We start from the raw sequence: 66,445 nt of genomic DNA, 5'->3' as shown, positions 1-66,445 counted from the left end.
GGTTTGCTAGTCAGGTAATCAGATTCTTTGTTATTCACACACCCACTTATTGTAGCAAATGAACGCGCATTTATCAGGCAAGGGTTCACCTTGTCTCTAATCCACCTGTTTCTTTGTTTTTTTTTTGGGGGGGGGATCCAGTTTCTCTATTCTTTGTGTTGGGAAATTACCTAGTTTTAATCTGGATGTTTTCCACTTACATTTTATTTCATATTAATGTATTTGTTTATGTATTTTTTTAGTGATTAATTATTATAATTATGAATATCGTTTTCGTTATTGTTGTTATTATTATCATTATTATTTATTAATGTTTTTCCTTTTGTTTTATGTGTGTGTGTGTGTGTGTGTGTGTGTGTGTGTGTGTGTGTGTGTGTGTGTGTGTGTGTGTGTGTGTGTTATCCTAAGGTAAAGTATTTTGTGTACACGTAGTTTGCTATTTCACTCCTGCAATTTAATAAATTTGGGGATTCTTTAAAGTTTAGGATAGCAAATTTCTCATTCAAATAGAGTCTACACGAATCATCAAAGTATCTTCATGTGCTGGCCTACTGTTTTCCATTTTACTATCGGCGATCGTCCACTTTTCTTGACCTCCCAGTATAACGTTACACAACATTTAAACATGTGTACACGTGTGAACATGTAGATCCTTGGGACCTAACACGTTGTAGCAGAGTACGCATTTGTTTTTATTACATTTTCACCCCAAACAAGGCACATTGCCACTTTGATGTAGGGGGCTACTATCAGGGACATAAGCTACAGAGGTACTATGTGGGGAGTTAGGCAGCAAGATGTTGGTTCACGTTACACTTGAACTTCTGCATGTCAGTACAGTTTGGGAAGAAGGAACCTGGAAGTCTAGCGGTTCTGGAAAAGAAACTACTGGAGTAGAAGGCTCTCTTACATCTAGGGATCTCAATTGTGAAGGGGTGGGATTTTGCTGCTTGTCGGGTTAGTCGGGGTATTTACGTTGAGAGGGTACAAGTGCTTGCAGTTCGTCACAGCATTCACTGTTAAAGTACTTGTAGAACAGGCAGAGGAATGCTACATTTCGTCGGTGGGACAGAGGCTGAAGCTTAAATGACAGTTCAGGACCTATTAAGTTGGCGACTCTCTTTTGAACCTTGTCTAGGAGTGAGAGACTAGTAGCAGATGCACCAGCCCAAATATGACAACAATACTCCATACATGGGTGAATGGTAGCCTTATAGAGGTACAGGATACTTTCACGCGTTAGTAGCTTTCTAGCACAGTAAAGAGAACCTACCTTTTCCTGCAGCAGTCCTGGCAATGCTCTCAATGTAATTTTTCCAACTCATGTTTCCTGTGAACGTTAGGTCGAGGAGTTTAAAAGATGTGCTTTCAGATAAAGAGTCTTTGGCGATTACTATTGGTGGTAAAGAAGGTTTCTTGTAGTGATTGAAGGAAACAAGTTTAGTCTTAGCAGCATTGAATGTGACCATTCATTTTTGCCCCCATTCCACTACAGATTGGGGGTCATCCTCTAGTGTTTCTGCCATTTCTTTAGATATGTGTTCATTTGTTTTTCTGTTGTGTCTGTTATAGAGCGTGGTGCCATCAGCATATATACTCATCTCAGACAAATTTGTCAGGGAGGACATTTATGAATATTAGGAATAATAGAGGTCCAAGGATAGACCTCTGAGGCACTCCCGCATTCATATCATATTGTTTAGATGTACGCCCATCGAGGACAACCTGGGTTTTTCTCTTATCTAAGAAGGATTTAAGTATTCTTTCAATGATATCATATGATCTGATTTTCCTGAGAAGACCTTCATGCTATACCCTGTCAAAAGCCTTAGATATATCTAGAGCTACAGCTCTACCCTCCTCTGCTTTGTCAAGTGAATGATATATGCGCTCTGAGATTACAGTTAGGATGTCTGCTGTGGAACAGGCTTGTCTAAATCCATATTGTTGGTCGGTCAGAAGTTTAGCATCTGTAAGGTGATGGACTAGAGCTTGGTTAATTATAGACTCAAATACTTGTAAAGTGGAAGGAGGCTAATGGGGTGGTAATTTACTGGGTCAGTTCTTTCGCCAGAATTCTTGAAAACTGGTACGACAGAAACAGTTTTCTAGCAGGCAGGAAAGCAAGATTCAGCTGCAAGAAACAGAAGACAAATAATTACTCGACTCACTTTTTTTCTGTTCTAACAACGACATTTATTTCCAGGTACATTCCTGAATAAAATCCTCTTTCTCGCTGACCTCTGTCCTCTCGAACGTCATAGTCGGTTTGTGCAAACTTTCTTTTTATAGCCTTTTTGTTTTCTGTTTCCTTACCGTGACGTCACTTTGCACACGGCTCGGCATTTGCTTATAGCCACTATACGTGCGTCTGCTTTCTGTTACACCAGTAGTGGTTTGCTAATGCTGTTTTTATTAAGCGTTTTTTTCATTTTTGACAATATGGTCGTAATATCTACTTTGAAAATCCAGGGAGATCCTTCCTATAAAATATTTTTTTGTTATTCGGTTTTTCTTTGGCAAATATTGTGGCCTGGTAAACTATGCCTTTAGTTAGGCATTTATTTTGTAGCAGACAAAATGCCTGCATTCTACAGTTACAATTTGTTTTGCTCACTGTCAGTGTTTTTATTTCTATTACGATTTCTATCATTACTATTTCTAGTATTTATATTTTTTATTTGTGTTATTTTTCTTATTATGACGCTCGTCCATTTTTTATTTTGTTATTTCATTTTTATTGCTCCCATTTATTATTTTACCATTTTGTGCTTTAATTATCATCTCTAAGTATAAATATAGGACAATTTTAGGTTGTTTTTATTTAAGCTTTTGTGTAAGATGTTTGTTGTTGTTTTTCAATATGATTTAAGAATTTTTTTTCCACATTTGGCTTTACCATTTGGTGATAGGGCGGTGTATACCAAACTATATATCTTTTTCGTCTATTTTTAGTCTTTTTATAGCTATTGGTGTTCTGTTGCTTGTATTTGGTTTTGATATTATAGTATTCACTATTTTGGGAGCTGTATTGTAGATGTTACTTGATTTCTTAAATACATTTTCGTTGCTAGACTTTTTTCTAAGCCTACTCTCGATAGAGTTAGGAATCTGATTTATAATTGGGAGATTAGGCTAATTGGGTTAGGCTTTGGGTTTACACATATTGGATGAGATGAGTGTTATCTTTTAAGTATGAAATAATAAGGAGACACACTATATATATATATATATATATATATATATATATATAGTCATCCACATACAGTACTGTTTTGCTGTTTCACAGCTCATCAGTGCGGCTAGACAGGCAACTATATATATACGTCACAATAAAATTATCTAACAATCAACTGCTATGGAAACCTGTGATTATAAGTTTTACAAGATATTACTGGCAGTAATATTCTATAAGTACTATCCCACCTAAATAAAAATTGCTCGATATATAAGATAGAGCAAATACATCAAATTTTAGTCATCCAATGAATTTTAATATCTATGACGTGAAATGTTTAAAGTTCAAATCAAAAGATTTTTATTATTCTATGTAAGACAAAGAATACATTTGAAATATTATAACTCCTTATCCTATAGGATTTCGATGTCTACCATCTCTTCAGAGGCGAAAATATTAGCAAATAGTTATAATGGTTTACACCTTATTTGCTAAAGTCAGTGAGACATGGAAAATCACAATTAAAAGTTGTTTAAATATTTAAATATCATAGAGTAAGGGAAGTTAATGAAAAGGATATAAAAATTCACATCCAAATTGCATGGTAAAATTTGAAGTGAATGTCTTTGATAGCAGTGTTATAAAATGATCCAAACTGTATTTTGAGTAATCCACATCACAAGGTAATCAAGGTAATGGTCTGAAGTAGGCATTTTCCTGGAGCAATTTTCTTTGTTTATATAATGGGTTCGGTAAAAAAAATTTTAACATATTCTTGTATGCCATGTTGTTTATATTTTGGATGAAATTACTAACAAAAGCTTTTTAAGCCACGAACGAAATATTTAAATCGGTTTTATTTTTTTCTCTCTTTTAGAATACAAGATCCTCCATGGCATCTAAAAGACTTGGTTTTGATTACAACGTCAATAAGAACCAGAATAAAAAGAATTTGCCATCGTCAGATACAAAGAAATATTAGAGCAGCGACTATTAACCTTGAATCGGTATGATTTATACCGATTTAATATGTCTGCGCATGTGTATTTATTTTAGTGGTTAATTTTTCAAACATGTTCTTCGTTTGTATTCTTTGTTTTGTTATCTTTTAATAAACGCATCCACACACAATAATGTGTATTTATTGTTCATAAGAGTTGTGTCAATTTTTCTTTTTATTTCTCTGATATTTACTTTATTTTCATTTTATTTTTCTATTTCTTTGATATATACATGTGTGTGTGTGGGGGTGGTGTAAGATCTTTGCCCTTTACCTGCAAAATTTTTTAACATACAGATCAGCTACCCACCAAAATCACTTTTTCATCCCTAATACTTATACAGATAAGCTACCCATCCAAAACTATTCTGACATAAGTATCTTTCACTATAGAGGATCCTAAATACAAGCTTCTTCTCTTGAACTGCTAGATTTTGGAATCCCCTCTCTGTTTCCTGTTTCCCTATTGAAATTTAAATGTAATACGAACAGACCTCTCACTACTCAACTCCATAAAGCCCCTTGCAGACATGGTCTCAGTGTCAATATGCCTTGTTTGGGGTGAATAAGAGTTTAATAATCATAATAATGATGATGGTGGTGGTGGTGGTGGTGGTGGTGGTGGGCTAAGGCAATTTATTGAACATACTCTTATATGCCATGCTGTTTTATATTTTGAATGAAATTACTAACAAAAGCTTTTTAAGCCACGAACGAAATATTTAAGTCGGTTTTATTTTTTTTCTCTCTCTTTTTTAGAATACAAGATCCTCCATGGCATCTAAAAGACTTGGTTTTGATTACAACGTCAATAAGAACCGGAATAAAAGAATTCACCATCGTCAGATACAAAGAAATATTAGAGCAGCGACTATTAACCTTGAATCGGTATGATTTATACCGATTTAATATGTCTTCGCATGTGTATTTATTTTAGTGGTTAATTTTTCAAACATGTTCTTCGTTTGTATTCTTTGTTTTGTTATCTTTTAATAAACGCATCCACACACAATAATGTGTATTTATTGTTCATAAGAGTTGTGTCAATTTTTCTTTTTATTTCTCTGATATTTACTTTATTTTCATTTTATTTTTCTATTTCTTTGATATATACATATGTGTGTGTGTGTGTGTGTGTGTGTGTGTGTGTGTGTGTGTGTGTGTGTGTGTGTGTGTGTGTGTGTGTGTGTGTGTGTGTGTGTGTGTGTGTGTGTAAGATCTTTGCCCTTTACCTGCAAAATTTTTTAACATACAGATCAGCTACCCACCAAAATCACTTTTTCATCCCTAATACTTATACAGATAAGCTACCCATCCAAAACTATTCTGACATAAGTATCTTTCACTATAGAGGATCCTAAATACAAGCTTCTTCTCTTGAATTGCTAGATTTTGGAATCCCCTCTCTGTTTCCTGTTTCCCTGTTGAAATTTAAATGTAATACGAACAGACCTCTCACTACTCAACTCCATAAAGCCCCTTGCAGACATGGTCTCAGTGTCAATATGCCTTGTTTGGGGTGAATAAGAGTTTAATAATCATAATAATGATGATGGTGGTGGTGGTGGTGGTGGGCTAAGGCAATTTATTGAACATACTCTTATATGCCATGCTGTTTTATATTTTGAATGAAATTACTAACAAAAGCTTTTTAAGCCACGAACGAAATATTTAAGTCGGTTTTATTTTTTTTCTCTCTCTTTTTTAGAATACAAGATCCTCCATGGCATCTAAAAGACTTGGTTTTGATTACAACGTCAATAAGAACCGGAATAAAAGAATTCACCATCGTCAGATACAAAGAAATATTTGAGCAGCGACTATTAACCTTGAATCGGTATGATTTATACCGATTTAATATGTCTGCGCATGTGTATTTATTTTAGTGGTTAATTTTTCAAACATGTTCTTCGTTTGTATTCTTTGTTTTTTATCTATATATATATAAAAGTGAAAATGTGTGTGTGTGTGTGTGTGTGTGTGTGTGTGTGTGTGTGTGTGTGTGTGTGTGTGTGTGTGTGCATTTCCCTAACAAATAACTCTGTCAATTTTCAGGCTACAGACCCGAGATTTGACATAAGGAATATTGAGAGTTGGGAAAATCTTTTTAAACGGTTTTCGGACAGAAATTTGGCTATCAATGGGTCAAAGTTCATCGACTTGACCTTTGAAAACTCTACCAAACTTCTCTGCCAATTTTTGGGTCAAACTTTTTGATTTGATTTGAGCCCAAAAAAATTAATGTTAAGTGGTCAAAATTTAGATCGAACCGCAGAAGTCAAATTACTCAGCCAATTTCTGGTCTAAATATTTGAAATTTTTCATAAAGGGTATCCAGAGATAGAGTTAATCGGTTTGAGTTTAAAATTTGAGCTGGCAAGGAGTCAAAGTTCAAAAGATTTTACCTTTGCGATATCTAGCAAACTACTTAGTCAATTTTGAGTCTAAACATTTGAAATTTATACATAACGGGTATTCAGACATGCGGCAAGCATTTTAATCAGTTTTGGGGCGAAAATTTGGCTGCCAAAAGGTCAAAGTTGAAAAAGTTGACCTTTACAGATTCTACCAAATTCCTCCGCTAATTTTGGGTCTAAAGACTTGAAATTTTAGATGTAGGTTACTTGGACATGGGTAAAACTTTGTATTTTGATTTGAGACCAAAATAATAAACGTTAAGAGGTCAAAATTTTGGTCAAAGTTAAAGAAAATTGACCACTGCAGTCTCTACGAAATTACTCAGACAAATTTTCGCCTTAAACATTTAAAATTGTACATAAAGTGTATTCACACATAGGTCAAGTTATGAACAGTACATAGGGTCCAAGCAAAGCCGGGCTGAACTGCTAGTATTTTAATAAACGCATATACACACAATGTATTTTTGTTCATAAGAGTTGTGTCAATTTTTCTTTTTATTTCCCTGATATTTATATTGTTATTTTATTTCTCAATTCCTTCTTTTATATAAGAATTAGAATTATGGTTAGGCTTATTCACCAAATTCCATATGACAATCTCTTCTATAAAATACAGTTCTTAGCAATTCAGAGTTCAATTCAATTCAACATATCTTGCTCGTCTTTGACCGCTTCGTAGTATCCACATCCTTATTGTTAGCTTTTTATTCGTAACAAGAGTCACCACTTATCAAGACCCAAAGGCCACTCGAGGATAAGAGTTAATGTGTGTCAGGTGGCCGTTGATACAGCACCGTGATGATTGGTAATAATGATGGAAGTTCCTATTTACAATGTCTCCCCATGGGACAGAGTTAGACACCAGGGCCGTTTTTTTAATGTGGAGAAAAGGAATAAAAATAAAAATTGTTTCAGTCGTGGAGGATTTCTCCTCCACTGACAGAGAACAAGAAATTGAAGTGCAGCATCTGAAGAACAGATACTACACTTTGATCTTGACCCGAAGGCCAGGTATTTATTTGCTCCCCCCACCGAACAAATTAGGCACAAGGCCGATTTTTAATGTGAGGAGTGAAGAGGAAATGAGGACCAGCTCCCTGGGGAGTAGGGGAGCTGGATAGTGACAATTGGTATGAAGGGTTGCCCCTACATTGACGAAGGTCTTATATGTGGGGGAAACCCCACATATGGTCTTTGTTTGCAGTATCTGTCGGAACAGATACTACACTTTGATCTTGTTTATATATTTTATTGCTTTTAAAAAATTTTTAAATACAATTAAGTAAAAAACAAAAGATTTTTACTACACTTTGATCTTGGCCCAAAGGAAGTTAAGTTTGACAGAATTCGATTATCTTTGAGATGGGCTCAACAATAAAAAATTATTTCATGCACATAGCATCAATTACGTTAGTTACTTAACCAACACATTCTTAAAGAAGAATTGATATTTTATGTATCCATTAGATGCAAAAGCTTAAATGGAAGGGGCGGGGGAAGACAGAAAGAGACATTTAACTACAAGTGTATAGTTTCCATGATCTTAATGTTCTGTAGAACATATTAAACAGTGCTTTTGCTTTTTTTTATTGTCTCTAATTCCGCATTCTTAAATCTCGCGTGATGCTCTGATGATGACGGTGCAACTCCTTGATTGTATGCCCCAAAGAGTTAAGTATAATACCTAATACTGAGAAATATTATGAGAAAAGTAGATAAAGTTTATATGACTAGATGCCCTGAATGTAGATGGCCAGCCTTCATCCTCTTTGCAAACCACCATCCTTCTGTTATATAATGGGCCCTACGATGGTGAGCGATCAGAAATTAGCTAATATATATATATATATATATATATATATATATATGTATATGTATATATATATAAAAGATCTTTGTCCTTTGCCTGCAAAATTTTAAAGTCCAATACTTATGCAGATCAGCTACCCATCAGAAACTATTCAAATCTTTATACATATATGCATGGTTTACATGGGTCTTTTTTATTCTCTGCATCGTCGCTGTTTCTTTCGCTGCATTTTGTGAGTGGTCATCGATCGTCTCGTCTGCTTAACTAAGAGGATAAAACTTTTCATGGGAAAAGACACAAGTGAGATTTCGCTAAGTTTTCCTCAAGCTTTTATTAGAGAAAATGGATTTAGAGGGAGACTAATGTTAGCTAATTGTTTATTTCTTAATTTTATTTTCTAACTTCACAAAATGAATGACGCAGACAGACATACATCAAAGTAACATTCACCTTAGATTACAAGTTTCCTACATTATTGGTTGTGGCTCAGTCGCATGGCTTCCACCGAGAGACTGATCTTAAAACCTTAGATTTCGGATTGTTTTATTTTTATTTTTTTATCTATTTGTATATGTATTTCTGTGTCCCCTATTAACTGTTTCTATCTCCTCTCCTTCTTTCTCCACTTTCTCTTCTATCTTCCTTATTTATTCCTTTCTTCTTTTATTATTGGCACTTCTTTAATCATCCCAATTATTTAATAGTAGCCTATATTTTTTAATATATTTTATATATGTATATACATATATTACCCTTCTGATTTACTCTTATGTATTGTACCTACTTTTAATTACTATCCACCCTTGCATCCTATTCCTTCATTCTCATTTCATATATAAATGTCATTAAGCCAGTTTTTTCTATATTTGCATTTTGTATAATTCCGGTCCTTCTCTTCTGATGAGAAGCATTTAGCTTCGAAATGCCATGGCTTAAAGAGTTTTTTTTCTTAAATTTCCCCTTAACTTTTCGTTATTGTTCTGATAATATAATAAATTTATATATAACTTTTATTCCTCATCTTTCATTTCATATATATATATATATATATATATATATATATATATATATATATATATATATATATACTAGCAGGGCTATCCGGCGTTGCTCGGGACCGTTATAAACAATGATAAAATTGAATTAGGTTTTGTAATATATTTGTTATTCTTATGAGAGAGGAATTTTGTATGTTTATGTATCATTTGCTATTTCGAGCAAAAGAATATTTTACCTACATAAGACGGGTATTACACATATGAAATAATTTTATCTTAATTAGGGTGGGTAATTTACAGCCTGTATATGCAAGGAGGGGTAATATACAACATATTTATCTCATCAAATCCCAAGCGATGCCAGGTATTTTGCTAATATATATTCTCACCTATTTCATTCAATCCCGGCAACGCTGGGTGTTTTGCTAGTATACCCGCAAGGTATTCTGTTAGTATCTATTTCAATCAATCTAATTCAATCGAAGGTAACGCCAAGTATTCTGCTAGTATATATTTGCATCTATCTCATTACATCCCAGGCAACCGTGTATTCTGCTTGCATACATTTGCATGTATCTCATTGAATCCAGGGTGACTCCGGGTAATCTGTAAGTATATATGTGGACATATCTCGTTGAATCCCATAATTCTTGGATTGCTACAAATTTCGACAATTTAACCCACATTATCGCTCACCTGTCTAAAATAATAACTTTGAGACATTATCTTAGCTGGTTTTTCATTACAAACACATCATGCAAATAACTCACATTTCATCATTTTTTATAATTTTTGGATGTGTTACTAATTTCAACAACCATGTCACATGATTTAACTTACATTTTCGCCCCCACTCTTACTAAAATAAAAACTTTGATACATAGGCTATGGTATGTTACTAATTTAGACTATCATTTTTCATGAGTAAATCCACATAATCGCCCCCTTCTATCACTAAAATAATAACTTTTAGACATTGTATGGCTGGTTATTTCATTACAAACCCACCAACAAAGTAACTCACATTATATCATTTTTCATAATTCTTGGATATGTTACTAATTTCGACAATTATTTTTAATGAAGTAACCCAAATAATCGCCACCTCTTACTAAAATAATAACTTCCATACATTGTCTGGTCTGTCTATTTCATTACGAATACATCAATCAAATAACTCACATTTCATCATTTTTCATAATTTTTGGATATGTTGCTAATTTCAACCGTTATTTTTTCTGAGTTCAATCACATGATCCCTCTCCTCTTAATAAAATAATACCTTTGAGACATTTCTGGGCTGTTTATTTCATTAAAACACATCAATAAAATACCTCACATTTCATCATTTTTCATAATTCTTGGATATGTTATGAATTTCGACAATCAAATTTAATGAGTGCACACATATAATCGCCCAATTCTTACTAAAATCATAAATTTGCTACATTGACTGGGCTGTTTATTTCATTATAAACACACCAATCAAATAACTAAAACTTCATTTTTCATAATTCTTGGATATGTTACTTATTTCGACAATAATTTTCATGAGTTAATCCACTTTATCGCCACCTCCTATCACTAAAATAATAACTTTCACACATTGTATGGCTGTGTTTTTTTTTTTTTCATTACAAACACACCTATCAAGTTACTCACATTTGACCATTTTTCATAATTCTTGGATATGTTACTAATTTCGAGAATTATTTTTAATGAAGTAACCCAAATAATCGCCCACTCTTTAATCGACACAATCCCCTTCCTGTTACAAAAATAACAACTTTGATACATCTTCTAGCCTGTCTATTTCATTACGAACACACCAATCAAATAACTCACATTTAATCAATTTCATAATTCTTGGATATGTTACTAATTTCGACGATCATTGTTTATGATTTAAGCCACATAATCGATCTCCTCTTACTAAAATACTAACTTTGTGACAATATCTGGGCTTTTTATTTCATTATTATATATATATATATATATATATATATATATATATATATATATATATATATATATATATATATATATATATATATCCGCTCTTATTCCATATCACTACCAAATATTCTAAAAAATAATAATTTTCAGACTTATGACCCTTGAAAATGTTTGTCTGAACGAAAAGCACTTTGGGTATATTTTAACGATCGTTTTTTAATCGACTTATTTATTTTATTGAATTGTACATATAACTTGCCCCATTATATATATATATATTTTTTTCTTTTCCTCACCCCGGTTTCCAATTTTTTTAGTTGATTGAATTTACGCGATGGTTCACTTTTTTATAATTATATATATATATATATATATATATATATATATATATATTATTTTTACTATATAATTTTTAAAATATAATATTTTTAAAATATAATATAATTGCGTAACTTTAGTGATCTGCATAAGTCATTTGGTAATCCCAAGTAATTACCCATCTTAAAATGACCAGACTACATATTGCTTAACTTTAGTGATCTGCATAAGTCATTTGGTAATCCCAAGTAATTACCCATCTTAAAATGACCAGACTACATATTGCTTAACTTTAGTGATCTGCATAAGTCATTTGGTAATCCCAAGTAGTCACCCATCTTAGAATGAGACGGTTACTTGGTCTTTTGGCTGAGATCAAAGTGTACCATCTGTTCCGGCAGATGCTGCACTTAAGATAATTTGTACCAGTCAATGGAGGGGAAACCCTCTATACTGGGACAATTATTATTTTTGGTAACCAGAGTGCCCCCTTTTTGCCTACTTTTAGGGGAGCTGGTTTTTACCTCACATTAAAAACGGCCTTGTGCCTAATTTGCTCAGTGGGGGAGCAAATAAATACCATCCGTTCCGGCAGATACTGCAAGCTATGACTAGCTATGACTAGCAAAGACCAGATGTGGGGGCAACCCCACATGCCTGACCTTTAACCAGCTCCCATTTCCCACCTCTCGGGAGCTGGTCCCCTTTTTCCCTTCCCCCTCCCTTCACTCCTCACATTAAAAATCGGCCTTGTGCCTAATTTGCTCGGTGGGGGAGCAAATAAATACCATCTGTTCTTAGAATTCAAGCGGTCTCATCTTTTGTAGAAACAAACGTTACTCGAAAATAAGGAGGATTCAGGCCTGGGATGTGATCAAATTCATTCGCTCTTATTTCGTATATGTAATGTTTTTAGATGCATTGTTTACATTTTAAAATATAGTAAAACAAATCTCGTTTCCTGTCCAGACATCTCTCTCTCTCTCTCTCTCTCTCTCTCTCTCTCTCTCTCTCTCTCTCTCTCTCTCTGTGTTTCTGTGTGTGTGTCTCTCTCTCCTTCTCTCTCTCTCTTCGTCTTCCTTACTCTAAAGAGAAATAGTGTTACTAAAAAAGAAAATGGCGTTTGGCTTTGTTTTTTTTTGTAAAAACATCGATCGTTAATATTTTTTAAGCATATTTTTTTTACTTCACATTTTTGGCTTGTTAGTTTTCGTTTAACTATCGTATCTAACTATTTTTAACCTGCTGATAACTTTGGTAACGCTTTCATAACGTGTAAGATAATATTGTAATTTGTATGATAGTCGCCTTATATAAAATGTTTTATATACAGACCGCCATTACAGCTTGGTGACGTCAAGGTCACGTGACATGACTCAGCGTTTATTAAATTACATATAAATATCGTTAAAATGTAACTTGGGGGGGGGGCTGTAGAAAAAGGGTCAGCTGAATAACTTAGAGTTGACCTTTTGCGCCAAAAATTCGATATTTGTCATCCGGAGGATCGGGCTTTCATATGAGACCAAATTTGTGAATTTTTGTTCTGTCTGTCGAAAGATTTTAGCAGACATACAGACACGGAAGCTACTAACGCTTCATAAAATAATATACAGAAATCAGTGTCTTCCAAGGCTGTATTTGCCCAGGGGAGAAGGAGGTCTGGGACTCTCAGAGATTAATCATCAACATAGGGCAACTATTGTGAGCACCGGTCAGTATCTGAGAAGCTCCCAGAATGACACCCTCTCAATAGTATATGAACATCAAGAGACAAGAGCCAGCAGAACAACATCAGTCACTCAGCTGGCCAAGAATTTTGGTCAGGGCTGTCTCTCAGATGAGGACGAAATACCAAACAAGTGTTCCACAGAAATAGCAAGAAAGAGCAGGCAGAAATATACCGAGACCTTTCAACAGATGAACCTTAAAGAATGGGAACAACATCAGCGTGCAAAGTATTTTCTGGGGGAACTCTCTCAGGAAGAAGGTTCTTTGGACTGGCTCAAAAGGGGATCCCTCCACCACAATCAGGAAAGGGTCATAATGGCTGCCCAAGACCAGGGATTGATGATCAATGCATTCAAGAAGATGGCAGGGATCAGTAATGACAATAAATGCAGGTTCTGCCATACAGAATTGGAAAGTGTTGGTCATCTGATATCAAGTTGCAAAGTTCTTCTAGGGGACGGCTACTATACAGCGAGACATGATGGAGTATGCAAGTACCTCCACTGGACCATCTGTAAAAAATTAAACATCCAGTGTAACAGCAAGTCCTGGGAACATCAACCTGAAAGAACAGTTGAGAATGACTTATATACCATACATTACGACCATGTAATCCCTACAGCCACCTACCTTGAAAATGCTGCTGTGAAACCTGACATAGCTATATGGAATAAGTTAGAGAGAGTTGCAACTTTGATTGAAGTGAGTGTTCCTAATGATGGCGGTCTGAACAGAGCTGAAAGAGAGAAACAGACCAAATACCAAGGTCTCATGTATGATATGAAAAGAAACTGGAATCTTAAGGGGATATCAATCATACCAGTTATCATAGGTGCCACAGGACTTATGAAGAAGAACCTGAAGTCCTACCTAACTAATATTCCTGGTGAACCAAGTGCAAAAGAGATTCAGACAATTGCACTTAAGGGAACAGCGAGGATACTAAAAAGAGCTCTCGGTTGGTTTCAATAAAAAAGCAGGGCAATGTTGGCAGCTGGTTTGGCTGCCCCATACCCAGCATTACAATCTTCAAAGGAAGAAAAATAAAAAAAAACATACATACACACATTTTCGCTTATATATATATATATATATATATATATATATATGTATATATATATATATATATATATATATATATATATATAAATTTGAGACAAAGTAAAATAAATATAAGTATATATGAATTTATTTATCAGTTCTATAATGAAATAACATCATATTTAAAAAGGGATTATAAACGTTCTTTACACTTAGGTATTATGAAGACTAATGCCTCTCTTCAGAAGAGGAGAAAGAAGCTAAGTTACAGATATAGGGAAATGCGACATCTAGCTTAGGTTACATTAGGATGAAAATGCAAAATAAAATAAACGAAGGATAAATTAAAAAATAAAAAACGGGTTTGTATTACTGTACACATAGATTCGAAAAAGTTGTCAAAAAACAAATATATAAAATAAATGTTATCAAAAGCAAGATGAGTTACTTTTCTACCAAACTGGATATATTTTTCGTGTTTTTATTCAATGTAACATGTTTATTCAGCTCGAAAAACATGCAGTGTCTACCGATGTATTGGAAAATTCAAAATGGCGCCCAACTCTCTCTTTAACACGGTAAGTTCGGGAAGAGGTGTTATAAATAATAAACTAGACTAGACAAGATATTAAAAAACTACCGAATATATGTCGACCTATGTCACGGTAATATATATTGAGCGATTTTCTAACAGTATTTTGTCTAGTTTTATATTTATAGCACCTTTTCTCAAACTTACCGTGTTAAAGAGAGAGTTGGGCGCCATTTTGAATTTTCCAATACATCGGTAAACACAGTATGTTTTTCGAGCTGAATAAACATGTTACATTAAATAAAAACACTGAAAAAATATCCAGTTAGGTAGAAAAGTAACTTATCTTGTCTTTGATAACATTTATTTGTTATATATTTGTTTTTTGACAACTTTTTCGAATCTATGTGTACAGTAATACAAACTCAAAAAAACATGAAGAATGAATGAAAGCACAAGACAAAACGTAGGGGAATAATACGGGTTTATAACTGGAAGGTTATTAAGGCAACAGGGGAGCGATGAGGGTGATTAAAATGGGGTGAAATTCTACTAGAAAAATGTATGTGGGTGTTTTAAGGCAAAAGGGGTGTAGAAAATGGAGAATAGTGTCAAAAAAGAAATACAATAATGGGAAAAACTTTAAAAATAATATGGCATATTGGATAGAGAAATAGAGATGAAACAAAATATAAGTGAATAAACAATAGAAAAATGTATAAAAAAATATTTACATCCTGATAAGTTCCTATATTCTTTAATCCGATTTGAGAAATATATATATACTAGCGGAGGTACCCAGCATTGCCCCGGTGTTTGGAGGTGGGTATGCTGTTAAATAAAAAAGAAACCGGGGGGGAGTTGGTAGGATCGAACCCAAAGCCCTGAGGCAAAGTTTGAAAATAAAATAGGCCAGCCAGAATGAGTTACTGAAAGATGTTTGAATTTATTTAAGTAAGAACCAAATTGACAGGTGCATGCACAGAAGTCGTCGAGCGTTATGACGACAACGACATAAGCAATACCTATTCAGCAAATGAGATCAATGATCAGGTTTGTTTGTTATAAGTGAAGTAAAAAAAGAAAACAACGTTAAAACTTAAGCGGGGGGGTAATCAAAACATCGAAAAAAAAAGCACAAAAAGAAGCAAAAGCAAACGAACGATGTTAAATGTAAAAATCGAAAAAACAAAAAAGAAAACAGAAAAACGAACACGTGAAAAATGGCTTAAATAAGCCTGTTTCGATATTAAAATTTAAAAAATCAGTGGGTACCCGGGTGTTTTTAGGTGTGTGGTCGGGGTGGATAAGCTAAGTAAAAAAAAAAACAGAAAAATGAACGTTACATGAAAAATGGCTTAAATAACACTGGTTCAATATTTCAATTTAAAAAATTGAAAAAAAAAAGGCATCTCACACCACGATTCGAACCCAAAACGAACCAACGCACTAACCAACTGAGCTAACGCGACATACATGAAATTTAGTTGGTTCTTCAAGTATTTAAAGTAAATCAGGTCATGACGTCATCTGTAAAAAAATGAACGTTTTTGGCCAATATTTCGATATTTTTCATCCGAAGGATGGGGCTTCAATATGATACCGAGTTTGTGAATTTTCGTTGTGTCTGTCGAAAGTTTTTAGTGGACACACAAACACACATACAAAGATACAAACATACATACACACATTTTCGCTTTTATATTTATATATATATATATATATATATATATATATATATATATATATATATATATATATATATACATCAGGTTAAAAAGAAAGTTCTTGCACTTTTTAGCCTTTAAATTCAGATGAGCATATCTCGGCTCAAACAGAAATGTATTGATCGAAATCTCCATCAGAATCAAAACACTTTTGCCAACACAAAACAAGTATATTTAAACCTTGCATTCTGGTGGCAATGAAGTTGCTGAAAGCGTTTTTTATATCGCTTAGGTTTTTGAAGCATTTCTCATGCGGAAGGTTGTCGAGATGCTTGAAAAAGTGGTAGTTGGTAGATGAGAGGCAGATGAGGTAGATTGTCATAGCCCAAGTCATTCAACATCTGCAGGGTCTATTTAGCAACGTGCGGTCAAGCATTGTCATGGAGGAGAATTGTGCCTTTTCTGTTGACTAATGCTGGGTGTTGTTGTCGAAGTTTCTTATGCATTTCATCCATTTTTGACAGTACTTTCCGCCGTAATGGTTTCACCTGCATTCAAATTACTGTAATGGATGAGATCGGTCGCAGACCACCAAACAGTTAGCATGACCTTCTTTTGGTGCAACTTTGCCTTCAGGAAGTGTTGTGGAGCTTCGTTAGCATCTAACCACTGAGCTGAGTGTTTCGAAGTAATTTTAAATGCTGCTTATTTCATATCAAATATTCGATTTTTCTAGATTTTAGCCAACAAGATGGCAGCTTAGATTCTTCTTTATGCGAAACAAGTTGGACGCCATCTTGCTATCTTATGGTTACTGGTTCATAAAAATCGAATATTTGAGATGAAACAAAGAGCATTTAAAACCACTTAAAACATACACACACAAAAAAAAATAGTCAGGAAATAAGAGTAATTTTTATTGGCTTTAGTAACATTTATTCGTTGTATATTTGATTTTTGACCCGTTTTTCATTTATTGGTTTCGCTGTACAATCTCCATTATTTAGTAGGGTATAAGTTTAGATTTATTTAGTGTTTATGTCGTTATAATGTTTACTTACTTATCTTTATTTTTTTATTCAAATACATCACACATGAGTAAATAAGCAAAAGAAAATTTTGTTTTTTTATTTACTAATTTTCCAACTGTATTTCCTTAATAATGTTTTATTTCATCAATAGAAACGTTTACAATAGCTCATAGTTATGATGTGTCAGGACGTTTTTATCCTGAGACTTTTTATCCAAAATCACAGGTCAGCATATCTGATTGTGAATGTTTTGAAGTATTTGTCAATGACATTGTGTTGAGACTGTCAATCGAGAGGATCCCTATTATTATATAAAAGGCACTTTCTGTGTGTGTGTGTGTGTGTGTGTGTGTGTGTGTGTGTGTGTGTGTGTGTGTGTGTGTGTGTGTGTGTGTGTGTGTTAGTTCCCTATGAATTCCGAAACAGCGTGGCCAATATTTTTGAAATTCCACACAAATGTACTTGATGTGTCTGGGAGTATTCTTAAATAGGTCTTGTGTTAGAATGACTCCAATAAGTATCGAAAATCGATAATCAAACAAATTAGATTGAAGAAGGAAGTTCGATTTTGACACAAGTTAACACTTTTATACAGCCTAACATCGCAAGTACATTTTAGAAGTTATAGCAAAGCACAAGCAGAAAGACCCAGGGAATAAAATCAACAGTAGGTTCTTTGATAAGACAGGAGTGTGTTAGAAATGAATGCTTCTGTTTAGAGCACAACTGGAGTATGATACTTGACTTTTATATTTTTAACTTTAATTCAAGCTATTGCATTTCCTATGATGATATGAGTCATTATTGAAAATCTATGGATTAAGGAAATAAATATAATTCTTTTCCATATATTCCTTTTTTCAAACAATAAATTCTTAACTTGAATATATTTTTGTCTATTTTAATCTACAGAATTTAACTAAATGTGTGTGTGTGTGTGTGTGTGTGTGTGTGTGTGTGTGTGTGTGTGTGTGTAGATACCCATGTATATGTAAATATCTACTTGTATATCAAAGGCACATGTCTGTATGTGTCTGTGTTCATGAGAGTTCGTTCCCGATAGACTCCAAAACGACTGGACTGATTTTTTTTTTATTTTGCACAAATGTACTTAGATTTGGATTTGGAATTTTTCCAATAAATATTTAAAATCCATAATGAAACAAATCCGATTTTGACCAAAGTTAACACTTTTATACATCCCAACGTCACAAGTGCATTAGAGAAGTGTTATCACCGCATCGCGCATCATCAGCAGAAAAGAACAGTGTATAAAATCATCAACAGGTTCGTTGATAAGACAGGGGAGCAGGGAGCATTTGAAATGAATGTTTCTATTTAGAGCACAATTGAACCATGATACTTGACTTTTGCAATTTAAACTTAAATTCAAGCCATTATATAAAATTATTTTTATGAAATAAATGTATGTAGACTCGATGTATTGTGGTATAAGCCATTGCAGAGAGACATTCCTGACACTACACTTTGTTGTTGTTGGGTTCTTCAATAAGGCAATCAATCGATTTGATTGATAAATAAGTAATTTAACCGATTTAAATGACAATAAAACTATAGAAGGATGAAATATTTGTTGATCTATATTCAATTCCACTCAATGTCGCGTCTCCTTGCTAGTTCTCTTTAAATCTTTATTTTTTTAATACGTAAAATAAAATAAAGCTATTAAAGGGTAGATAACTCATTTGTTAAATTATTGTGAATTATTTCCCCTGATTAAGGTAAAGAACTTATTTTAAAAACATATTATGAGTTATTTCCCTTGTTCTTTTACCACCTAAATTAATTTTAGAATAATTATAGCGGTATTAATCGTCTTAAATCGTACGTCTGCCTAACTTTATATATTACGCTGCGCATATTTGAAACAATTGAAACTACTAATGAATTGTCCCTTATTTATTTGTTTACTCGTTCGTTTTACTATCTCCTCCTACTACTTTTGTTTGATATCAGATACTGAGATGTTTATTAGGTTATTTTTTGTTTGTTTCTCCCGGTAATGTTCGTGTGGGGGTTCTCACAGACATTATCCCCACCTTTTTTTAGGCAAGAGATTAATTGGTTTATTCACGATTACGAAAGTAACGGTATTTTTTTTACGACTTGTCCCAACGGTGTATAAACACCCCATGTTAAGAATGGCTTTTGGGATAAACACCTCTCCATGTCTCCTTTCGAGGTTGAGAGGTGTTTATTCCGAAAGCCGTTCTTAACATGGGGAGGTTGGGGTGTTTATAATACGCTGGGGCACGTCATAAAAATTTACCAAAGTAACGGTTTATTGCTGGTCGTTTGAAGTGGGCCCCACTTGGAGAATGCAGGCATCTCTGATAATTCCAAACTTCACACCAAATCATAGTGCTCTTCTTTTTTTTTTTTTTTTTTCGGGTAGCTGGATTTTTTTTTTTTTTACATAGGCATCACCACTTATCAAGGCCTAGCGGCCACTCGAGGATAAGGGTTAAAGAGTGTACAGTAGTCAATTGGACAATATAGTAATTGTCAGTAATAGAAATTCGGTAAATTTGTTAACTTAAGGGAACGGCTTATCAAGAACTTGTTTACATTGGACTTGAAGACAACCATATTGAAGTCAGCTGAAAAGCAGGAAAACGGAAGACAGTTCCACAGGCGTGCAATTCTAAGAAAGAAGCTTTCTTTATGGAACCTACGTTTAGGTTTAGGCACAGATAAAGAGTAGGGGGGGAATTATTGATAGTGTTTTCAGCTAGACGAGTGTTTCTTGTGAAAGTTTGGAGAGGGGGAACCATAGAGTGAAGCTCAGTCGAGCACTTGCCATGAGAATAATGATAAAGCAAAGAAAAACTCGTTACATCTCTTCTGTGAGATAGAGGTAGCAGGGGAGAAAAAAGGGCATCTCCCATGATGCTATGAAGTCTATTTTGAACTCTATCAGAGCAAATACTACACTTTGATCCCGGCCCGAAAGCCAAAACATATTATTATTATTGTTGTTATTGTTAGCCATACTACTACTACTACTACTACTACTACTACTATTTTTTTCCGTACCCTTACATTAAGTGACAGTAACCTTAAATGAACAATGAACACCATAGATGACTGTGCCCGCCAATGACAATGATGACAATGCCTGACAATTGAAGACAGGCTGTGTGCCCGTCAGTGCCTACCCATGCCCGCCAGTGCCCTTCACTGTTACAAAAAATGACAGTAACGACAGTCCGCCAGTAACACAGAGTGTATACCAGTGCCCAACAGTTGAAGACAAACGATTTCAGTTAAGAGCATTCCAATGGAGGCTGACCAATGTTTCTATGTTTCATGGCTACCAATGTTTCTATGTTTCATGGTTACCAATGTTTCTATTTGCAAAGGCAACCAGTGCCCACCAGTGAACACTAGGACCTGCCAGAACCTGCCAGGACCTGCCAGGACCTGCAAGTAATCACCTCAAACCAACACTAATCACCAGTAACCACCAGATTTTCCAGGACATGCAGTGGCCCCCACTAACAGTCATAGTTTAATTTGTTTTCTGAGGTGCTCCTTTACCAAATTTGTTCTGGTTTTGTGCCATACTTCCACCAGTCAACGCTGGTAAATGGGTCTTGCTAGTAACCAATAATACGTTGGCTATTGTTAAAAATGCCAATGAATTTAAACTAATACTAAGTTAAATTCAATCTTTATAAAATCTAAAATACAGTAAAAAATAATCTAATAAAGCAAGCACTTAATTTTTTTACAATAAAACAGGATTACCTAAATTAATGAATATTTTTTTTTTAATTTAGGTAATTAAAAAGGAAGTTAATTCATTTATTGTAGACTATTATCCTCATATTTTTTTTTTTTAGTTGTTTTAGTTGTTTCATGACGTTTTGGCCAACTATTCCTCTGACCTTCGTCAGGTGGTAACCGCAACAGGATAGGAACTCCGAATCTCCTAACTGCATTCTCAGCAATCACTGCCATAGTTGTTGTCGTCTCCCCATGGTTTTGGCCAAGTAAGCCTCTGGCCGGCTTTGGGTAGGATTGAAACCGTTATCTTCAGACAATGCTCACCTGGAACCATAGAGAATCAGCGTCTCTATCCACTATGCCACATGCCCCAAAGGGCGATCAAGGTTGAATTTTTTGGTCTTATAAATCCACATTTATATCTGATCTTCCATAGTCGGGTCCGTACCGAATGGTATATATATTATTCAATTGGAATTCATTATTGAGATGAGTTTTATTAATTTATTTATTGCAGACTATTATCCTCATCTTTTTTTTGTTTTAAAACAACTGAAACAACTAAAGCAAAAAAAGATGAGGATAATAGTCCACAATAAATAAATTAATAAATACTCATCAGACTTTTCTTTCTCCAACTTTACAACATGGCAAGTAAGAAGAAAAGAAAAGAAAGAAAAAGAAAACAATATACCGAGGATGTTGTTTAGCTCCGAAATATATTTATGTTATAAATTTCAAACAAGTAAAAATATTTGTTTATTTTCCTAATATTACGTTGTGATTCGGCTTACAAGTGCACTTGATGCATATTTTATCTTATTCAAATTAAATCATCGTTTCTATATGGAACTCACACTCTTGATAAAATTTCAAGTGTTTAGACCCAAAATTGGCGGAAGAGTTTGGTAGAGTTTTCAAAGGTCAAATCGTTGACAGCCAAATTTCAAAGGTCAAACCCTTTGACAGCCAAATTTCTGCCTGACTAGTATTTGAAATGATTGGAGAATTTCTCGATGATCATCCGAACTGCACCAGTAAGGATCTGCTCGATCAATTAGCAGCCCAGTACGGCGAGTTTACAAATGCTGCCGACACTGCTCTGACTTTAATAAGAATAAAGCAAGATCGAGGTGAGGTACTTGCAGATTTCGCAAGTAGAATGATTAAACTTGCTAAGTTAGCTCATAGGGACAAAGAGATGAGGGAAGGTCCAGCTGTGCAAGTGCACTTAGCTGAATTCTCCATTATAGTGTTAAATAACCCCTTTATCAAGGAGGATGTGGTCAGACCGAATCCGACAACATTATCGGAGGCCGTGTCTGCTGCTAGATAAGGCGAAATGCGTTATGAGCAACTCAAATGTGGCCACAAAAAGGAGCAGGCTTCTTAAATAATAGTTTTAATAGGTATCAGGGACCAAGGGGGGCCCCAACTAGATTTAGGGTACCCAAAACCGAACCTTACAGCAGTTGTAACGCTGTAAGATATAAGTTTCGTGGGTGCTTGTGCTTCGGCAAGACTGCAGTGAGGGTGTTCCAGCTATAATAGGTTAGAACGAGACTGGCAATGCACACCTGAAGAAAGATTAAATAACTTCACTTCAGGAAAAAGCAAGGCCAAGTTACACTCGAAACCCACTCACCACTGACCGCCACAGAGGTCAAACACAAGGACATGCAACCATGACACACCCTCCAAGGAAGGAGTAACCTTGAGAAGGATAAACACCAGAGGTCATGGATATCTATAAAGCGGTGAGAGTAGACCTAAACGGGCCCACGAAAGAAATAAATCGGTCAAGAAAACTCGGGAAAGTAGAGACAACCGAAGAAATAAAATCCCCAACCAAAGCTCTGGAATGGAGTTTATAGTTAAAATAAGGGGTAGACTGATAGAGGCACTGATCAACACTGGATTGGAAGTCTCGCTCCTCAAAACATCAGTTTTTGAAGAGTTAAAAATGCATAAAGGAGAGTTAAGGGATTGTAACCTAACAGTTACTCTCGCAAACGGGCAAAGGATGGCACTAAAAAGTATGGCCTATTTGCCTATTAAAATAAAGAAGGCGCAAACTTTGTCTAGGTTTTATATCACCCCAGACTTAGATCGGGAGTTGATATTAGGTGCAGACTGGTTACAAAGGAACCACACCCAAATAACCTTTCATCCTAACCAATTAACAGTTAAAGGGGTGAACATCGCACTTGGTAATAATACCAGTGGTAGAGTCAAGTTACGCCATGCACTGCATCGACGCATACTGTTAGAGTAGTTTTTAACAAACATAAAAAGAATTCACCCCGTCAGCATCAGACTTCAGTCCAAGAAGGGAAACCTGTAATAAAGGCAATTAAAGTATGCTCCCACCTATCCACACCACAGGTACCTTTGAACTTTTTTAGGCGATGATGTGTGAACACACAAAACCTTGACAGAAAGGAAAAAATATTTTAGAATTTAGGGTGAAGGGTCAGTTTAGCATATAAATTTAATGTAAAATTATCCCTCGTTTTTAGGCCATTTGTGCTGAGTTCAAGAATCGACTTTGTTGACAATAAGAAAAGTCCCTTCTGATTGTTTACGTAATAGTTTCTTTCTACTCATAATGGTTTCATTTCTAATTTAAAAAGAAAATGTTATCATAAAAATATACTTTGAAATACAAAAACATAATGAAAAACATGGAAAAGTTAAGTTTGGAAATGTTTGCTTGTTTGTTTTGATTTTGTTATATATGCTTTGATTTTCTTTTTCTTAGAAATACTCAAAGGAGTCGTATTCAATGGAATTATTTTTTGTTTGTTTTATCTATTTTAATTATTTATTTATGTTAAATTTTCTTTTTTATACGTTACAAAATAAATATATTGGAACAGGGAAAAAGTTTAAATACTTTGGAAATATGTTTTATTCTCTATAAAAAAAAAAAAACGTTGTTAAATTTTCCATTGAAAAATACAGATAAAATAAAAGCATTTTGAAAAAGAAGCATTTCAAAAAAAGGGTACTCATGCACTTATTGATCCATGCTGAAATAATAACGTCATTATTTAAAAAGACATTCTTAACATGGGGAGGGTAGGGTGTTTTGTACCTATGTTAAATTTCCGTTAAAGTAAAAGTTTCTATGGCACGTGATTTTGCACACGTTCCTTTTCCTTTTTAAAAGGGCTGAGTTTTTTTTCTTCTTCAACATTTCGTTACTAACAGCTCTTGCGTTTACTGCTGCTACCTGCTCTTACGTTTACCATTTGCTCTTAAGTTTATTATTGGCTGTGAAATTACTCTAATGACACATTCATGTTCTTCTTCTGCTATCATAGGGGGCCGCGCTAAAGGTGGTGATAGTTGCCCTCCTATCACCGAAACTGTGGAGTTAAAAGGAAAAAGGTTAACTGCCCTTATAGACACCGGCAGTTCTGATAATTTTATCAGTGCCCGCATTGTCAAAACAATGAGACTGCCCACTTTAAAACGGAGCTACATAATTTCTATGGCATCATCCGCTGTTTCCCTTAAACTGTCTGAATATTGCACCGAGAACATTTTCTTCAATGGTTACGAATATAAATGGATTGACCTTACTGTGCTTCCTGACTCCTGTATGGACATTATACTTGGGGTGCCGTTTTTGAAACTACACTGGGGCGTTACTATTTCTTTTGGTGGATCTCAGGATGCCTTAAAAATCTGCGCGCTAACCAAGATCAGTTGTGCCCCTGTAAAATTATTCCGAAACCTGGCCCCTAATTGCAGACCCATTGCTACAAAATCCCGAAACTACTGTGCGGAGGATGCACGATTTATTGAAAAGGAAATTCTTAAACTGCTTAAGGACAACGTCATTGAAATCAGCTATTCACTGTGGCGTGCTCAAATTGTCGTAACTTCGTCACCTAATAGAAAGAAACGATTAGTGGTTGATTTTTTCCAAACTATTAATCGTTTCACCCTACTTGACGCGTACCCTTTGCCTCGGATTGAGGATCTCGTAAACCAAATTGCCCAGTATCATATTTTTAGTACAATTGATTTATCTAAGGCTTACTACCAAATTGAAATTTGTCTCGAAGATCGGCCCTACACGGCTTTTCAAGCTGGAAATCGTTTGTATCAATTCAAACGAATACCCATGGGTGTCACTAATGGGGTTTCTGCCTTTCAACGATTTATGAATTCCTTTATTTCTGAAAATAAGTTATTCGGAACTTTTTTCTTACATTGATGATATTACCATTTGCGGTAAAACTCAAGAGGAACATGATGTTAACCTGGAACGTTTCTTAAAGGCTGCCTCAACATACAACCTCGAAATAAACCGAGTAAAATCAAAGTTTTCACTGCGCTCTATCAATTTGCTTGGATACCAAATCTGTGACAGAACTATCCAACCTGATCCTGAGCGTTTGAAACCCCTTTTGCAAATGCCTCCTCCTTCGGATTCAAATTCGTTAAAAAGGTGCCTTGGTATGTTTTACCTAAGTATTCACACAATATTCGTCCCCTGGTTGAAAATAAACAATTTCCTATGCCGCCTATAGTTGTGAATTCTTTCAAGAAACTTAAGAAAGATGTCGCCGAATCATCTGTAAAGGTTATCGACGATGAACTACCAATTACTATCGAAACCGATGCCTCAGAAAAGGCTATCGGAGGACCCTCTTACAGACTGATAGGTCTTTAGTGTTCTTTTCCTGCTCACTAAACCCATCGGAAATACGACTACACATAGTTGAAAAAGAGGCTTACACGATAGTTGAATGTGTCCGAAAATGGAGGGACCTTCTTGCTGGGAAGCACTTCACTATCGTAACAGACCAATAAGCCGTATCTTTTATGTGTAAGTCAGCTAACCGAGGAAAAATTAAAAACAATAAAATCATTCGGTGGAAAATGGAGCTTCTCCAGTTCTCGTACGATATAAAACACCATCCCAGAAGTGAAAACATTGTTGCCGATGCTTTATTGAGAGTGTGTGGTGCCACTGCTTCCTCCTTGGAGGAGCTAAGGGCCATACACAGTTCATTAATACACCCTGGTGTACAGCGTTTTTGGCACTTTATACGATCACAAAATATGCCATACTCAATAGATGAAGTTTGCCGCGTGACATCCGAGTGTACAACGTGCGCAAAAATAAAGCCTCAATTCTTCAGCCCTACTAACAATACACTGATCCGCGCGCGCTATTGCTCCCTTTCAGCGCCTCTCCGTAGACTTCAAGGGGCCTGTCCCGGCATCTTCAAAAGGATGTCGTTACCTATTTACTATCATGGATGAGTACAGTCGATTTCCCTTTGCATTCCCTTGCTGTGATTGTTCTTCACAGACCGCAATCAAATGCCTGACGAATATTTTTTCTATTTTTGGACTCCTCGCTTTCATCCATTCTGATAGAGGAACATTGTTCATGTCGGAGGAGTTCAGAAATTTCCTGACGCGACTTGAGGTTGGGTGCAGTAACACTACTGCATACAACCTATGAGAAAACAGTCAGTGCGAGCGCTATAACAGAGTTATTTGGCACTCAATATCATTGGCCCTGGTATCTAAACAGTTACCCCTCAGTGCTTGGCAGGACGTTCTGCCTGATGTTTTAAATTCTATTCGCTCCTTACTATGCACTAGTACGAATGCAACCCCCCACGAACGATTGTTCAAATTTGAAAGGCGCTCTTCTACTGGTACTGCCTTACTTGTTTGGCTCTGCGAACCTGGGGAGGTATTATTGAAACGGTTTAGCAACAGGAGCAAGTACGACCCGATCGTCGAGGTAGTGGAACTCCTAGCCGAATCCGTAAACCAGTTCAGCGAAACACATCGCCACTTTCAAAGATAACTCTGTACTTTGAAAAAATAAAAAATCTACACTTTGCAATCTCTCTTACTAGTGGGCCCGGGGGGGGGGGAGATTGTTATATTTCCGTTAAAGTAAAAGTTTCTATGGCACGTGATTTTGCACACGTTCCTTTTCCTTTTTTAATGGGCTGAGTTTTTTCCCTTCTTCAACATTTCCTTATTACTTGCGTTTACTGCTGCTACCTACTCGTACGTTTATTATTGGCTGTTAAATTAGTTCGGTAAAGCCTAGTAAAGAGGTTTTGCTCTGTCTTCCGTTCTATGATAAAACACCACAACCTATTTTAACCTTACAATTGAATTAAAAAAAACATATAACTTTAATTAAACTTGGAAATACGATTTAAAAAATAGCGCGGATCAGTAAGTGCATTAGCACCCAAAAAAGTAAAGACATTTAAGGCATTTTTATGTAAATTTTTAAAATATTTTTTTATTAACATATTTTTGGTATAACATATTTGGTGCTTGCTTCTTGTGCAGAGTGTGCACTTATTGAACCGTGCTATTTTTAAAATATTATTTTCAAGTTAAATTAAAGTTTTACGATTTTTGTTTTATTAATTTGTTAACTGAAAGTACAGAATAGTTACAAAATACTCTCCTCTCCCATGTTAAGAATGGCTTTTGAAATAATGTTATTATTTCAGCACGGTTCAATAAGTGCATGAGTACCACATATTTCATTAAAAACTAAGCCATTTAGTAAAAATAAAACCATTTTGAAAAAAGCAGCTTTTAAACTATGTCTTTATTACACACATATTTTATTGGCAATTAAAACTTAATCAGAAGGGACTTTTTATCGTAAATACCGGCCAGTTTTCAGCTCCGCAGAAAGCGGAAGTCAGAATAGGATAGGTATCTTTAAAATAATCTTTTTTGTTCTGTTTGTTTCCAAAAATATTGAATTTTAGAAAGGAGGCTATTGTTATTCAAACAGCAATAAAAAAAAAAATAGCTTCCAAAATTTAAAAAAAAAAATAACTTCACTTATGTCACGGACCGAAAACGTCACTTCCTATTTTTTTTAGTGTTCCAAAATGGCCGTCTCGAAAAGTACCCCGCGCGATGCGCAGGTAATGGCCGCTATTTTAAAGGACATGGGAGTCCAAGATTACGAACCTAGATGCATTAATATGATGCTAGAGTTTGCCTACCGTAAGTAGAAGTCATTTTCAACATTATATTTTATTCTATTTGCACATATGCAGCATTCTAATGCTTTTCACGTGTCTAAGATAAACACAACTAGAAAATGCTCCCCCTTCTCTCTGTAGATGCTAATAAAAATATTGGATGAAGAAAAACATCAATTTTATTGTATTCGACTTGTAAATTTGCAAATGTCTCTTTACCTAGTTGTTCGCTTGTTCTATATTTTAATGACCTTCTTTTGTGCAAATAAAATAAAAAGAACACACATGTTAAATAAGTTGAAAAACGAAACAAAATTCTTTCATATAGCAAATAATCAAAAATTGTAAGCAAAATTAAACACAAGAAAAATGTCAACACTTTTTTTGTAAATAAATTCTTGATAAAAAAAAGGTAAATTTTCTTTTAAATGACGACTTTTATAGGTTTTCGACTATGCTGAATACGGAAATCGCATTGAAATTTTGCAGAAATAAGTAGTTAGCGAGATATAAAAAGTTGTATTATGCATTGTATTCTTTGGCGGCCATCTTTGTTACGCACGTGCGCACACCATAAACAAATCTACCATAAGAAAATTGTAGAGGTGAACCTAATCTAAAAAAAATGGTATTATTATACAAACACCGTGACAGCGTTAGGGTTAGGGTTAATTCGCTGTCACGGTGTTTGTATAATAATACCGTTACCAATCTTGGACTTACCCTTAATATTAAAAGAAGACACCGTATGGTATTTTAGCAATAAGTCTCTGAAGGCACAGTATCTGTTTTGACGAATGGAGAACTTACGCTAATTTAAACCAACTCAATTTTTGTTATTTTTACCATAAATTAACAACATTTTATAAATCCCAACATAAGGAACTGAAAAATCTCAACTTGACACAAAGATTTGAATATTGAAAAAGTGAGAATCTCACGTTGTATACATTTTTCCCCTGTAGATAACAAGCCAAAGTAGTACCAAATATTATTTATTTTGAATACATTTATCTACTTGTACGAAACGCTATCCTTGAGTGTATAGTGTCTCTCTGTACAGGGGTTTGTCTGGACAATCTGGCATGAGGATGCTTCCTCCTACCAGTAAACTCTGACTAAATATTCAAAATAATATCGTATTCGCAGCCCATATAAGATCCCAGTATGATTACCCTCACTGGCTCATACAAGGAATGGGACATCTTCTCTAAATGCTGTTGCAATCGTAACAGTATTAAACTGGATACTCCACCGGACTAGATGAATCCTGCAATCCGGTAAGACTAAAAGACAAAAAAGATATACTGTAACAGAGTTAATTAATCTATTAGAGTAAAATTATGTTCTTAAAGGAGAATTTAATGGAAGACTTGAATATCTATGTGTCTCAGTGTCTAGCGATCAAATGTTAGCCCCCTGCCAAAAGAGGGTCTCCTTGATTTTTGAGAACTTGGAAGTAAAATGAAGCCAAAAAAAACAAAAAGACAAAATACGGATTAATTACAATTGAATGTGACAATTACAGATTAACATATGGGGTTTGTATTACTGTACATATAGATTCAAAAAAGTTGTCAAAAAACAAATGTTATCAAAGGCAAGATAAGTTACTTTTCTACCAAACTGGATATATTTTTTGTGTTTTTATTCAATGTAACATATTTATTCAGCTCGAAAAACAGGCAGTGTGTACCACTGTACTAGCAGTGTCAGAAATTTTGTGAAAATAGCGAATAATTCCACCCCATCTTTCCAAGCTTATAACTCCTCGAAAAATGCAATTCAAGCCCTAATTTTTTTTTTCAATTAAAGGAGCAAGGACCAAGATTTCATTAAAAAAAAAAAAAAAAAAAAAAAAAAAGTGTTTTTTTTTTTTTAAAGGTTTTAAACTTCGGACTTTACAGGTAAAATTCTACGAGAACACGATGTCCGTTTTTTTTTAAATTTGAATATATTATGTATTGACCTTTTCTCTTCAATTTGTGAGTAAATAATTATGTACTTATCCGGGTCTAAATTAATTATTATTAGACATTTACAAAATTGGAGGCGTGAATTATTCGACCCCCTGTCTTTCCAAGCTTATAACTCCTCGAAAAATGTAATTCAAGCCCTAATTTTTTTTCAATTAAAGGAGCAAGGACCAAGGTTCCATTAAAAAAAAAAAAAAGAAAAAAGAAAAAACAAATAACGTGGTTTAAAAAAAAGGTTTTAAACTTCAAACTTTACAGGTAAAATTCTACGAGAACACGATGTCCGTTTTTTTTTAAATTTGAATATATTATGTATTGACCTTTTCTCTTCAATTTGTGAGTAAATAATTATGTACTTATCCGGGTCTAAATTAAGTATTTACTTTGTAATAGACACTTAAAAATTGGGATGTGGGGGAACCGTGAATAAAAAAAAAAAAACGTTTGTCTAAAATATTATATTCGATTTATTGGAAAGAAAATAAAATTTCACACTGACCCTGAAAATATCGTAAAAATAGAATCAATAGAAAAATTTTGATAGATTTTTAAAGTTTAAAGATTGAAAAATATTGAGTTCGGAAAATTCATTACTGTTTAAAAAAAAAACAAAAAAAAATATTTCTATTACTTTTAAAACAACTGTAATAGTTTATTTTGGAAGTATAATCCTTAAAAAAAATACATAACCCACTTTTAACAGAGAAATTCCGAGATTTTTATATTGTATTTGCAGTTTCGTGTTAGGGGTGTCAAAAATTCCTACAAAAATTCTGACCGATGTATTAGAAAATTCAAAATGGCGCCCGACTCACTCTTTAACACAGTAAGTTTGGGGTAAAGGTGTTATAAATAATAAATTAGACAAAATACTATTAAAAAACCACCGAATATATGAAAAGTTATGTCACGGTAACATATATTGAGCGAATTTCTAACAGTATTTTGTCTAGTTTATAACACCTTTTCCCCGAACTTACCGTATTAAAGAGAGAGTCAGACGCCATTTTGAATTTTCTAATACATCGGTAAACACTGTATGTTTTTCGAGCTGAATAAACATGTTAAATTGAATAAAAACACAAAAATTATATCCAGTGTGGTAGAAAAGTAACTTATCTTGCCTTTGATAACATTTATTCGTTATATATTTGTTTTTTGACAACTTTTTTGAATCTAGTAATACAAACTCCTTAAAACATTTAAAAACAAAAAGCAACTACTTTCCATAGATGATCAGATAAAATATAACAATATGTACATAAATACTAAATACAATTGCAAAATATTCTATATTTTGTGTGTACTCATATTTTTTTTCTATCTCTCTAAAGTTTGGTCTTGTGATTCTTGAAAATATCTTACTCCCTGTTGAAAAACTTTGTTCTATACAATTACATTTCTGGAAAAAAAATTGATATTCAATACTTGAATATTAAATTAAAATCATGTAAACTTAACACTTGTTTTTTTTTTTTTACCTTTGTTTTCATTCAAATTATTTAAAAGCTCAAATAATTTAGCTTCATAAAATGATTTCTACAATTTTTTTAACCATTAATGCTAAGTCCAAATGGCAAGATTATAAAACCATATATAACACATTCACCCCCAAGATACACAAAATTTATCTCCCATTGCCCCAAAACTTGGTTAAATATCTTAAAATGCTAGAATGACTAAAGATTAAATTTACATACAAAACTGACCCACAACTCTAAATTCTAAAATAATAACTTTTTTATTTTTACTTTTTGCTTTTTTAGACACTAGAATTCAGCCCGGCTTTGCTCGGGCCCTATGTACTGTTTATAACTTTTTGTGTGTGTGTATATATATATATATATATGTATATATATATATGGGATATTCCATGCCAAATCATCCAGGCCACTTCACCGCCACCAAAAACCCTCGTAGGTGCAATTAAGTGAAGTCAAAAGTATGTTCATTCATTAACTTAAATACATGGGCAAAACCATTTTTTCCTGTACAATGCATTTTCATCAAACTCGGGGGTACACATTCAACCTTATACTCATTAACCGAGGAACCCCCAATCCACCACATAGTTGGCCCAGATCACTGATTTGTGGAAATAGAAAATAGGATTAGTGTTCGTGCTAGCAATTTGAATGTTTTGGAAGAATTATGATGAGTCTACTACACAAAAATATCAAGATTAAGAAAATATCCCTTTTCTAGTGTTTTAGGCTCCATAGTCCTTGTCTGGGCTCCATTGAATTCTTGCGTGCATTTCTTTATACATGAATCACAATCTGGGAATTTAGTTGGTGGAAACTTCAAGCTATATTCAAAGATCGCTGCGAAGATTTGCTTTTGTGAAACCGTAACTTTGGCAATCTCATCCATTTTCATATGCAGCTAAAATTGAAACAAATATTCATGTTATGGTAAAATTACTGACAAAAACATATATATATATATATATATACACACACACTAACTGTACCCGGCCACGCATTGCTGTGGCTCAGTTTGTTAAAATGGAACACATTCCTCATAAAAAATTGCATTTTGTATTCTTTATTTATTTTATTATTTTTGCAATTTTTTTTTTTTTTATCAATAAAAGTTGTTTTTTTCCCCCCAAGAAAAGGTGAATTTTTTACCATAAATTGTTAGGTGAAAGTTTGTTTTTTGTTTTTTGTTTTTTCAGGAAAATTTGCACTTTTTTTAAAAGAAAGTTGGCAGTAAACATTTCTTTTTGAAAACAGAATTTTTATTATAAAAAGAAAAGATGAATGTTTTATATGAACACTGTAAATAGTTAGGTGAAAGTAGAGAAAAGTTAGATTTTTTTTTTTTTCAAGAGAATGTACAAATTTTTTTGTCAATAGATGTTAAGAAAATAAATGGAAAAAATACTCCCATCATTAATTAATTCTGCAAAAAAATAAATAAAATGTTGGTTTAGTGTTTCAACATTTGAACAACGCTCGGCTGAATTCGGTGATTGCCAGTCGAACCCTAAACTAATTGGAATCCGGTGCAGGGAGGGGGGGGGTTAAATTCTGCATGAGTACTATTCTTTTTAATTTTGTCCTTTGTTCAATTTTTTTGTGTGGGCTTTTAGCGCTAGCAAACTAACAAATTTAACCAAAATGCAAAAAATTCAACAATTAAATAATTTTAATAAGTGCCCAGCTCCTAATACAAATCCTAGTAAATCAATCCCCCTTATTGGAAACACTGAAAGGAAGGACGAAACCAAATTATTGCCAGTATGTTTAGAAGAGGTTCTATAGGTGTATCAGAAAGTGGCCATTAAAAATGATGATCAGAACCTTAATAATTCAACTTACTATTTTTTGAAGCTTATAACTACTTGAAAATATAATTCAAACCCTAATTATTTTTTTTTTTTCAATTAAAGGAGCAAAGACCAAATTTTAAAAAAATAACAGGTTTAATAGCAAATTATGCAATATTTGTTTCTTTAAAGCGGTTTTCTTTTAAAAAAAATATAAAGAAAATCAACATATTTTGACTTGCTTATAAATATATGTATATATATAAATGCCAAAAAATCACTTACCTAAAAAAAACATTATTAAATGGGTAGTTCCATTCTTCATTATTAAGAATTTATTCATATTTATATTTTAAATTCCATGTATTTTTTAAATAAAAGGATTTTTTAAAGCAAGGGTCCTAGAAAATCGCATTTTTGTAACATGTTTTGCACAAAGCGTTAAATGACTGCTGCTGCTGCTAAAATGAAATTTATGAAGTATGGTTTCATCCAAGGGCATAAATAATGTCTCTTTTTTTATTGCGTGTGTTAAAAAAGAAAACATTCAATGAGATAGAAAAATTTGCCGTCAGCGTCTGGTATTTACTTGACGATGTAAGCATAACATGAGCTTTCATTTTTAAAAAATCAACGTGTTTTAAAAAAAAAAAAGAAAGATTTTACACTTTGGACTTTACAGGTAAATTTCCAAAAATGTATTCTTTTTTTGTTTTAAATTGGAATATTTTCTTTATTGATCTTTTATCTTCAATTTGTGATATATAAAACTTTGACAGAAATTAATTATTAAAATTTTGATAAACGTTTCAAAATGGGGGTGTGAATTTGAAAAAAAAAACGTTTGTCTAAAATATTATATTTGGTTTATTGGAAAGAGCATAAAATTTCACATTGACCCTGAAAATATCGTAAAAATTGAACCAATAGAAAAATTTTGATAGATATTTAACTCGTAAAATTCTATTGATTTTATTACGTAAAAAAAATGGCTGCATGAAGGCACGCCGGCATTTTGTAAACATTTTGTAAACACTGTTTTCTAAAAAATAAAAAATAATATTTCTATTATTTTTTAAACAACTTTAATAGTATATTTTGAAAGTATATTCCATATAGAAAATAAACAACTCACTTTAAAAAAAGAAATTACAAGTTTTTTTTATATTTTATTCGCAGTTTTCTGTTAGGGGTGTCAAAAATTCCTCCAAATTTCTGATACATCTGGAGGTTCTATTCTTTTTTTTCTTTCTTTCTTTTTTTCAATATTTTAAACAGATTTGTCACTCAGCTAGCAGATTTGGTGCTTCTACACTTTATTGCCGAAATTGGAGACGCCATTTTTTTTCCCCGCACTTGCTATCCAAATCCAGGGGAGACATTATTATATGACCGAACGATTGCTTCCGGAAAGGGAAAGAATAAATTTACCAAAATTTACATTTATTACTTCCGGAAACGATAAATTAAACTAAATAAATTTACCAAAATTAACATTTATTACTCCCTTAAACTAAAATTATCATTTATTACTTCCAGAAACTTGGTAAACCGATATTACTGGAGAAGATGAATCTTGACGATTCAAAAAAATATTTAAAATTATTTATTTGTTCGAAAAAAGAAAAAAAAAGAAAAAAAAAACACAAATAAAAAAATAAACAAACAAAAAAAAAACTAATAAATGTTTTGGTTTTTAAATGGTGCTCGCCCAGGTTAAACTATTATGAATATGTCATTTCAATTTTCTGTTTTTAATAAAAAAAAGAAAAAAAATTGTTCCATGAAAAACATTCCCGTTCTCATCAATTAAATCAAAACATTTCCAATTAAACAATTACGGATATATGTTCTCTTTCACTTTCTTTATTTACTTTTAAAGCAACATTGGACTTTTATAAAATAGTTTTTTGTTTTGTTTTTTGTTGTTTTTTTTTTTTTCGAACAAATAAATAATTTTAAACATTTTTTTGAATTGTCAAGATTCATTTTCTCCAGTAATATCGGTTTAAGTTTCTGGAAGTAATAAATGATAATTTTAGTTTAATTTAACGTTTCCAGAAGTAATAAATGTTAATTTTGGTAAATTTATTCTTTCACTTTCCGGAAGCAATCGTTTGGCCATATAATGATGTCTCCCCTAGATTTGGATAGCAAGTGCATGAAAAAAAAATGGTGTCTCCAATTTCGGCAATAAAGTGTAGAAGCACCCCAGATTTTTATGGGTCGCTATTTTTGCCATAAATTGTTAGGTGAACGTTTTGTTTTTTGTTTTTCAGGAAAACTTTCACTTTTTTTTTTTTTTTTTTTTTTTTTAAGAAAGTTGGTAGTAAACGTTTTTTTTTTGAAAACAGAATTTGGTACTCCTTGGGCGTTGAGTCCCATAGCGACCAGCATAAAAAAACATGCATTGCTCCCTTTCTAACGCAAGCGCACGTAACACTTTTTTATTTACTGACGTTGTCGTAGTAACTAAACGATTATTTGTCACATTATTTATTTTGAAAAAAAGTTTTACTCGTTATGAATATTAAAAGAAAAATTACTAAACATTTATTAATAATGCCCCACTTTTACAGACATTTGTTTTTAAATTTCTTTTTAAATGACGATTTTTATTGACTTTTTTTAATAGCATTTGCGGATGGGTATGCTGACATTTGTTTTTTTAATTTCTTTTTTAATGACTTTTTATTGACTTTTATTTTATAGCATTTGCAGATGGGTCAAAAACGAAAAAAAATAACTAAGCCATTTACTGACAATTTCCCGGTATCTTGACTTTGATAACATTTATTTGTTTAAAATATTTGTAAAAGTGAGAATTATTTGGACAAAGCTTGGCTGAATTCGGTCACCACGATGGCCGGTCGAACCCTAAACTAATTTGAATCCTGTGTGTGAGGGGGGGGGGTAAATTCTGCATGAGTACCATTCTTTTTAATTTTTATCTTTTGTTCAATTTTTGTGTGGGCTTTTAGCGATTGCAAACTAACAAATTTAACCAAAATTCAAAAAATTCAACAATTAAATAATTTTGCTCAGCTTCTAATACAGATCCTAGTAAATTAATCCCTTTTATTAGAACACTCCAGGGAAGGACGGAACCAAATTATTGCCAGTATGTTAGAGAGGTTCTATTTTTTTGTTTTTTGTTTTTTTTTTACAATATTTTAAGCAGATTTGACACTTAGTTACCAGATTTTTATGGGTTGCTCGTTAACTTACGATAAAACTTGCGAAGTACGCGCTGGAGTGTTGTAAAAGTGGAATGGAAATTTAAATTTCGCTCCGTTTTAATCTTTTTTTTTTTTTAATTGTGCTTCTCCCAAACAAATATAATCAAGAGAATAACATTCAACAAATTGTACTTTATATATATAAAACACGAAATATTAAAAAATATATATATATTAACGAAAGAGAATTCCATTTTTAAACAAAAAAAAAGTCAATTTGGTATATAAAAGTTCCGTTTAGTGATGTCACGTGGTGTGAAATAATTGTCCCCAAATAAAATAAAAAATAGCCCATCCGTACAAAGAAAACCACCTATTTATTATAGAAAAATTATGTATAATGTTATAATTAAAAAGAGATATATAGAAACACGCATGAGTACAGTAAACATATTATACCAAAATGTGGAAGCCATCCGTCCAGTGGTTATTTAGACTATTAATTACAAACGAACCAAGAGTTACATTTTTATATATATATATATATATATATATATATATATATATATATTGTTTGAAAATGAACCAAAAACATTCTTTTTATGTCATAGATGCACCACATATTTTCACATCATGACTTCTATGTTTTTCTTCAAACCAATCATCTTGAGGAGTCTTGAAATCAAAATGAAACATTGATGAATATTTGAACACTTTTGGTTTTTCATTTTTCACATGTATGTATGTATGTGTGTGTGTGTGTGTATATATATATATATATATATGAGGTGTCTTTAATAAGTTTCCAGACTTTTTTGTATGGGCATTTTTATTGATAGTATATACATAAAGCTCTAGGTATTTTATGAATTGTGCAAAAAAAGTCAATGTAATTTTGGTAAAAACAATCTGCAGGTAATTCCATCTCAAATCATCTAGAAAAAAACATCTTTGACACCCTTACCTCTCCAATCTTTTTCCAAACTTTCACCATATGTTGGTATTATAGAAACTAGGGAATCCTGAAAAATTGAGCTTTTAACTCTAAGCAGTTCCGAAAATATCGCAATTTTTGTATTTTACGTATATCGCGCCGAAGCGCAAATTTGCAAAACTATGAAATTACGTTTTTGCGCATAAATCAGTTTACTAGACTAGGTAGAATCTTGAAAATTTGCATAAAACCTCTGAAAATGAACTGTTTCTGAGATATTGAACTTTTAAGCTGAGATTTGGGTATTGCTTTAAGGCAACACGAAAAAACATATGGCACTATTGGAAATTGAATTTTTTTGTTCCTAGACATTCTTGATAGCTTGAACTTAGATTCCTCCAAAAAAGGTGTTTAGTTCTTTCCTCGTTAGTTCACAATCGAACTGCAAAGAACCAAACATCTAGCTGATATTTTCCATAACATTGAGTAGTTTCATTATAAACGAACATAACTCTTGTATCCACAATACCGAAAATTCAAAACTTAAAAGTAAAATAAACACAATGTAGATACATCTAAAATGAGGAAAATGACATGTAATCGCACTTGGTTGGCCAAATTTAAGTGAGTCAGGCAATGTAAATATAATTGTCAACAGGTATATTGCTTTTTATGTAAATGAAAATGACATTTCCTGTTGTCAATAAGTTTTTTGTTTTATTATATGATTATTTGTATATCAAATTTTGTTTTGAAAATTTGAATTTTTTCTGAAGAAGGTCTTGAAAAGTCCTTGAAAATGGACTTTGAAAATCTGTATGAACCCTGTATTAGGAAAACACTGTTTCCTGAACATTTAAAGTTGGGTATAAAGTCTTTATACAACTACCCATATCCGGTCAGACCTTTACCATGGACTTTACAAGGTTGCTCAAAAGTTCAATGACATTTGATTCTGGATTTTTGGATTTTTTAAAATTATTACTGTCACAGCTAAGGCTGAGCATGACATGTAATCACTAAAAAAAAAAAAAAAAATGTAAAACCTCATTGGGGGAGGGGGGCTGTTAATCTACAATAAGACAAAAAATAAATCTACATATATTTTGGGGTTCATCTAATGAATTATTTTAATTTATATTTTGAGATATTTTTTCTTTTAAAATTGAGATGCAATTATTAAATAAAACAAAATCTGTTCAAAGAGGCATAATAAATGGTAGAATTAATTTAAGTTTAAATTGAATAATCTTTTTCTTTGAAACCTTTTGTTTGTCCATACTTTTTATAAGATTTACAGTTTCAATTTTTCTTTTCTTTTTTTTTTTTTTCAGGTTATGTAACTGATGTCCTTGATGATTCTAAAGTTTATTCATCACATGCCAATAAGAAAAATATTGATGGCGATGATGTTCGCTTGGCCATTCAGTGCCGAATGGATCATTCTTTCACAACTCCTCCACCTAGAGATGTAAGGGTGCCTTTTATCTTTTATTTACAAGAATATATATATATATATATATATATATATATATATATATATATATCATCCAATATCAGATACTTTTAGAAATCAAAAAATTGAGGATCAAGCTGCTGACTTTTGAATAAGTAATTATTATGCCAGATATGAGTCAGAAGAACAGACTTGTAACATTGACACCCACCTTATACCACATTGTGTTTTTTTTTTTTTTTTTAAGAAAATATTACAATATATTTTACTGATCCTTAAATTATTTTGTTATAAAAGTGTTTTTCATATTATTCCTTAATTAGAATTCATTTTTGAGATGAGCATTATATATATTAATTTATTTTTATTTCAGACTATTAATAAAGATGAGACTAATAGTCCGAAATAAAAATAAATTAAGTGTTTTTCAGTTCAATTGCCTTTACAGTTAGCTTGCAATAGTTTGAAAATGAATACATGAGTAAAACTAATGGTTGCGTGCAACATTGCTGAAGTCAAATTGGGTTTTATGATGTTCAATTAACTTAAAAATTAAATAGATTAATATTTATTTTCTAAACATAATTGTTTATCTGAAATCAGACAAGACTTGATTCATCTAAACATTTGTTTATTAATTTTGTGACCGGCTGGTGCTGTTTGGGTCTTAAACTGAAAATGTCTTCATTCTAAAACTCTTTTAAACCAGCACCAGTGTTTTCTGAAATTTTAAGTGGAATGCATTATTTTCTTGCAATGAATATGATAGAAGGGAGAAGGCACATTGGCTAGTAAGAATCAAATATTGATTTGTCAGATGCAATGCTATAGCATATAATTTTGAGAATCTGGCTGACTATGTATTAGATTACACAAAATATTACATTCATATGATTTTAAGGAGTATTAGTGCCCCATAGGATATAATGTTTCTTTAGAAGAGTGTATATATGTTTGTTAAATATCCAACAATAGGGTAACCTTAATGATCCCACTGAGTTTTAAGTAAATAGGCTATTATATCTAGCTAGCTATAATTAGACAGATGTCACTTGTTTGACCAAAAGATGAACGTCTAGTTGCTATAGGTAGATGAGCATGAAAAGAAATACCTCTGTTCAGTAGATAAACAATATACAGCTTTAAGTCGCGTATGCAACATGTCGGAAAAGGCATGGTTACATTGACTTGCGTAAGCAACATGCCAAAATGGGTATGGGTGTCCAAAAATGTCATATCCGCTAGTTCGACAAGCAACAAGGTAGAGAATTTTAGATTACGGCTTGTGTTAATTCTTTTCGCTAATTGTATTCATTTGTAAAACGGGCAATAAAGACATACCATCATAGTTTTACATATAACTGTCCATCATCTTTTAAGCATAGCAGTAATATCCACATACTACTTATTGTTTCTGAAATATTTTCATCTTTAGTTAGAAATATAGTTCTTTCAATTATTATTTACTAGTTTTTGGGGGGTTTTTTTCACTTCAAACAAGGCATGTAGCTACTGTAATGGGAGGACAGATTTAGATTGGTAGAGGAGGCAACCTGAAGGGAGAGTTGGGCAGTAAAATGTTTGTTTACATTACATTTAAATGTATGTATGTTGATACTGTCAGTAGGAAGTAAATTCCAAAAGTAAAGAGTTTAATGAAAGGAGCTATCAGTGTAGAAGTTTTTCAGACATCTAGAAACTTCTGTAGTGAAGGGCTGGGATTTAGCAACTATTTGGCTGGGTCATGGGTATTTTTGTAAGAGAGGTTGAAGTTGGTTTCGATTAGATATTTGATATGTATAATATTTATTACACCTTGAGAGCTAACTGATATTAAACTTAGGTATTAGAAAAATTAACATTTTGTTTAATGTTTGTAAAAATTTTCTTTGTGCTTAATTTCATTGGTTGGAATGTGATGTCCATGCAACAACAAACTATAAAATATGCGTAATGATAATCCTGCAATGAGAAAACTAAAGTGATGTAGTCACTATGTAACTTCTAATTAGTCAAACCAAAGTAATTTTTTTTTAATTTTGTTTTGCTCTTTACATAAATTTGATTACAAACGTTTTTATGTATTGATCCACTATGCCAGTCCTTTTTCGATAAACTTTTTATACAAGCAGTGACAATGATAGTTTTTTGGGGTTTTTTATTTTGCAAGTCCATGGACCAACATATTTTATTAATACAAGTTTTCTGCAAAATTTATGTTTGCACCAATCTATTGTACAGCTGTGAAACCTGACCGATGAGAGCAAGCCACCTATGAAAGCTTAAGGAGTTCAATCACTATTGTTTGCGCTGGATCCTTCATGTCTGTTGGCAACAGTCCATATAAAATACTACTGTTTGTTTTTGTTGCAACATATCCTTTGTACAACAAGCTCTCATCACAAGATATCTTCGTTGATTCAGGATATTGAGCTGATCGTGGATGCTTGCCTGTGTGAAGTTTACTGCTGGAACTGAGATTGGCTAATGCTTCTATGGTGGATCCTTGTACCTGGCCAGCATTCATTCGGGATGCGGTAAATTCTCTGAATTGCGCCGGCCTAATCACTCCAGGGTGAATGCCAAGACCAGTACAAGTTTATACATCCTGCACCGTTTGCAAACTTAGGAAAATATCCAAATGTATGATGTGAGTCAGAAGAACAAAGTTGTTTTTTTTTTAATTTTGGGGGGATGGGGGAGTGATATTGAAATGTTTCACCGCTCTTTAAAGTTATAAAGAAAATAGTTGGTGGGTCAGGTCAATTTTCTTTACAATTAGCATAAAATGAGAGGGGGGAGAAAGAAAGATCCTTATTCCCCAGGTAATTTGTGGAAATACCTATAAAAAATACTTTCTCAATCAGCAAAAAAAAAAAGAAAACAGATTTGCTGTGGACATTTCAATGTATTTTTATTTTTAATTTGCTATGAGACATATGGATAAGAATTTACTACATTCTTCTAGATTTTATGTTTTCCTAATGCAGGATGCACAGCTATCCACATCTCTTTAATTACACAGTACAAGGATTTCATGGCAAGTGCTCGACTGAACTCCAATGGTTCCATCTTGCCAAACTTTCACAAAAAAGTCAACTAGCTACAACCGCTATATATGATTTCCCTCACTGTCTATTTGTGCCTAAATCTAAACGCAGATTCGATGAACAAAGCTTCTTTCCAAGAACTGCTCGCCTGTGAAACAGTATTCCACATGCGAGCAGTTCTTTCCAGTTGATTATAACATGGTAGCCTTCAAATCCAATGTAAACAAGTTCTTGTTGAGCCGTCCCCATAAATAATCAAATTTTACCCAATTTACACCATTAACGATTACTACACTACCATCTTACATTAAGTAAAAAAAAATAAAAAAATTTATATTTAAACTTAATTCACATTTAAAATTAGTCCAAGTTATTAGAACAGCCATTTGTATCCAAGATTTCTTCTTATGAATTTTTTATTTTCTTGTAATTTTGTTTGATGAATGACAACAATTTCTGATTTTTCTATTTGGCAGCTTTTGATGGAGATTGTTCGTAATAAGAATTCCCAACCTCTTCCTCTCATCAAGCCATATTCTGGACCAAGACTCCCACCCGATAGGTATTGTCTGATTGCTCCCAATTACAAACTGAAAAGTACAAAAAAAGTAAGTATCTTTATCTCTTTCACCAACAAATGTGGATATTGTCTTTTCATGGTTTTCAAAATAATGTTTTGCAAATTATTTTTTATTTTATTTTATTTTTTGCAAATTATTGGTTAATTAAAGTTGATTGCCTGAAGTTGATACATCATAAATATTAAGAAAATCAAGCAATCTTAATGTTTTTAAGACACTAGATTTTCCAGTAAATACCGGCCCATAGATGAGCTACATGAATCTGTTTTAAATCTGCCGATCCGAGGCAATTGTTTTTTTGTTTTCTTTTTTATCTTAGCCAACTTTGTTTAAACAAACTTGAATGAAAATTGAAGACATTTTTGTGAAAATTAAAAACTAGTTTCATGACTAAACAGATCTCTTTTGATAAATATCCAGGGCATCCATTTCTGCTGTCTTGAGTTTCCAATGATTCACTGTAACACTGAATGTCATCGCTTAATTACTGTTTAAAAAACCATATGCATATTATCTTTAAAAGTAGTGAATCAATAAGGACAATCAAATCGATCTGATGAATGAAAAACACAAACTAAGGTTGTATATGTAGTTACTGTTTCACAATTAATGCATGAAACAAATTACATAGACATTTTCTCCATGAATATATGAACTTGAAACAAACTTTTATCAAATGATTGGATTTGACATCAACTAATCTAGAAAGGATTGATATGCGACAAACCAACCAACTAACCAACCAAATATTAGTCCACTTGTTTGTGAGGCAATTATAAAAAAAAATTCAGTCATATTTCTAAATATCAAGAAAAGCACAACTTTATTGGACATTTTTTTTTTTTTTTTTTTAACAAAAAGATATTTTGGGGGCTAATTTATACAAATAGCCAATCCATAACATGCTTAAATAATTGAAAATATTTCTGAGGAAATTATTTAAGAATTCTATTGCTTTAAGAAAAAAAAAACATTAATTAAAAAAAATCATCATTTAATCGAAATGAAATGAATAACAAATATTTCCTATCCAATTAAATGGAATATTAGTCATAAGAAACTGTGTGCGATAAATGAACACAAATAACTTTGGTTTGTCATGATATCAAGAAGATAACGCAAAGGTAGTAAAAATGCAAATAAAATACTTTTTTTTTTTTTTTTTTTTTTTCTCTCAGTTTGTAAAAAAAAATGTTACGAGGCAGGAGTTATCTCCTTTTGTGGCATATTATGAATGGTTATTTCCCTTGTGACATGCTCGACTTATTAAAATTCCAACAGGACTAGATGTTCAGTATCCTTCACATGATTAAGCTTAAGTTAGCATTTTTTTTTTTTTTCTTTTTAGCATTAAATTTAATGATTTTATGCAATTGTTTTGAAATAATGCTTAGGAACAGTATTCTTCAGGATTTCTCAAAAATTATAATTTCTTTAGTGGAGTGATTGCAACTAAACAGTGTGTTGTAATATTTTTGATATGATAAGAGGGTATGATCACTGAAAGTTGGAAGGTTCTACTTATAGGCACTGGCAATAGGAACTGACCAATCAAATGGAGCCACATTCTGCTAGCAACTAATCAGAAACCAGAATTGCTCCATAAAAATATTGAATCTTTTAGCATTCCTGCATATATTTTTTTTGTGACAACACAAGAAAGATCTTTTACTCTTTGCCTACAAAATTTTGAAATCCAAGACTTTTACAGAAAAGCTACTCACTGAAAACTCTTCATCTCCAGAACTTGTACAGAATCGCCAACTATCAAAAACTCATTAATTTTATCTATCTAAAAACTATCAAAAACTCATTAATTTTATTTATTGCGGACAATTATCCTCATCTTTCATCTTTGTTTCACGACGTTTCGGCCAACTATTCCTCTGGTCTTCATCAGGTGGTAACCGCGACGGATAGGAACTCTGAATATCCTGACTGCATTCACTGCAATTACTGCCTTCAGTAGTTGTTGGGGCCCATGGCGCAGTTGATAGACGTTGAATCTCTACGGTTCCAGGTGAGAATTGTCTGAAGATAGCGGTTTCAATCCTACCCAAAGCCGGCCAGAGGCTTACTTGGCCAAAAAACGTGGTGAGACGACAACAACTACTGAAGGCAGTAATTGCAATGAATGCAGTCAGGAGATTCAGAGTTCCTATCCCGTCGCGGTTACCACTTGACGAAGGCCAGAGGAATAGTTGGCCGAAACGTTGTGAAACAACTAAGAAAAAGATGAGGGTAATAGTCCGCAATAAAAAAAATTAATAAATAATACTCATCTCAGTAAATTCCAATTAAATAATATATATCAGAAACTCTTCTGAAATTAAACATGACTTTCAATTCAAGACAGATAACGGCACTATCAGGTTCACAGATAGTTAGACTTTGAGATTGGCTAACCATATTGTGTGACCTAGTTCATGATTGGCAAATGTGGGCTGCATTGGTTAGTGATGATGTATTTGTTCCTGAGAAAGCTAGCTCAGCTGGACCAGGATAATAGTTGATACAAGTAAAGTGCAAAACTTAAAGGGTTATTGATCAGTTTTGCTTGAACACAAGCCTTTGTAGAATGAAGAAGGTTGTACATTTTCAGTCTAATTAGAAATATTTTTGCTACATTTGTGACTCATAAGTATTGCCATCTTAGCATGATACACATTCGGGAGCTCCTCGGCTAAGACAGATGTATAATAACTAAATTTTCAATTCAAGTCAGAACTATCTTATATAAGGATTTCATTGAAATCTACTTTTACTTCCATAGAAATGGCTTTCAGTTTTTTACTAGCACTGGCATGAGAAAAGTCACTTTTATACTTGGGAGTCATTATTAGAAGCAAAAAAAGAAAAAAAACAACAGCAACAACAACTCTGCCTCCAAAAAACGCAAACAGAATACAAACAACATGCCAACATTAATGCTTGGCAATAGCATATTCGCTTGACACACTCAAAAAATGATCCTCATGCAAAGTTCCTATTTACGATATAAATCCCCTCTATGGAGGCTGCATCATAATTCTAAAATTCTGTAACTCAAAGATCATGTCTGTGAAAACAAAAAGTGCAATATTTATAAAAGAACAACTTAATAATAATAGTAGAATAGTTTTCTTTACATGAAGAAATTTACTAACATAGAAACGGCATATAAGCTCGTAATGAATCTATAACTTATAATAGCAAGAAAACTGGTATTTCCCTGGATTAAATAGGGAACCCTATGTTCTGTTTCCAGCTCGCAGCACCATATTACATTTTTTTCACGTATTATAATATTCCATTTATTGGATAGTACTCATGAACAAGCTCATCATCAATTTGATGAGGAGTATCAGTATTTAAATATGTTTAGTCTTAACCATTTTGAGGCACAGTTACTGACACTTAAGAATGAATAGGAACCCCTGTGCAATCTTGCTCCAAGCACTCACAATTTGTATCTATTATTTTGTAATTTCTATAATTTTGAAGTTATAAATCAAAGCAAATAAACAGTCATATTTTCCTTTTTTATGGACGCTAAGCATAAAAGCTGCTCTCACACACACAATTTTTTAATCAAGGTGAAATATACTTTAGTTTCAAAATCTATAGTTATGGCAGTCTTGATTGAGATTGTTGGACTGACTCCCTCATCTTGGTTGTAATCGTCACAACGTTTCGGCCGTTTTGCCCTCTGGCCTTCATCAGGTGTTTTGTATCGAACTGGGGAACCGTTTGTTAGGAGTCTCGAACCCAACCCTTAATTATTATTATGGGGGTACCATGTTCAGACTCCAGCTAGGCTCTGGGACATAGTTGCTGATTCTCTGTTTTGAATGTTACTTTTTACTGCCTTCGTTCAGGATTGAACTCTGCACCTTTGGGTAACTGTAAACTTTGATACGTCTAGGACCACTCGGCCATATGTCACTTGTCAATTACAACCAAGATGAGGGAGTCAGTCCAACAATCTCAATCAATGAAAACACCTCATCTCAAAAATACAGACAATTATTATGGCAGTCTATTTTCACAATCCTATGATAGACCAGAAATACAACTTTGTAAATGTGTATTAAGGTAATGTTTTATTCAGTATTCATTTTCATAAAATGTCTTCTTTTTTTTTTGGTTTTGTTTTCAGCACAAGCTGCCATTAAATATGCCAGTGAATCAGTATACAACTTCATCTCTTCCTTCGCAAAGGATTAGTCTCACTCCTCTACAACAAAACATTGCTGGTAAGTCTATCCATTGGACACTTCTTGCTATTTTAATATGACTTGACAACCAATGAAAAGAGAGCAAAGATTATTGAATACGAACAAATAAAAGTCTTTCATTTATTGTGTTAAATTGTTTGACTTTTACATTTACTCATTATAACCGAGCAAGTAAACTAGTCTTATTTCTTTTTTGTGACATGATATGATGATTTTAAATGATATTACTCGGCCTTTTTTTATGATAAAATTGACTTTATTTTGAATAGTAAACATTTACATAAACGATTGCAAATGTTTAATCAGAGAAAACTCGTGTTATGTTGATTACTCAGACTATTATTCTCATCTTGAGTGTTATTAGCACAACATTTCGGTCGCTGCAACCTGCAACCTTCTTCGCGTGTTCAGAATATGCTTCTTTTCCTACTAAACATGTTCTCAACACCCGAAGAAGGTCGCAGGTTGCAGCGACCGAAATGTCGTGCTAATAACACCCAAGATGAGAATAATAGTCCGATTAATCAACATAACACAAGCATTCACATCTCGTCAGAAAAATTCAGAATTGCAGAGAAAACTTATGTTTGAAAAAGAGAAAGCAAAACTGAACAACTAATTGTTCTCTTCATGTTATCTACAAGAATTCATTAAACTTAAAAACACTTGTCTAGCTACAACCACTATCAACAATTTCCCCCACCCTCTATCTGTGCTTAAATCTAAACGTAGATTCCATGAACAAAGCTTCTTTCCTAGAATTGCCCACATGTGGAACACTTATCTCATTTGGATTGGTTCTATATTTTATATACAATGAACACTATTTTCACGGAAATATTAAACTCATTTGCTAAATGTGGTTTTTCTATCCAAAAATCTAAATGTTTGTGCTGTCCAGATAAATATCAGCTTTATCAAAACATATTTGTTGATTAAATATATTTCTTATTCTGTGGAATTTCCAGGTGTCCTGCTAGTAAATTAATGAGATTTTGTAAAAATAAATGTTATTTTTGTTTTAAATCCAGTTTCTTATATCTTTTAAGATGTAAAATGACAATAGCATTTATATATATATATATATATATATATATATATATATATATATATAATATCCTGTTTCATTAGTTTTTGCTTAGAAGCTACCAGAAATTAGGATTAATTGCTGAAAAATGTTTTGCTTAAGTCAGTAAAAATTCAGCTTTTTTACAAATATTTAAAACAATACTCTAGTTTTTTTTGTTTTGTTTTTTTTTTCCTTAACTTACACAAAAATTGTAATTTATTGATAGCAACCTTCTGCCTAATAAGATAATTGCATTCTGCATCTAGTCTGATGCACTACAGAATTAGCTGTGGCTATACAGTTCGAAGTTGGAATTGGTTCTCCAGATGCAGGCCTAGGTAGGTGATAAGGAGACCTAGGTTTGCCCAGTTGCCAGGGCCTCCCTCTCTGCGTTGCAAAAAAAGTTCAATGGAAAGGCAAGCCAATACGGTTGGAGCCAACGCAGCTGCAGGAGTTGCTGGAAAGATGTTGCAGTGCTTCACCATCTGCCTATCAGAACTAAACCAGATTTTTTGTCAGAGTTTATTACCTTAGTCTTCGTCTTTCCGAAGGCATCTACAAGGCAGTGGGGCTATTTGCCTATAGTTGGAGAAAATTTGAAAATATTTCCAATTTTGACGAAAATAACGGAGATCTTCATTGTAGTTATGGTTGTATCAAAATGAAAGCGAAATCCTTAAATGATTCTTTTAAACTACATATAAACATGTTATAAAATTACTAAAAATCTTTTTTACCTAATGAGTCACAACAAAAGCAATACGATGAAAACGGTTCAAGTGATGATGGATTGTTGGCATCTGAAGTTTTTATACAGTTCAAAGCTGGAATTGATTCTCTGGATGCAGGCCTAGGCAGGTGATAAGGAGACCTAGTTTTGCCCAATTACCAGGGTCCTCCTCTTGGCATTGCAGACAAAATCTGACAGAAAGGCAAGCCAATATAGTCAGAACCAGCACAGTTGCCGGAAAGGTGTTGCAGTGCTTCATCATCTGCTTATTAGGATTTTTTTGTGTGGGGGTTTACTCCCTTTACCTTTGCCAAGGTATCCATAAGGCAGTGAAGCTATTTGCCCATAGTTGGTGAAAATTTGAAATTATTTCCAATTTTGATGAAAAAATGACAAAAATCAAAATCCTTAAATGAGTCTTCTTAAAAAAGTCGGGCAAATGAAACACGGATTCCATAACAGTGAAAATCTAATTCATAATTATTGACATTAATAAATTAGCCTTTAGTAATATAATTATATTTTATTTAAAAAAAAAAAAAAAACGTATTTGCATTTTTAAATGCATTTTTTTTTTAGGATATCTTTCAAAATGTAAAATAACAATAGCATATATATATATATATATATATATATATATATATATATATATATTTCATATTGTTTTGTTTACTTTTTTATGGTACATGTAAAATTGTATTTTTAAAATGTCTCGATTGCAATTATTTTATATCTATAATATAAAGATGGATGTCTGTCTGTGTGTGTGTCTGGTCACGAATAGGCTCCTATATGGTTGACTATTTTAAAAAACTGATTACATATAATGATAGAAGATGTATCGAGACACAGGAATGGGTATGTTTGATCCTGCAGAACGGTGGTTCATTAGAATTGTGGGGTCTGCGTTCGCGCCTGGTCCACAAAGTATGGAAATAAAAAAAATTTAAATTTAAAAAAAAAACGTTTACAAGTGTTTTTGATATAGATGTACGTAAGAATACTTTGATAAGTATGTTTTAACTTAAATAGGGATGGTATAATAAAATTGTGGGGTCTGCGTTCGCGCCTGACCTCCAAAGAATGGAAATAGGCACAAACTTTAATAAAGACTTTTCATATCTATCTGCGTAAGTATACTTTGATAATTATGTTTCAGTTTGAAGAAATATGGTATAATAAAATTATGGGGGTGTTCGTTCGTGCCTGGCCTCCATAGAATTGAAATATGTCACAAAGTTTAACAAGCTTTTTTAATATAGATCCACAGAATATTGTGATAAGTGTTTCAGTGTGAACAAGTATGGTATAATAAATTATGGGGTTTATCTATTTTATTTTTACTTTCATCATATTTTGCTTTGGTTTTGATACCTCCGAATTCGAAGCTATCTCTTTACAACCCTTCCTTTTCATAACCTATCATACTTTCATAAATCAGAGTCCATTTTCTGTAGGCTGTTTTTGAACCCAGTCAACGACGAGTACTTTAGCTAGTTTAAATATAAAATAATTTAGCCATTTTTTTATCTTGAAAATATTCAAGTAATAGTCGCATTCACTTGTTATATTTTAAAATTGAAACTAATTTTTATTTTATAATTTAATTTTTTAACAATGAACATATCCTTATTTTATATTTTTAAAAATACATTGAATATTAAACATTATGAATATTGTTGACACTTAATCTTTCAATGTTTTTGTTGATTGATAAAATATAACATTATAACATTGGAGTTTTTTTTTTTTTTTTCTTTTGTGTCAGGTAAAATTGGTTCAGGTATTGGTCTCTCAGGTTCCAGTAAACCTACATTAACTGTTGTTAGTAAAGGAGTGTCCTTACCAACAGTAACCATTGTTAGCAAACCTGTTTCAACTCCAACTCCGATGACACCTAAGCCCACTATCAGGATAACCACTGGTAAGGACGTTTTTTTTTTTTTTTTTTTTTTTTTTTTCAGAAGAAAACTGTAGACTTATATTCTTTTTCTTCTTGGTTGTCCATCTGCTGTGAATCTGTTGATGTTAAAAAAAAAAATACATTGAATATTAAACATGAATATTGAAAACTGGACTCACAGGTATGGTCACAGATCGAGCATATGAAGGAAGTGCCAAGTGGAGCAGGGATGGTCTGACGAGCATGTCTCTTTGCATGCTTCAAAGCATGCAAAGGGACTTATGTTATTAGCTGCTTCATCCACAATTGTTTTATGTTTAATAATTTACTTCAGTTGTTTTTGTTTATATTCATATTATAATCATATTTAGTTTAACGGGGGGGGGGGGGGGGTTACGTGTTGCTATTTGTTGAACGTCTTCTAGAAATTGACTTCTAAACTAAACTAATTTATCTCCTACCAGGTTTTTTATTTATCCGGATCTTTCTTTCAAGTTCATCTCTATCACTTCTGCTCCTGTTTTCCTTGGCTTTTTCCTGCCAACCAACCCTGCTACGTCAACTGTTACATATCTAACCCAAGAACTCTCATCTATTCTTTCAATATAATCTAACCATATCTTTGTTTTGCGTATATACATCTTATGTTGTCCAGGTTTAATTTTTCTTTGGAGTCATCAGATCTAAGCCTTTCTTTAAAACTTACACATCCATCATATTATTTCTCTCTATGCAACACGTCTTCAATCCTTACTAGCCAAGTTTCACTTTAATACATTATCACACTTTGTACTGATGCCTGATAGACTCTTCCATTGGTCAACAGTATTAAAATTTTGCTGGTTAGTAATGATAGAAGTTCCCTGAACATATTTCATTCATTCCTAACTCTTGCAATCACACTAGCTCCTCCCTGAGCTCCAATGGCATCACTAAGGTAAGAAAACCTTTGAAAAACCTCGATAGCTTCACTATCCAAATTTATTTTCTTCACATCTGAATTTCCATTCATCTCCATTGTTTTACAATTCTTGCATAGAAGTTGAGATATGATTGGCATCCTATCTATAATTCCACTGTACTTTTTGTGTGCCTAATACCTACAAGTAAGTACCACAAAAAATTCAGTTGAACAAACTGAGGAAGAAAACTTTCCTCTTTTTCAGAGCTTTCCAACACTGATCATCACTTTGGACTTGTTAACATTAACTCTTAGATTTTTACTTTCCGTAACATTTCTTCCAAGTATTTAGCTTAAAAATATACCTTTTTAAGCAAGTACTAAATTATCAGCATGAAGTTTCTCTTCCAGATAAACCATATAAAACTTTGTGGATAATATTTCTAAGACAAATAAAAAACAAGATTCTGTACAGATGGCTGATATACTCCTACTTTAACATTAAAGTTGTCACTAAATATACTAACATAACTGAGTATTTCTGTACATTGCTTAAACAACCACTTATTTGTCCTTAATTCATGTAAAGCTAATCACATAATATCTCTTGGCTCTGTGTCACAGTAAAAGTGTTCCAGGTTTTCCTGGAATTTTAGATTTTATCGATTAATTGTCTAGATTTAACAAAAAAAAAAAAATATCTGAATTTTTTAGATAAGGATTGATAATTTGTATCTGTTTATTCAAACTACTGCTTTCATCTTGAGTGTTATTTGCACAACATTTCAGCTTATATTGTAGAGAACAACCCACTGGTTTGTGATTTCTTGATAAACATATCTTCTTCAGGTATATCTTGTCAAACTTGAGAATCCAACAGAACGGGAATATGTTACCCTTGTGGATTAAATAAAAATTCCATTCTAAATTCCATGTAGATTCACAAGTTTAACAAAAAGACTCCCGAGTTCAACAAGAAACACCTGAAGGAGGACTCTGTTGTAAGAAACAATCCACTGATTTGTGTTTTTTTAATGAACATACTGACCATTTTTCTTCATCTTTAACTGTATTAGTCTGGCCTTCATCTTCTAGTTTCCTTTACCTGTACTTTGGATAAGAGTCCTGGCCTTGCTCGGTATACTGAAGAAATTCTTTAGGGTACTTTTTGGAGCATTTGTTGTTGATCATACATGGGCAACTTGGATGCAATGACTCACAAGGTCCGTGCACCATATGTGTCATCATTTTTGTGTGAAGATCAGGGTCTTCCTCTTTGTCAGGGATTCATTTGTTCTGGTTGAATTCTGTCCCCTGGGGGCTGCCAGGTGAGTATGTGTACATGCGGCAGTCCTCTCTTTTGATATTTAATGCTGTACAGGAAAAACCTTAACCTGACAAATCCTCCTTTTTTTGATAAATTCCATTAGTTTTTAGCCTCTATCTAAAGACCCTGATAACAATATCTGGACAATCCCGAGGTTTTTGTCCTTGAAGAAACTTTTCTATAATTTCCGTCCACTTTGAATTTGTCGTGAAAATGATGAAGAGGTTGGCTCAGCCCATTCGCCGAACGTAAGCCATGGCATCACTTTAACGCTCAAACACGTATCTAGGGCTTCCTGTGTAAGTTGCTAGGACCACTCATTCGGCAATCTGTTATGGATTCCAAGAATTGAATCCCTCGTTGCCATAATTGTCAGCTCACAAGGTCTGTTGCTCCCATCTCCGGAACTGTAAACATTGTTTCAATCTTGCAATACACATCTACCAGTCATTGTTGAAACAGCCTTTGGTACCAGAGAAAATAGTTTCCAGGCTGAGTCAGCAAATGGTTGGAATAAAACTGCTGTTGGGTAACTTTTCGTCCATTGGATGCCTTCATGTAGATAAGATGGAGAACCATAGGGTACATTAAAGTATTGTAGAGAGGATGTAGTTTGGAGATCCTTTTCAATGTATTATTTTTCAAACACAAGACAATATCTCTGTTTGCTATTGGTTTAATTAATAATCCAATCTCATACATCGTTGTTGGAGCATTGAATCGCAGTGGGTGCTCTCCTTGTGCTATTTGGTCCTCCTTTGTGACAATTTTGTGTTCTTCCAAGTTTTCCTCTCCTTTGTTGTTTTCAATTGACAAATTAGGCTGTTGTTCTCATGTAAAAATTCAGTCAGCCTTTGGAGAATGTCTTAGTTGAGTCTATTGTCACGTCCCAGACTATGTAGTTCCTCTTCCAGACTATCCAAGAAGTAGATTTGAATAAACTTTGCCACTCCATCTTCAGGTGGCAAAAGGCTCCCAATTTTGTGGCAAACTTGGCCTCAAATTCTTAAAGAAGGATTCCACCAATGTACCGTTGCATTTTTGTGACCAAATGAAGTAATTGTAAGACAAGTGTTGTAACTGCATAGATTTTACAAGAACTCTTTTGAGATGGGACCTTTGCCTGAGAGCAAATCTTGCAGAAACTTGGGGCAGTGGTGGAAAGCTATCAAACACAATCTTGCCAGAAGAACAACTGGTGGTCTCTCCTTTAAATTTTGCAGCTGAGACATACTTTGCCCATTTTTCTCATGTCAGCTGTAGTAAGAGAGTCATTTTTATGGTAGAGCAATCCTTTTCTATTTCTTGTTGTCTCAAAGCAGTCATTCGTTGTCTAGCTGCTTCTTTTTCTGTTATTTGCTGGAGCAAAGTCTCTCGCTCATACCCTTGGGATAGGCAAAAGATTCATTCTCTCTTTTTTGAGCTTCTCTTAACTCACCTCGTTTACGTCCTCTTGTTTCCTCATCTATTTCAGTTTCTTCTGGCTTTTCTCAATTGACCTGGTGTACGTCATCTTGTTGTTTCCTCATCTTTTTTCATTTGCTCGTCGTATATTGCTTCTCTTTCCTGACCATCTCTTTGCCTTTCTTGAATTTCCTCTTGTGATAAATTCAACCACCTTGCAGCATGTCTAGTTTTTCAGCTTCCTTTGGTTTGCTCTTTCTAAATTTTTTAATCGTGCTCTCCTTTCTCTTTGACGTATTCTGTTGAGTTTCAGACGTTTTTCTCTTTGTGAAGCATTTTTCATTAGAGTAATTTTTAGTCCATTAGCTTCTAATCTTGCTAATCAGTTTTGGTTCTATTGCGTTTGGGTGGCATCTTTAGTGCGTATATGAAAGGGGAAAGTATTATCTTAAATTTTTCAAAGGAATTATATGCATCTCAAGAAAAAAAGATCCTTAATGATTCGTTACATTGTTTTTGGCAGCGTTGTTTTGGAAGGTCAAAGTTAAGAGATACAATGTAATAAATTTTGGCCAGTGTAAGGGACTATGATCATGCAAAATTTCATATAGATTGGTTGGGGGAGGGGGGGTGATCTGATTCAAATTCATAAAGAAGTTAGCCAGCACAATGGCGGCGACCCCCAACTTGGTATGCACCAGCCTTAGGTGGGGAAGTATATGAAGAGCCGCACCAAATATGACCTTAACCTTGAAAAATGGTGTAAACTATCCTTAAGTCGGAGACCATCATCATGTCAGGTTTGGTCATGATTGGTCCAGTGGTGTGCGTGGTAGGCAAGTATATATATATATATATATATATATATATATATATATATATATATATATACATATGCTATGACTTTGACCATTACCTTGGAAAATGGTGTGCACCATCCCTAGGTGGCGAACCATCATGTCAGGTTTGGTTATGATCGGTCCAGTGGTGTGGGCTTGTAGGAGAGTTATAAACACAGATACATACACACACACGAATGCTACTACTTTATATATATAAATATATATATTCACTCGAAGCAAGATATAGGATTCACTTTATGATTAAATCATATTCAGGATTTTCCAGAGACATTTCCTTAATTGCCATTCATGATGTCAACTCTGTTGGGTAATTTGGACCAGTGTTTCTTATCGATACACCATCTCCAGGTATCCAGGTAATTGCCTGCCATGGCTAAAGAGCACTTCTGTTCTGTTAATTTTATGCGCCACCGCTCATTGCAAAATCCAACTTCTGTTCAGGATCGTATATACTATATAATTTCAGCATTAAATAACACTAAAGTGTATAGAAAAACAGACAAATCAAATCCTATGTTATTTTTCTTTTCTAGGTTCAAAGCATCCCATCAGCACGAGCATTTCTAGTGGTCCAAGCATGCCACTTAACCAACCAATCACTGTAACAACCAGCAGCACAACAATGCCTGCAAGTGTTGGCATTACCACTTCAAGCAGTACCTCATCCAGTGCTATGGTCACTGGTGTATCTCAACCTTCTCTTCCACCACCACCACCTCCTCCCCCTCCAAGCATCAGCCAGACAAATACTCCACAGACAGTGACTTCAGCACCACCAGTCTCAGGGACACAGACTACTGTTAACCCATTGAAAAGAAAACATCCAGATGACGATTATGACCAACCGTGATTGAATGTTTTAAACTGATATGGACAGTTTCTTTTTTTCTTTTTTTTTTCTTTTTTAATCTATTTTATTCTCCCTTCTGTCTAAGTTGTTACTTTGATGGCTGCATTCTTATGAAGGATATGAAAGAGTAGCAATTTAAATTGAAACATAAAATAAAGTAGCCATTGAACTATATTGAATTTTGTCTTCCCTTAAAAAAAGTATGTGGGGAGGGGGTTTCAAATTTTTTTTGATCTCATTTAATTGGTTCTGGCTAGGAAGAAAGTGTAGTGTCTGTTCTGATGCTACATTTTGTCTTTTTTTGTTCTCAGTCAGTGAAGGAGAAATACTTCTAGACTGAGACAATTTTAACTTTAGTTACAGTTTTTAAAGAATTAGTCTTGATTCCTGTGTTTGTATGTTGTCAGCAACAGCTTAAATCATTAACTCCATTTTGATTATCCATGTTTCTTTTTCATTCTTTAACTTTGTATTCAAATTCATTTCGATTCGTATGTACTTCTTGTTCACTCTTAAGACTTTTTGCATCTATTACTAATGGAGATTGGTGCTTCCAGATCAGGTTTTCTGAAGATAAAATCTGACATCAAACATTAATGTTGTTCTTTTTTTCTCTTTGCAAAACTCAATCATGTTCTGCAAAGTAACAAACAAAAACAATTTTCCTCTACAAAACAACCAAACCAAGCACCATGAATAAATATTTGAAAATATAAAGAACTTGAAGCATAAAAGCTTTTTCCAAGATTCCTGGATTCAGCATTAAATAATTCAAAAATGTTAATATGCTGTAAGACCAAACAGCCCACAGCCCACTAATAGAGATTTGGTATCCATCTGAATCCAAAACTATACTATAACTATTGTATTATCTTTCAGTGCTTAACTCAAAGAGATGAGTGTAGTGTAGTATCTGTTTTTTTTTTATCATGAGTTCATTTTTTCACGTATTACCTCCTTTTTTGATTGTGGTGTAATATGTTTGTTTGCCATGGTACCATTACCCAAGCATTACCATCTTTGTGTAGTTGAGGCTTAGTGTAGTATATGTTTTGTTCTCATGAACCCATCTTCCTAAGTATTACCCCTTTTGGGAAGAGAGGAGTAACATACTTGAACAAAAAATTGTCACAATCAGCTGTTCATTAGCATACTCAACAATTATATATTTACCAGCAAAAACATTTGATTAGTTGCTCCATGTAACGATGATGTCACAGTTTTTAATTACTTTGATTTTTGTTACATTTTCACCATTACAGGTGTTTTTTAATTTTAGAAAATTTTATTTTATATAAAAAAAGATTTTGCTTACAAAATGATTCAAATCAATTAGTGTGTGACCAAATTGATTACATTTCGTTTAGTAAATCAATAACTGATTTACTAATCTTGGCAGCATTTACCCAGGATGGATTGAGCTGGTCCTTCCCATAGAACACACAGCATCCCAGATGAAAGCAGACCATGCATGATTGTCCACAGTATCCAAGATAGTTATAGGTAGCCAATCTTGATACCAGTGGCAAACACTATAGACCTGTTGGCTGGAGGTAGGTTCAATGTTGATTTTGATGGTGGGTAATCACATCTTCAACTGGCCTCCCAGGCATCTTCACCAGTCTTGGAGTGGTTCTGGAACTATTATTTTGTGCATTTACTAATCATCTATGTATGATTTATGAATATGAATTTAATGAAGCGGAAAATTGATTTCTTTTACTTTTTCTTCTATCTCTTAATCAATCTCGACACTAGATCTTGCAAGTTTTCAAAGTTTTCCTTTTTTTTTGGAAATTACTATTTTTTTCGCATGGGGGAAAGACAATATTGTGCAAAATAAAATTACATACATGCATAAATAATTTTTTTTTTTATTTATGATGCCATTGAATAAAGATATTTTCATTGATAACTTGTCCTGTGATTTATTCATTGATAAAATTTTATTCCACATCATCAACAGAACACTAAAAATGAGATTCTATATTTGTTTGTTTTGTTTTTTTTTTTCATATGAATACATGTCAATGCTCTCTGAAAATTGGGGGAAAAATATTTGAGTAATCTCCCCTTAATTAAGTTATTGCAAAAATTTATTTACAAAAGATGACAGGGTTCAATTTTATGCACATATGACTTTATTGCTGTACTTTGCTAAATAATCTGTTTCAGTGTATGGTTACATTCAAAGCATCAGGAAATTGGATCAGATATCTTCTTGGCTTCGCAGGCTTAAAACATTCCTTCAAATAATGACATTGGACAGGTGCTTATAAAAAGCAAGTCAACTCACAATGGTTGCTGATGTAGCATGATAATGATAGGCTCGAACAGTTGAGGAAGTGCAAATTGTAGAACCAATCACTCCACTCCTCTCCATGGCGATCTATGTATGAATTTATCATAAAATAATTGTAACATAGCATAGGATAGAATTAGACAAATCCTTTCTATTTTTTTTATTCTTTTTCAAAAAGGCCATCTTTTTTTTAATTTGGAGGTTAAAGGGCAACATGAGGGAAAATCTAAAATACTATTAGTTCTTAAAAAAAAATGAGAAGTGTGTGGAGATACAGTTTTGACTGGGGTTATCTGCTGCTAATATAGATGTAGATAGAAATAAAGACAAATCTTATAAAACTCACTATGTCTGTCTCCATTTTTTTTTTCAAACTGCATCTCTGCTGAGACGAAAGGTCACAGAGTGACACGAGGTGGGTTAAATAATTGTGTTTTTAAAAAAACAAATTTGTGGATTTTTGTTTTAGTCTTTACCCTGTTAAAATAGTTTCTAAGGGGTCAAAATTGAAAGAAGTTAGAACTTGGCAAGTGTAAGTTTGTTACGTTGTGTATGTATATGAATATGTTCCAAAACGACATATATGTTGAATAGTGGGTTTTATATTTTATCTGTATATTCATGTATATGTAAATGCATGTATGTGTATACATCGTATCATTTAGTTGATCATCTAGTGTGTATATTTTAACATTTATGCAACAGTTCTAACGGGAAATGATTGACATGGACGTATCAAAGCAGTTGTAGACAAACAGTCCTTTTTAACAGCTGTAAATAACACAACACATACCTGGATTATATATGAACATTTATTTTCATGATTCCAGCCAGCACCTTCAGAGATTACAATGTCTTCACATCTTGGCTGCCTGAGAAAACGCCGCTCCCTGCGTCATGGAGAGACCTTGAGTCATCCGTTCTCTCTGATGTTCAGCTAACGACTGACTAGACCCTACCCAAATCTACATATCATCACGTATCTAAGATCCCAACCGCTGACGTAACATGAATCTGATTATTTGTTTATCCAAACCAAAAATTGTTTTCCTGTATTTTCGAAAATCACATTTTTTTTGTAGTTGTTTATTGTTTCAGCTGTCAATCACTTTTCTCAATCTGTTTATTTTTGTAGTCATAATAATCGATCTAGCAACCCACCATTGCTCAAATCAATCAATAATAATAATGTTTTAACTCTTGGCCCTGCTTGCCACAGTGAACAGATACTACGCTATGATCACAGCCAAAGGATCACATCATTGCAAGTTGACTTAAACTGCTCTTCTATGCATGCGTAAATATATATACATTTGTATTTTAATGTTTGTTTATTTTTAGCTATTTCTTATCCAACTGATGATGGTCATGCAGTAACATCTCAGACTAGAATGCTACAAATTTTGCTTTGCATTTCGGTTTCAATTTTAGCTGATGGCACCCAAGTCATTTTTTTTTTTTTTTTTTAACTTTTTAAATCCCAACTATATTTGATACAGCATAATATGAAATAATTGACAGAGTATTGAGTCATTCATATATATATATATATATATATATTATTCAACATTTTCGTTTTTTAATGTCTTGATTACACTAAACACCCCAACCTTAAGCATATTTCACAACCGGATAATTTACCCAGTATTTCAGATATTAGTTTGGTGCAAAAATAAAGTCGTTTTTTTTTTTACATTCAACTATATATATATATATATATATATATATATATATAAAAAACATTATTTTTGTACCAAACTAATATTAGCATATGAGAGATATAATTGAAGACTTCAAATTGAAAGAGAAAAGAATCCAAAAAAAGTAGATTTGAAAATAAAAGTCAACTAAAATAAATTATCAACTTGCACAAACGAATGAAAAAAAAAATGAAGCAGCCAAAGTAAAACAAGTTTAAAAGTAAAATGTCAAATAATGATTGTTACATAGAAATCATTAAACTATTTAATTCCTTGGATTTACAATCTATTTTGATTGGAAATATCTAAATCTATGGATGGATAATTCTTTGATTTGATGGTACAAATTTATGATCTACCACTGATATTAATCACTATTATTTAATAAATAAGGTAACTTATTTATTTAATAACTATATTAACTCATTTATCTTTGTTCATTTTCTCTTAACCTGTCTGTTCAATTTTTTCTTGGAAAATACGGATCTGATCTGACCGATAAGGTGCAACAAATTAAGTATTATGGTATCTATTTGATACACAATTACCGATTTAATAGGGATTACACCAAAATACCACATTTACTTTCACTTTTTATCAGAAACTAGCCCGGGTGTTTGGAAGTGTGTGTTAAGCAAAAAAAAAAAAAGAAAAAATTGTAGTATGCAGACAGGCAGGCTCCAACCCGTGTTGCGAAGCATGAAAAGAATGTGGAAAAAAAAACATGACGTCTTTGCTGTTGTGTCCATCGCAAAACTGAAGTGACAAACGTCAAAATTAAGGCTAGTCAATCGAAAAGAGTGGATGACTTTCAGAAATATCTGCGAAAAAAGCGACCTCTCTTGTAGAAAACTGCCCCATTGAGGGTGAAGGAATTAATGTTTTGGGCCAATTTTTTGATATTTGTCGTCCGAAAGTTTGAGGTTAAAAACGATAACGTCTGTCAAAAGTTTTAGGCAGACATACACACATACATTTTAAAAGACAGGTGAGATTTATATTATCAGAAATTACTGGACTAATCAGGCTGGAATTTTGTATGAACCAATATATCAGGTGCAGTCGACTATTATTGTATTCGTTTCAGGCAAAGTTATAGATTCAATATCTAATGCACAAATTTAACCATATTCAACCATCAGTTTGCCTTAAGGCACTCGTTTTAAATCAATGGGTCCGTTTTTTTAACATGCTACAAAGTCTAGTAATTCATATGTGGAATTTTAAAATTTTACATTGTTTTTAAAGAAAGTTTTTAGTTCAGGCTTACAGCAAATAGACATGGGCCTATAAATTACAAACTTTTGACTAAATATAAATAGCTTTATAATATACGTAGTCCTGTGATCATCTACACTGACCGAAATTTTTCTGCTTCTGATCTCATTAAATATTGTGGCATCACTCCTAGGTAAACTGAAAAGAAAAGGCTTTCCTCCGAATCTTTTTCATACGTTCAGCTGTTTCAGAGCCTATCTTTTGCAAATTACACACAAAGTTAATTTATATGTCTGGCAGTGTTCTTAGATATGTTTTGTGCAGAAATTCATCCGATAAGTATCAAAAATTGAAAAAACTCTATCCTAAAAATTTTTTTTTTCTTATTGATAAAAAGAATTTTTACAGGAAAATATTTCATGTTACACCGGCAAGGGAGATAATAAAATCTTAGCAAATGATTTCTATTAAAAAAAAAAAAAATGAATTAACATATTGAGATATAGCTGAGTGGTAGAGCATTCAACTACAGATCGAGTGATCCCTGTTCAAGCCCGGTTGTACCTCACCATTTTATTTTAATTTTTTCTTATCAATGAGTTTAATTTATGATAAAAGAAGAAGTGCCATTTAAAATTGCCACAAATTATTTCTTCGTTTTCATATTTTAAAATTAAACATTAATCAGAAGTGACTTTTCCAGAGCATTCATAATCAAGCACAAATATCAGCTGACGTGATATTGTAAACAAACACAGACGGAATTCGATGAACAACAGTATCATTATGTTTTTATGTTCTAAATTTTTTGCGAATTAGTCCATTGAGCAAATTATTCCTTGTAATATATAATATATAATAGAGGATCGATTCTATAATAATACATATGCAATCTGCAAAAATATGTTTAAGCATATTGTACGACCAGGTAATATCATGCATCCAGCTAGTATTTAATAGATGTTCTTAACTTCTAATCTTGACTATAAAATTCAAGAAGAGTTGACAAACCCAGCATAAACGAGTACTCTGCTTGTGTGTGTGTGTATGTATATATATATATATATATATATATATATATATATAAATGTAAAGTTGGTTCGTTCTAAACGAATAAAACCATTCCAAGGTGGACCTAATCTAAAAAAAAAAAATTTTTTTTATGCGCACATAAGCAACTATTTTTTTAACTTTTTTTTTTTTACTTTTTTATTTAAAAATTAGTAAATTTCAATTGTGGCGTCTACCCCGGAAATGGCGCCAAATTCAAGGAGTCTCTCGCCCTCTTTTTGGTCGCGCATCCCAGAGGAGTAAGACGCGTTACTGCCACGCTCTGTCGCTCATGCGCGACACACCCTGTCCCGTTTCCAATGGTGAAACCACACAAAAAAGAAAAGACATTCTTCTGATCTATTCACGCCGCTCCTTACCCGAACGAATTTTCTAAAGAAAATTAATTTATCGTTTCATCCCAAATTATCGCCAAAAACATTTGACCAGTCGGGAAGGATTTCTTCTTCTTTATTTTCGGACTAAAAATAACACGAATGTGATACACCAGGGCAAATAAATTCACACCTATTATAACAAGCTAAGTCTGATTATTTGTTTTTAATTAATTTTTCTAAATATTTATTTTCTTATTAATGTTTTTTGAAAAATTAATTTTAAGTGAGCTGTTTGTTGTTTTGCCCAGCGAGCACCTCGCTTCACAATGAATACAATAATAAATCATTTATCATTAATATGTGTTTTTGGTTTTGTGTTGAATGGAACTTTTTTTTTTCATTACAACAATAATGAACCAATTTAAATCTTCCGGCATGCGTTTAAGGGTTACGAAATTATCAATAAATCGTTTAGTTACTAAGCCAACGTCAGTAAATAAAAAAAATGTTACGTGCGCATGCATTAGCCTTGACTAGGGGGGGGGGGCTAAGGGAGCGACCATTAAATAATTATGCTGGTCGCCATGGAACTCAATGCCCAAGGAGTACCTAAAGTGGCACTTATGCACTTATATTATCGTGCTATTTTTTAAAATAGTATTTTCATGTTAAATTCAAATTTTACAATATGTTTTTCTTTTATTAATTTGTTAAGTGAAAGTACAGATAACCCGGTCGGTTGCTAATGCGATAAAAATCTAGCCCCCCCCCCCAAATAAAAGGGATGCTCTGGATAATAACAAAACATTAAAATTGCCTCAGTCTCGAAAGATTTCTTCTCTACTGAACGAGGAAACAAACGGTGAAGTGTAGTTCACCTTCTGTTTCTCTCCCCCTCTCTCTTCCTCTCTTAATATCTCTCTATTCATCTCTCCCTTTCCCTCTCTCAATCTATATTTCTCTCTATATCACCCTCTCCATCTCTCTTTGAGCCCCTTTCTCTCTCTAACTCCCTCTATCTCTCTCCTTTCCTCTGTCTCATCCCTCTCTGTTTCTAACTCTCCCCCTCTCTCTATTTATCTATCAATTCCTTTATCTCTCTATCTCCTTCTCTTTCTCTATTTTCCTCTCACTTTCTCTTTTCTATCTATATATCTTCCTCTCTATCTGTCCATCTCTAATCCCTCATCCTATTTTAGTCTCCTAAATTAATTACAGTGAATAAGGCATTGTCAAAACATGGATAAATCCTATTTTAGTCACCTAATTTACTGACTGTGAGAATAGAAGTTATTTGGAAATTACTGCTACCTTGAACAGCACCAGAAGTAACTGGTAAAACCTTTATTAATTAAATTGATTTTGGCAGCTATTTGGTAACAAAATGACATAGCCTTAGCCCTTGCTGCATGCGGAATACCTGCGACCTTGCTGCCAAGTAGAAGAATTATTTATTCTACTTTAAAACATTCAATTTTTCAAAAATCTCATGTTCGACATCTCCAAAACATCCAATATGGGGAAAAATATTGCAGAAATGCAAACTTATTGTTTAGGATGAATGCACAATGGTACGCGAAAAATCACTTGAGGCTCTTGGTCGATCCTTGCAAGATTTGCGTGGCAATGTCAGACCATTTGGGAATGCAGTAATATTGCTTGCAGGAGATTTCAGACAAATGTTACCTGTTATTCTTCAATCAACACCAGCAGATGAAATAAATGCTCGCCTCAAATACTCTACTTTTTTGTTCCATGTGAAGCTATTAAACTTAACTCAAAATATGCATGTCCAGTTGCCGACTGTTCGATCTACACAAAAACTTTTGCATCACTTGTGGGAAATTGGGTACGAAAAAGTGCCAGCTGATCAGAGTTAAGGGCAAAATTCTTTGACTTTTAACTTCTGTAATTTCTGTAATTTTATTTCATCAAAAGAATAGTTAGTTTAAAATGTTTTTGCAGATATTCAAATTATAAGAATTCCATTTGACTGAGTGAGTGAGCTATTCTTGCAGGTCAATACAAAGATGCCCATGAACTTAACGCTATTATTCAATGTAAAATTCCAAGTGAGGTAGTCAAATACAAATCCATCGACACTGTTGTGAAAGCAGATAAAGTGGTTAATTATCCAACAGCTATATTTGCCAGGGATGCCACCGCATGTATTGCAACTGAAATTTGGTGTACTAATTATCATGTGAAATATAAACGAATCCAAGCTTTGCAATGGCACAAAGCTTGCAGTAAAAAAAAAATTAACAAACAATATCATAGAAACAACAATCTTAACAGGACCTTTCACAGATGAATATATCTTCATTCCATGCATTCCTATGATTCCACCGGATACATCATTACACTTTAGGAAATTGAACTTTCCAATTCTATTGTCATTTGCCATCAACGAAGCACAGAGAACAATCTTTACAATTGTGGGCCTTACAGTTACACACTGACTGTTTTTTCACATGGACAATTTATATTACGTATTCAAGAGTCACCAAACCGGAAAATCTCTATATCAGCTAAGAAAATGGAACAACAAAAACTGTGTACCCATGCAAAATGGAAAATTAAACTTATAAGAAACATGCTTTTTCTCATTTTGGAACTTTTTCCATTGCGCCAATTTGAGCCACAGCAACGCGTGGCAGGGTACAGCTAGTATATATATATATATATATATATATATATATATATATATATATATATACATTCGTTTATTTTATAAAGGTTAAAAAAAATCGTGTTGTTATTCGGCTTTAAAGTTTTAAATGTAACACGTCTCTTATTTGATTTTATATATATATATTTTTTATCTAAGTATATGAACATGTGTTGCTCATTAACATGGCTGATTTGGCAGGATTTGCAACCCCAACCACAGTGCTTTACTGTCCCAACACTTTTTTTTAATGTATGTATATCCACAAAATGTTATAAATTTTTTTGTATTCAGTATTTACTTCAACAGCAGTCACTACATGATTAGAGAGCTAGGTAGTAAGTTATGAAAAATATGGTATTTGCGTTTCATCCCTGTAAGGAATCATCAGGCTAAAATGTTTTTTTAGCTTGATGATTCCTCATGAGGGATGAAAAGCAGCAGATTTTGTGAAGCTTAATTGCCATATATTTTCATAGTATTTTATATATATATATATATATATATATATATATATGCACTCACACAGGATTAGTGAATCTCTCAATGGTATCTAGAGCAATTGCTCTTGTCACATCCAAGGTTTTTGATAGTATATAGCATAAAGGTCTCCTTCAGCTACAGAATTGCTGGAAATGTCCCCTCAGTTATTAAATCATTTCTCTCTGATAGGTTTATAAGAGCAGTGGTAGATGGGCAGAAATCAGAAGCTCATAAGTATCAACGCTGGCATCCCTCACAGTTCCATCCTGGGCCCAACCCTCTTCCTGATCATCATCGATGATCTTCCAAATCACATTAAATCATTGGTAGACATTTATGCAGATGATACTACCATCTACAGCAACATCTCAAAGGCCGGTAATGACCAGGATCTTTCTGATTCTCTCTCTTCTGATCTTGAGCACGTGATGCAATGGGGAAAGAGGTGGCTGGTTAATTTCAGTGCATCAAAAACCAAGCTTTTCTCTTTCCTCCACCAATGCTCTGACCCCAATCGAAATGAATGTCTCTCGTTT

At 33.2% G+C, this 66,445-nt stretch overlaps 1 protein-coding gene across 1 annotated transcript; it reads left to right on the top strand.

Annotated features, from left to right (window-relative positions):
- The first annotated feature begins 28,302 nt into the window (after positions 1-28,302).
- On the top strand, positions 28,303-58,062 carry LOC145288025 (transcription initiation factor TFIID subunit 9-like). Its single transcript, XM_080136031.1, has 6 exons — positions 28,303-28,455; positions 39,131-39,267; positions 42,779-42,910; positions 47,022-47,118; positions 50,668-50,823; positions 55,831-58,062. Exons 1-6 carry the CDS (start codon positions 28,338-28,340, stop codon positions 56,145-56,147), a joined length of 957 nt encoding a protein of 318 aa, XP_079992157.1. The 5' UTR covers positions 28,303-28,337; the 3' UTR covers positions 56,148-58,062.
- The last annotated feature ends 8,383 nt before the right edge of the window (positions 58,063-66,445 follow it).

Source organism: Euprymna scolopes, chromosome 11 (genome assembly GCF_053919585.1).
Source record: "Euprymna scolopes isolate OS-2025 chromosome 11, ASM5391958v1, whole genome shotgun sequence".
Lineage (NCBI taxonomy): Eukaryota > Metazoa > Mollusca > Cephalopoda > Sepiida > Sepiolidae > Euprymna > Euprymna scolopes.
This window is presented reverse-complemented; position numbering and strand designations above follow the sequence as displayed.

What these genes read in the sequence shown, in the direction of transcription:
- LOC145288025 (XM_080136031.1), top strand. Translation starts at nt 28,338, where the DNA reads ATGGCCGTCTCGAAAAGTACCCCGCGCGATGCGCAGGTAATGGCCGCT. An exon ending in GATGCTAGAGTTTGCCTACC is followed by an intron (nt 28,456 to 39,130) that starts GTAAGTAGAAGT and finishes TTTTTTTTTCAG; the next exon opens with GTTATGTAACTGATGTCCTT. An exon ending in CAACTCCTCCACCTAGAGAT is followed by an intron (nt 39,268 to 42,778) that starts GTAAGGGTGCCT and finishes TCTATTTGGCAG; the next exon opens with CTTTTGATGGAGATTGTTCG.